General features: G+C 38.9%; 3 protein-coding genes across 3 annotated transcripts in view; all 3 read left to right on the top strand.

The window, feature by feature from the left end:
- The first annotated feature begins 2,515 nt into the window (after positions 1–2,515).
- Positions 2,516–4,854, top strand: LOC122119925 (olfactory receptor 7G2-like). The gene is made up of 2 exons (XM_042693976.1): positions 2,516–3,435; positions 4,821–4,854. The coding sequence occupies exons 1-2, from the start codon at positions 2,516–2,518 to the stop codon at positions 4,852–4,854; spliced, it is 954 nt and encodes a 317-aa protein (XP_042549910.1).
- An 8,873-nt stretch (positions 4,855–13,727) lies between these two features.
- Positions 13,728–42,517, top strand: LOC122119926 (vomeronasal type-2 receptor 116-like). The gene is made up of 6 exons (XM_042693977.1): positions 13,728–14,183; positions 20,816–20,961; positions 28,100–28,388; positions 39,166–39,393; positions 40,319–40,442; positions 41,598–42,517. The coding sequence occupies exons 1-6, from the start codon at positions 13,728–13,730 to the stop codon at positions 42,515–42,517; spliced, it is 2,163 nt and encodes a 720-aa protein (XP_042549911.1).
- A 25,433-nt stretch (positions 42,518–67,950) lies between these two features.
- The window catches only part of LOC122119927 (vomeronasal type-2 receptor 116-like), a 17,391-nt gene continuing 13,252 nt past the window's right edge, over positions 67,951–72,089 (top strand). The window contains exon 1 of the mRNA XM_042693978.1: positions 67,951–68,048. Coding sequence (XP_042549912.1) covers positions 67,951–68,048 — 98 coding nt within the window. The remainder of the gene's footprint in view (positions 68,049–72,089) is intronic.

Consider the following 72,089-nt stretch of genomic DNA (forward strand, 5'->3'; position numbering starts at 1 on the left):
ACAGTGCCACTTCTGGTGGTTAATTGGAGGTAAGTGTCTGAAGGACTTTCTTGCGTGGGCTGGCTTTGAACTGTTATCCTCAGATCTCAGCCTCCTGAGTAGCTAGGATTACAAGCATGAGCCACCATTGCTTGGTGGGCATCTCTTTTAAGAAAGCATGCGTTCTGCCATATATGAAAACTGGTATTTATCTTTGAGATAGAATGCATCCTACCACAAACGTTTATCCTTTGAGATAAGCACTTTGTGCCAGGAGGAGCCATTTTCCCAAGTATTTGCTTCTCCAGGTTACATATCTTTTCCTTCCTCCCTCCCTCCCTCCCTCCATCCCTCCCTCCCTCCCTCTCCCTCTCCCCCCTCTTTCTTTCTTTCTTTCCTTTCTTTCTTTCTTTCTTTCTTTCTTTCTTTCTTTCTTTCTTTCTTTCTTTCTTTCTTTCTTTCTTTCTTTCTTTCTTTCTTTCTTTCTTTCTTTCTTTCTTCCTTTCTTTCTTTCTTTCTCTCTCTCTTTCTTTCTTTCCTTCTTTCTTTCACCAGGTCTGGGGTTTGGACTCAGGGTCTGGGCACTGTCCCTGAGCTCCTTTACTCAAGTCTATCATGCTACCACTTGAGCCACAGAGCCACTTCCAGCATTTTCTGTTTATATGGTACTGAGGAATAGAACCCAGAGCTTCATGCATGCTAGACAAGCACTCTACCACTAAGCCACATTCCCAGCCCCATGTCTTTCTTTTAATAATGTCCTGTCTCAGTTTTTAGAGCACACTAATGGTTTGGGGTTGGCAGGCAAGGTCAAATGGAGAAAGTTGCTCTTACTCTTTTCTTTTACCTTGTGCTAATACTGAGGTTTATAAAGCAGTGCAAGGCCTAAAACAAAGAAGATAGAGCTATGTTTCTAAATTCCTGGCTGCCATTCACCTTATTTTCCCTAGTCTGTCCTGCCTTTCTTTTCTCTAAAACAACTTTGGTCCTTTTAATCTTAATGGAAGTTGATGGGTGAAGATCAGTCTCCTGTATTTTTTTTTCCAGTCTCCTGTATTTAAGCTTTAAGCTGTTTGTTAAATTACTGGCTGCTGTTTACTATGCCTCATTTTCCCTAATATTTGGTCAAAGATAGATTTCTTTTTTTTTTTAAAGAACCACATCTCATCACCACTAAATCCAGAGAGTTCCCAGAATTCTCATTTCTATCAAGTCCCCATAGGATTCAGTTGTTGCACATCCAGAAATCATTCCATTTAATTTAATTTTGTTTTATTTTCACCCATCTTTCTGTCATCATATGCAGGTGAAGGTTTGGGAAATTTCCCCCTAAAAGTAGGGACTCTTCACTTAAGGTCCTTAACTTTGATTGCAGAATAAGAATTTTTGGACAAGTCATGATGGTTATAAAACTTGGAGTTTTATTGAGTAAGTAAGCAAGCAGGCAAACTGACACAAAAACAGACAGAAAAGCAGAAAGGAGAAAGCACATGCTAACAGATTGTAGGTGCTCTCTGGAAGGGAGAGAAAGAGAAAGACACACAGCTCATCCATGATAGGGGTATTTATATGGTAAAAGCAGGGCGTCTGACTTCACAGTTTCACAAAAATAGAGGTTTTACCTTTGCTCTAATCTCTCCTGGTGTTCCTTTATGAGTTCCTGGATGTTTGGGGCACTCTCTCCAGGTAAGAATGTATCCTGTCATAAAATAGATGCTTATCTTTGAGATAAGGAAGGTTGCTTAAGTTTTGGGGGGAACATTTCTCTCAGAAAGGCATACATCCTGCCAAACAAATGTTAATTCTTGGAGGGAGTAATGCATCTCTCAGGAAGGAATGCATCCTGTTGTCTCTCTCAGAGGCAAGGATAGTGCATCTGTGTTTCCAAATACCATGCTTCTGAGTTGCCCATTTCCCTCAATTTATCCTGCCTCATTTTCCCCTAAGACTTTGGTTCCTTAATCTTACAGAAAATAAATGAATGAATAGCTCCGTATTTGCTGTAAGCTTACTGTTGTATGGGAATTCAATCATGAGAAATAGTGTATTTTGAGAGGTTGAATTGGGAGTCTTTATTGGAGAGCTGGTGACTGCAGGTAGACACCAGTCCCAAAGACCTGTAGCCCAGAAAGTAGCTTGGACACAGCTTTTCAAGACAAAAACCACATGGTTGGGGTAGAGATCCAACCCCCCCCCCCCACAAAAGCAGATCACACAGGGGAAAACTCAGGGACAAACAAAGAAAACCATATAGGGAAATAGTGGTGAGCAAAGCAGACCACGTAAGAAATAATCAAGGGTGAGCATTCTATATAACAAAGCTTTTGTGGGCTAAACAACATACCATCTGAAATTCCAAGAATGGCTTACCTCACCTCTAGGCTTTCCCAGAGCTGGATGCAAAGCCCCTACCACCCACTGACATTCCAAGATGGCTGTGAGACTAAGGTAATGTTATGTAGACCCATTTTCCACGGCTTACCTCATTTTACCCTAGTCTATGTTGTTTCGTTTCCAGTTAAGATTGGGCTTCACCATGAAATTCACAAACCAAAGTGTGATGTCAGAATTCCTTCTCCTGGGACTCACTGACGATCCAGAACTCCAGCCTCTCATCTTCAGCCTCTTCCTGTCCATGTACCTGATCACTGTGCTCGGAAATCTGCTCATCATCCTGGCTGTTAGCTCTGACCCCCACCTCCACACCCCCATGTACTTCTTCCTCTCCATCCTCTCCTTTAATGACATCTGTCTGAGTTCAACCACAGCCCCCAAGATGCTGGTGAACATCCACACCCAGGACCAGAGCATCACTTATGCAGGCTGCCTGGCCCAAACCTGCCTCACTTTGACTTTCTGTGGCTTAGAAAATTGTCTCCTTGCCGTGATGGCTTATGACCGCTACGTGGCCATCTGTCACCCTCTGAGGTACTCGGCCATCATGCATCCTGGCCTTTGTGTCCTGCTGGTCCTCTGTTCTCTTCTCACGAGCACAGGGCATGCCCTGCTCCATAGTCTGATGGCGTTGCGTCTGTCCTTCGGTCGGGATGTGGAGATTCCTCACTTCTTCTGTGAGCTCGCTCAGGTCATCAAGCTGGCCTATTCGGACACTCTCATCAATAACCTCCTGGTCTATTTAGTGGGTGTCACATTTTTTGCTGTACCCCTCTCTGGGGTCATTTTCTCTTACATCCAAATTGTGTCCTCTATTTTGAGGATCTCTTCAATGGGAGGCAGGTCTAAAGCTTTCTCCACCTGTGGCTCTCACCTGTCAGTTTTGTCCTTGTTCTACGGGACAGGGTTTGGTGTGTACTTGAGTTCTGCCATTATTGATGCTTCCATCAAGAACGTGGTGCCTTCAGTGCTGTACATGGTGGTCCCTCCAATGATGAACCCCCTTATCTACAGCTTGAGGAATGTGGAGATGAAAGCAGCCCTGAGGACTCTCATTATAGGGCTCCTTTTTCAATGAACGTGCCCTTGGTTCTAGGAACTGGCTTTAACAGAGTTTAAAATGAGAAGAGAATGGTATGTCAAAACCATCACTAAGCTTTTTCTTCCTTCCTTCCTCTCTCCCTCATTCCTACCCTACCTCTCAATCTCTCCTCTCCCTCTATCTTTCTCTCCTTCTTCTTTCTCTCCTTCCTTCCTTTTTTTCTCTCCCTTCCTTCCTTCCTTCCTTTTTTTCTCTCCCTTCCTTCCTTCCTTCCTTCCTTCCTTCCTTCCTTCCTTCCTTCCTTCCTTCCTTCCTTCCTTCCTCCCTCTCTCTCCCTCTCTCTCTCTTCCTCTCTTTCTCTCTTCATCTGTCTGTCTGTCTGTCTGTCTCTCCTTCTGTGCCAGGGCCTGGAGATCTGTCCTTGAGTTATATGTTCATGACTAGCACTGTACTACTTGAATTCCAGCTCCAATTTTGGCTTTCATGTAGTTCAATTGAGATTAAAAGTCTTATGGAGTATCTATCTGGGCTGCCTTTGAGCTGCAATTCTCTGACCCTCAGCTTTCTGAGTAGCTACAATTACTAGGGTGAGTCAATGACACCTGGCCAGAGGATGTAATTTGTTAGAAAAATAGCCAGGTGCTGATGGCTCATGCCTGTAATCCTAGCTACTTGGGAGGCTAAGATCTGAGGATCATGGTTCTGTTTGGGCAGGAAAAGTCCTTGAGACTCTTAACTCCAGTTAACCACCAGAAAAATTGAAAGTGGCACTGTGGCTCAAAGTGGTAGAGCACTAGCCTTGAGTGAAAAAGCTCAGGAACAGCACCCAGCCCTGAGTTCAAGCCCCATGACTGTAAATAAATAGAATAAAGAAAAGAGTTCCATGTAATGTGTTCAAGGTGTAAGAATTAAATATGAGCAAACAAAAAAACCTAGGGAAGAAGAGAATGAGGAACATAACTTCTAGGGTCAGGCAATAAGACATCCTGAATTCTTTTTTCTTTTTTTTGTTTTCTTTTCTTTTTTTTTGCCAGTCCTAGGGCTTGAACTCAGGGCCTGGGCACTGTCCCTGAGCTTCTTTTGCTCATGGCTAGCACTCTACCACTTGAGCCACAGCTCCACTTCTGGCTTTTTTTGTGTATGTGGTACTGAGGAATTGAACCTAGGGCTTCATGTATGCTAGGCAAGCACTCTATCACTAAGCCACATTTTCAGCTCCCTGAATTCTTTTTTGTTTGACTCCTGATCTTTAAGGGTGGGATCCTGTAGGACCAGGAGGAAGACAATTACATTTCTTCTTAGCAAGGAGCTCTGGATATTGAATCCCCAGAGATTGAGGGACTGTAGCAATCAAAGCATGATGATGTCCCTACACATTGCAGTCAGGAAGTCACTCCTTTCAGAGCTGGTCCTCCTTAAAAAGGAGCTCACAGTTTTGACAGTGTGCCTATCATGTTCATCCAGGTAGACACCTCCATTATTCCCAGTGGAGGCGATGGTCAGGTAACTGCAAACTGCTGGAACCTTGTGTGTGTGTGGGAATCACATGGAGGTGCAGAGAGGAAAATGTATGTGTATGAAGCAGATCCTGTGGCAGTCATGTTCTTGCTGGTCCTGGGGCTTGAACTCATGGCCTGGGCACTGCCCCTGAGCTTTTGTGCTCAAAGCTAGTTTACTACCACTTGACCCATAGCTTCATTTTGGCCTTTTGTGGTTCATTGGAGATAAGAGTCTCACAGATTTTCCTACCCAAGCTGAACCATAATCCATGATCCTCAGATCTCAATCTCCTGAGCAGCTAGGATTATAGGTGTAAGTCACCAGTTTCTGGCATTCTGTTTGTTTCATAAATACATCATTGCACAGAACTTTGTATGAGGTAGGTGAGGGTGAAAAGGTGGAGATTCAGAAACACTGCCTTCCATGACTACTTCTTTTGTTCTCAAAGCTTGCCAAATCTTTCATCCAGGACAGCAGAGATAGACTCCCACTGTTGTCACTAGTCCCACTCCTCAGCTCATTTTAAGAACTTCCAAGGAGTAATAATAAAATAATAAGGGCTGGGAATGTGGCTTAGTGGTAGAGTGCTTGCCTAGCAGGCATGAAGCCCTGGGTTCCATTCCTCAATACCACATACACAGAAAAAGCTGGAAATGGCACTGTGGTTCAAGAGGTAGAGTGCTATGCTTGAGCAAAAGTAGCTCAAGGACAACGCCCAGGCCCTGAGTTCAAGTCCCAGGACTGGCACAAAAACAAAATAATAATAATAAAATAATAAGCCTTCACAACACATCGACTTTCTACTGCCCTCTCATTTGTCATGGTACCAGAAGGTACCATGTTTGGAAGCCATAATTCCAGGAGTGATTTTGAATGGTATCTGTACTCATGTGTCTGCAGGTATGTCTGTCTGTCTGTTTGGATGTGGGCATGTGTTGCACCTGTTTTTCCAGAAGAAGCCGTTGAGATTAGAAAGAGGAATTGTGAAACTTTCATGATCATATAGAAACTGTAAATCTCTCATCTTGGGAGATATTAATAAAGCATGGATAAGAGAGTCCATTGAGGAGTCAGACCACAGAACTCTAGGCAGATTGCATGTGGTGGTTTATGCCTATAATCTTGGCTACTCAGGAGGCTGAGACTGAGGATCACGATTCAAAGGCAGCTTTGGCAAGAAAGGCCACGAGAATCTTATCTCCAGTTAACCACCAACAAGCTACCGAGCTGTGGCTGAAGTTGGAGAGAGCCAGTCTTGAGCAGAACAGCTCAGGGAATTTCTTGCTAGGGTTGACTTTGAACTACAATCCCCAGATCTCAGCCACTGAGTTGCTAGAATTACAGATTTGAGTCACTGGTACCTGGTTATATAAATATGTGTGTATATATATATATTTTGGGTCTGGTCGTGGGGCCTGAACTCTGGGCCTGGGTGCTGTCCCTCAGCTCTTCAGCTCAAGGCTAGCGCTCTACCACTTGAGCCATAGCGCCACTTTTGGCTTTTTTTTCTTTTCGCTTATGTGGTGCTGAGGAATCGAACCCAGGGCCTCATGTATGCAAGGCAAGCCCTCTACCACTGAGCCAGCTTCCCAGCCCCCTGGTTATATATTTATTTATAATACTTAATATTTGTATGTATGTTGTCATAATGAAAAAGGTAGTCTTTCTGAGACTGATGACATGTAGTTATTTTTCTGATATTGAATCAGTTTGGTTGGCTATTTTCTACCATGTCTCTTGATGGGGATAAAATATTATTTTATTCTTGGGTTGGAATTACTGTCCTTAGCCTTGAACTAATATCTTTTAAAATGGGTCAAATATCTTGATGTAGACAGACACCAGTGGCTTATGCCTGTAATCCTAGGTACTCAGATGGCTGAGATCTGAAGATCACTGCTCAAAACCAGCCTAGGTAGGAAAGCTTGTGAGATTTTTATCTCCAATGAACTACTAGAAAACCAGAAGTGGTATTGTAGCTCAAAATGGTAGAGTGCTAGCCTTGAGTGAAAAAGTTCAGGAACAGAACCCGGGCCCTGAGTTCAAGCCCCACAATCAACAAAAGAAATAAAAAAGGACCTTGATGTATGCCTTGAGACCTTGACAACAAGAAAGTCTTGAACAAGCCGGGCACTGGTGGCTCACGCCTGTAATCCTAGCTACTCAGGAGGCTGAGATCTGAGGATCGTGGTTCAAAGCCAGCCCGGGCAGGAAAGACCGTGAGACTCCTATCTCCAATAAACCACCAGAAAACCGGAAGTGGTGCTGTAGCTCAAGTGGTAGAGCGCTTGCCTTGAGCTGAAGAGCTAAGGGACAGCGCCCAGGCCCAGAGTTCAAGCCCCACGACCGACCAAAAAAAAAAAAAAAAAAAAGAAAGTCTAGAACAAACATTGAGACATTTAAGCAGAGGCAATAACTTCCTAAACAGGGCTGTAAGAACTCAGAAAATATATAGGGATTTCATAAATGGGATTACATTAAAAATCTTCTGCACAGCTGGGTGCCAATGGTCAAGAGGCTGAGATTTGAGGATTGCAGTTCGAAGCCAGCCTGAGCAGAAAGGTCCCGTGAGACTCTTATCTCCAATAAATTACCTCAGAAAGCTGGTGCTTGCCTCAAGTAATGGAGTGTTAGCCTTGGGCATAAAGAGGCTCAGGGACAGTGCCCAGGCCCTGAGTTCAAGCCCCAAGACTGGCAAAAATATCTTCTGCATGTCAAAGGAAACAATGTACAGACTCAAGAGGCAGCACACAGAATGGGAACAAATCTCTGCAAGCTATTTATTCTAGGATCAATATCCAGAACTCAAAAAATTAAACACTGCAAGAACAAACAATCCAAAGAAGTGGGCAAATTAAATACTTTCTTAAACAAGAAGCTGTATATTTATCTTTGTTGGGATGTCTGTCCTTGTGTGAATGAGTAGAGCACTCAGAATTCAGGTCCTCAAATTATTCTCTCTTTTTTTTGGCCAGTCCTGGAGCTTGAACTCAGGGCATGGGCACTGCCTCTGAGCTTCTTTTGCTCAAGCCCAGCACTCTACCACTTGAGCCACAGCACCACTTCTGGGTTTTTCTGTGTGGTACTGAGAAATCAAACCCAGGGCTTCATGCATGCTAGGCAAGCCCTCTACCACTAAGCCACCTTCCCAACCCCAGATTCCCAAATTCTGAGTGTTCTACTTTGTCATTTACATCCTGAGCTCCAATACACTTGTCAGCTTTCCAAGAAGTCAGGTGGAAAAATCAGATCTGTGTGTGGACAGCCAGAGGGGAGAGGATAGCCCTAGATGCCTTTCCCATGTATTGTCATATTAGACAAAAGCAAGCTCTCTCTGAGTTTTCTAAATGTTCTGAATCTCATAAAAAACTCATAAGAAATTCTCTTTCATGTCTTCATCTAATTCTACATGTATAAGATATTACATTCTCATTCCACCTAATGGAGGTTGTGTTTCAACATAATCCTTTTCCAGAAAAATCAATGCACTCAATTTGAAGGCAACATTTGAATTGTTTCTATGAATATTATACAAGTTTATCTTCAAGATTTAACATCTTGTTCGGGCCCTGGCTTTTGCTGTTAGGGATATTAACAAGAACAAAGATCTTTTATCCAACTTAACTCTGGGATTTGATATTTATAATGTTGATGTCAGTGGTTAGTCAATATTTGAGAATCTCTTCATTTGGCTCTTTGGGCAGTATAAGATTCCTAGCTACACCTATCTGAGAGAAAGGAAGTCTGTAGCAGTACTTACAAGAACATTAGAAAGAATATTTGCCCAGATTGGGACACTACTAGAACTCTAAGGGTTTCTACAGGTGAGGGTAAGAAGGATGTAGGGACTCCCATGGACTCCACTCCCAAGTTACTTGGGCTGATCTGAAACTTTGGCAAAGTAGCAGAGTATAAAATTAACCCTAAAAAATCAATGGCTTTCTGTATGCCAATAATGAGAAGAGCATGGCTGAAATCAGGAACGCAACTTATTTTGTTATAGCCTTCTCCCCCCCACCAAAATAAAATACCTAGGAATTAACTAAAGAAGTGAAGGACCTCCATGATGAAAACTTCAAAAATCTGAAAGAGTAAATTAAAGCAAAACAAAAGAAGTAGAAAAACCTCCCATGCTCCTGGAATGGGAGGATTAACATTGTGAAAATGGCAATACTTCCAAAGGCTATCTACAAATTCAATGCAATACCTATCAATAAACCAACCTCATTCTTCAATGAAATAGAAGAAGCAATCAAAAAATTCATATGGAACAATAAAACACCCCAAATATCAAAAACAATTCTTAGCAGAAAGAACAGTACTGGAGAGTACCAATACCAAACTTTAAACTCTATTACAAAGCCACAGTAATCAAAACAGCTTGGTACTGGCACAACAACAGACCTCAGGACAAATGGAATAGAACTGAAGACCTAGAAACAAACCTGGAGACCTATAGCCACCTAATCTTTGATAAACGAGCAAAAACAAATAGGATAGAAGACAGACAGCCTCTTCAGTAAATGGTGCTGGCAAAATTAATCACCTGTAGAAAACTAAAGCTAGATCCGTATATATCACCCTGTACCAGAATCAACTCCAAGTGGATCAAAGACCTCGAAGTCAAAGCAGACAGCCTGAAAAAATTACAGGAAGGAATAGGAGAAACTCTAGAACTCCTTGGCACAAGCTAAAATTTTCTCTTAATAGAGACCCAGAAACACAACAAATGAAAGGAAGGTTGGACAAATGGGATTGCATGAAATTGCAGAGCTTCTGCATGGCAAAGGACATAGCTAGCAAGATCAATAGAAAGCCCACAGATTGGGAGAAGATCTTCACTAGCCATACAACAGACAAAGGTCTCATATCTAAAATATATTTGGAACTCAAAAAATTAAATCCCTCAACAACAAATCCTCAAAGAAACAACTGCCCAATTGATAAGTAGGCTAAAGACTTAAAGAGAGACTTCTCTGAATAGGAAATAGAATGACCAATAGACACATGAAGAAGAAATGCTCAACTTCTCTAGCCATAAAAGAAATACAAATCAAAAGTATCAGGGTATAAAATTAACCCTCAAAAGTCAATGGCTTTTCTGTATGCCAACAATGAGAAAAGTGTGGCTGAAATTAGGAAAGCAACCCCATTCGTAATGGCCCCACAAAAAATAAAATATCTAGGAATTAACTTAACCAAAGAAGTGAAGAACCTCTATGAAAACTTTAAAAACTTGAGAAAAAAGGAAGTCAAAACAGCACTTAGAAAGTGTCAAAAACTCCCATGCTCCTGGATTGGAAAGATCAACACCACGAAAATGGCAATATTTCCCAAGGCTATCTACAAATTCAATGCGATATCTATCAAAATTCCAACCTTATTCTTCAAAGAAATAGAAGATGCAATCCAAAAATTCATATGGAACACTAAAAGACCCCGAATAGCAAAACCGATCCTCAACAGAAAGAACAGTGATGGAGGAATATCAATACCAAATTTCAAACTCTACTATAAAGCCATAGTAATCAAAACAACTTGGTGCTGGCACAAGAACAGACCTCAGGACCAATGGAATAGAATTGAAAACCCAGAAATGAACCTATAGACCTATAGCCATCTAATCTTTGATAAGGGAGCTAAAAAATAGAATGGAAGAAAGACAGCCTCTTCAGTAAATGGTGCTGGCAAAATTGGTTAACTACTTGTAGAAAACTAAAGCTAGATCCTTATATATCACCCTGCACCAGAATCAACTCCAAATGAATCAAAGACCTGGGAGTCAAAGCAGACACTCTGAAAACATTACAGGATGGAATAGGAGAAACCCTAGGTCTCCTTGGCGCAGGCCAAAATTTTCTTAATAGAGACCCAGAAACACAACAAATCAAAGAAAGGTTGGACAAATGGGATTGCATGAAATTGCAGAGCTTCTGCATGGCAAAGGACATAGCTAGCAAGAACAATAGAAAGCCCACAGAATGGGAGAAGATCTTCACTAGCCATACAACGGACAAGGGTCTCATATCTAAAATATACCTGGAACTCAAAAAATTAAATCCTCCAACAACAAATCTTCAAAGAAACAACTGCCCAATAAACAAGTGGGCTAAAGACTTAAAGAGAAACTGCTCTGAAGAGGAAAGAAGGATAAGCATTGAAATGTTTTTTTTCTTTCATGCAATTGTTTCTAACATATTTATAAGATGATTTCTTTGTTGCTTTGTATTTCCCTCCTCACAGTATAATCCTTGTTTTCACTGTATTTGATGTTGGTATAATTTGTGGAGGGGAAGGGAAAAATACAAATCGTTTAAATAGGGATACTGTTGGATCCATTGTAACAATGACATGTACAAAATGCTATGCTGAAAATGACCTTTACAATTTTGGCAAGGGGGAGGGTGGAAAGGGATGGGGGAATATATTCCTAGAGAAGGGAGGTCATGGATGGTAGGGGAAAAACAAAGGAGAGGCAACAATGCTTCCTAAGAAATGTAATTATTACCTTGCTCATGGAATTGTAACCCTTCTGTACAGTATTTTCACAAGAAAAAAGTTTAAAAAACGGAAACAAAAACAAAAACAAAAAACTAAAGGCCAGTGCCCAGACCTTGAGTTCAAATCCTGCGATCAGTACCAAACCCATTATATATGTTTGTAAATGTTAACTTATAATATTCATAAAATATAACTTATACATTACTTATTGATTCCTAACACTGTGATAGAGTATGTGAAGACTCACTTTATGTGATTGAGAGGTTTCTTTGCTCCTCCTGTGGATGGAGGTTTCATTCAATGGTTAGTTGACCTGCTACTTGGGCATCTTTGGTGAGAGCAATCATTGAATGTGCCTGTGAGAAGATTCTGTCTTCATGGCCACTGGAAATTGAAAAGGAATATAGGATGGTCCTGGGGTTCACATAACCCTCTAAAAGTGATGGCTCCTTCTTGTCTTCCCCATTTCACATATGAGTAGGAGACAACATAAAATGACATGAATTCAGGGAAATCCCAAAAGGCTTTTCACTAGATATTACTTTCTCACCACTACATTCAGCCTTTTGTAGATCCCATACTTTTGAATAATTCAACAGGCTAGAAATCACTGTTGTAGTACATAGCCTTTGGAAACCATGGACTATGGAATCAATAACAGAATTTAATTAATCAACTTCACTTATCTGTATAGAAACATATGCTTAAAAATACAATTCTTTAAAACAATGGGCTTTTTGGAGTGTTAGTTACTGGCACAGACCTGATTTTCCTCAGACTCCTCACTCTGTCTGCAGTGACAGTTGTGGTCCTGGATTCAGGAAATCTCCTCAAGAGGAAAAGGCTGCTTGTTGTTTTGATTGTAATCTTTGCCCAGAGAATGAGATTGCTAATGGAACAGGTAAATCCATGACTTATGAAGAAAATTTTCATCTCTCCTTTATTTTCCTCAGTTCAACCAACACAGTGAAAAAGTTGTCTTAGGACTACTGCGCCTGTTTTACTTCTCTCTGTCAATAATTCAATTATAGTAAGTAGTTAGTTGTATTGCTAGTTGAAATATAGCAGATCAGGGGCTGGGAAGGTGGCTCAATGGTACAACGCTTGCCTTGCATGCATGAGGCCCTGGGTTCGATTCCTCAGCACCACATAAGCAAAAAGAAAAAAAGCCAGAAGTGACGCTGTGGCAAAAAAAAAAAAAGAAATATAGCAGATCAGGGCTTTAAATTACAGCTTTTAGTAATACTCTAACATGACATTAAACACATCTTATTGAGAACAATGATCATCTTGAAAATTACATTTTTTATACACAGAAAACATGGAACTTGCATAGCTTCCTTTCTCTGTACCCAGAACTGCTCATGACATGGAGCAAGAGCTCAGAAAGGGGGATTCTGTTTTAGAAGGGAGTATGACTACAAAGTGTCCAAGAGTGGTTGCTCTGTTTCTACTGCTTCACAGATGAGTTGGAGAGAGCAACATAATGAGATGAATTCAAGGACTATGCCACAGGAACAAAATTAATGTTTTACAGAGATGTGTCGGGAATTGTAAGCTGCATTATTTACAGTTTTCAATAGGACTGCACAAATGTGCACAATTCTGTAAGTAAGTGTGAGCAAAACTGTAGAAAATTGTTACAAAGATATTAGAGTACTCCAAATAGCACCTTGTCAATACTTGTGATAATCCTTGAAGGGAAAAATCAGGAAAAAAAAGCCTGAATAATGAAGTTGGCAGTGGGAAGAAGTTTTGGCTTAGAAAAGAAACAAAAATAACTTGTGACAGTTAATGGTGGCACTATGGTAGATTATCCTAGGAATATATCCAAGTAAACAATTTGTTAAAAACTTTGAATATGGGGCTGGGAAGGTGGCTTAGTGGTAGAGCGCTTGCCTTGCATGCATGAAGTCCTAGGTTCCATTCCTCAGCACCACATAAGCAAAAAGAAAAAAGCTGGAATTGGTGCTGTGGCTCAAGTGGTAGAGTCCTAGCCTTGAGCTGAAGAGCTGAGGGACAGTGCCCAGGCCCAGAGTTCAGGCCCCACAACCAGACCAAAAAAAAAAAAAACAACTTTGAATAAAAGGAAGTTCAAACCAAGAACTAATGGTACTTTACTCAGCTTATCAGATATGGACCAATGTGTGAAGTGTCCAGATCATCAGTATGCTAACACACAGAGAACCCAGAACCCTGAGAGCTGCAAGTTTCCTGGCTTTTGGAGATACCTTGGGCATGGCTCTGGCCTTCATGGCTCTTTGCTTCTCTATGCTCACTGCTGTTGTTCTTGGGATGTTTGTGAAACACCATGACACTGCCATTGTCAAGGCCAATAACAGGACTCTTGGCTACATCCTACTCATCTCCCTCATCTGTTTTCGCTGTTCCTTGCTGTTCCTGGCCAACCCAATACAGTCACCTGCATCCTGCAGCAATTGGAATTGTGTTCACTGTGGCAGTATCCCCAGTGTTGGCCAAAACAGTGACTGTGGTTCTGGCCTTCAAGGCCACTTCCCCAGGGAGAAGGATGAGGTGGCTGCTGGTATCAGGGGCTCCTAACTTCATCATCCACATCTGCACACTAATCCAGGTGACTCTCTGTGGACTCTGGCTGGGAACCTCTCCTCCCTTTGTGGATACAGATGCACACTCTGAACATGGCCACATCATCATCCTGTGCAACAAGGGCCCCCTCACTACTTTCTACTGTGTCCTGGGATACCTGGGTTCCCTGGCCCTGTCCAGTTTCACCATGGCTTTTCTGGCCAGAAACCTGCCTGACACCTTCAATGAAGCCAAGTTCTTAACCTTCAGCATGCTGGTGTTCTACAATGTGTGGCTCACCTTCCTGCCTGTCTACCACAGTGCCAAGGGGAAGGTCATGGTGGCTGTGGAGGTCTTCTCCATCTTGCCCTCTGGGGCAGGGCTCCTAGGCTGTATTTTTGTTCCACAGTGTTACATCTTGTTAATGCCAAATAGAAATTCCCTATATGGCTTTAGGGATAAAAGACATAGAAGAAATAAACCTTTTAAGATTGAACTCATATGTTTGATTAGTATATAGTAGGTTTGATCTAAATCTGTAGGAACTTTCCATTGTTATATTCACTTGTATGATGAAATGTTTCTCTCAGTGAATAAAGGTCAATTGTTTCTTTTTCTAGTAGTGGTAGTTTTAAGCAGTGGTGAACACCAATTAAATGCCAATTTTTTCCATTGATTTTCAGTTCTTCCCATTTAATCTGCACTTAATTCTATCATTCCCGCTTGTTTTCCCTACTGTTTTTCTCAATCATTTTTTCTAAAATTTTAAGTATATTAACTTCCTGTCTGCACACTAGCATGTTGTATAATCCTCTACTGCCTTTCATTAGTTGTTTTCTCTTACAAAGTTTAATATTTTTATATGATCCTTAGAATTGTTTTGTTCAATACTTGAATATTCCTGATTACACTTTTCCTTTTGTAATAATCCAGAATCCCTTTCATAAGATGTTTCTGTCTGTCTCTGTCTCTCTGGCTTTTTGCCACTCTCCTCCCTCCCTTCCTCCTCCTTCCTCTCTCTGTTCTTTCTCCTATGGCTTTTGGAACAGATTACCTAAGATAAAAAATGTAGTTAATTTAAGATTACAATGTGTAAGTTTTCTTTTTACTTTTCTCTTAAGATTAAAGTTTGTAATGCACAGTAATTTGCTTCTCCATGGTTGGAGATACCTTTCAATTTATTGTTGTTGTATCACTATTTATTATCATTATTTCTTGTAGTGTTATCACTTCCTATTAAAATATAAATGTTGAAATATGAACATTTTCATCTGTAGCATTCTAAATCTCTTAATTTGATAGGGGAAGCATTACTTATTTCATCAGCTAGGTTGACTTAGTAGGTTCTATACTATCTTTACATAATCACATATTTAAGACATATGAGCACAATAACATTCATTTCTTATCTCTTCCAGTGTTTATTACATGTTTCTTCTGATATTAATCAAATTTATTTATGCACTATGCTTTTAGACTATTCCTTAGGTTTTTTCACTTAAGGCTGCTTTACCACGAGAACCACAGCTACATTTCTAGCTCTTTGGTCTTTAATTGGAAATAAGAATCTTAGACACTTTCCTGCCCAGGCTGACTTTGAAAAACTTTCCACATTTGCATTTCTAATAGATGACAGCTATGAAACTGACTAGACGTTTCTATTAGTTAAATTTTACTTGAAAATATAAGTGTATTGATAAAAAATTAATGTGTGTATGTTCTTTTGAGGGCATGCTGTCTAACAAATGAAAATGTAATTAGATTTCCAATTTCCTTAGCATGTTAGTAAATATATGATCAAAATGTTCATCAGTTTCTATTGAGTTTTTGTCTATCTCCCTTTTTTATTTTAGGAATTCCATTAATAGGGTTGAGTTTATATTATTGAGTAAAATACTGAATCCTCATTTTGTGTTGTGAAGTTTTTGGGAGAATGTTTGATTTCAGTGCTTTTGTATAGCATTTTGTGTTTTTTGCTAATTTCTTCTTAGTTGAAATTTCATTAAACTTATACAACACTTTTATCTTAAAAGAATTAATGAAGAGAATGCACACATGGATGGCTTGATGTTTTGAAGCAAGAGTGAATGGATGTCAGGCATAGAGAAAGTTAATGGCACATAAAAGAGAAGTTTATGGATAAATAATAGGATAGAGACAGGAAGAAGGGCACAAGGAAAATGTACCCTTATGATTTTTGTACATTTTTTATTGTAAAAATGCTGTACAGAGGGGTTAGAGTTACATGAGCAAGGTAATGAGTACATTTCCTATTGAGCATTGTTGCCTCTTGTTACAATACTACTTTAACCATAAAAAATAGGCTGGATTTAGTCCATGAGTCATGGTTGTCTTGTTTTGTTTTTATTGTGTGTGTGTGTGTGTGTGTGTGTGTGTGTGTGTGTGTGTGTGTGTGTCTGTGTGTAGGGGTGGTAATAAAGTACAAATAACATATGAACAATTGTATCTAACATCATGTTGCTTTAAAAAGTCTTAGGTATATTTTATCAAAACATTAGGATTTTCCTATACATGGAGGCCATTAAGATAGTTTAAATATTTTAGAGGAAATAAGAAGTTTTGGAAAAAATGTGTCTAATGAAAAGACTGTATGTGCCCATTTAAAACTCTCATACAAACCCCCAAAATTTTAAAGTAATACAAAAAATTTAAAAATAAATATGCTTAAAGTTTGAAAAATAACTTCTGCTTGGCCCCAAACTAATTTTTGAATCTAATAAGATAAAGGAAGCTGCCGGGCATGGCTTTCTCAAACCTGTAATCCTAGCTTCTGAGGAGACTGAGATTGGAAGATCAGGAGTAGAAGCCACCTGGGCAGGAAAGTTCGTGAGACAGTTATCTCCAATTAACCTCTAGAAAACTGGAAGTGGTGCTGTGGTTCAAGTGGTAGAGCACCAGCTTTGAGCTGAAGGGCTCAGGAATAGCACCCAGGCCCAGAGTTAAAGCACCACAAAAACCAACACCCTTTTATGATGACAGCTCTGGAAAAATTAGGAATCCATGGAACATTCCTCCCTATAATAAAGACTATATATGACAAATTGACAGTCAGCATTATACTTAATGGTGAAAAGTTAAAGTCATTTCCTCTAAATTCAGGAACGAGACAAGGATGTCCACTCTCTCCACTCCTCTTCAACCAAATACTAGAATGCCGAGCTAGGGCAATAAGACAAGATGTAAATATAAAGGGGATCCACATTGGGATAGATGAAGTAAAACTCTTCCTCTTTGCAGATGACATAATCTTGTATTTAAAGAACCCCATGGACTCCACTCCCAAGTTACTTGAACTGATCAGAAACTTTGGCAAGTAGCAGAGTATAAAATTAACCTCCAAAAATGAATGGCTTTCCTATATGCCAATAAAGAGAAGAGAGAGGTTGAAATTAAAAAGCAACTTCTTTTGTAATAGCCCCACAAAAAATAAAATACTTAGGAGTTAACAAAAGAAGCGAAGGGCCTGTATGATGAAAACTTTAAAAACCTGAAAAAGGAAATTAAAGCAGAACCAAGCAAGTGAAAAAACCTCCTATACTCCTGGATTGGAAGGATCAACATAGAGAAAATGGCAATACTTCCAATCCCAAGGCTATCTACAAATTCAATGGAATACTTATCAATATGCCAACCTCATTCTTCAATGAAATAGAAGAAGCAATCCAAAAGTTCATATGGGACAATAAAAGACCCCAAATAGCAAAAAAATCCTTAGTAGAAAGAACAGTGCTGGAGCAATATCAATACCAAATTTCAAACTCTACTACAAAGCCATAGTAATCAAAACAGCTGGGTACTGGCACAAGAACAGACCTGAGGACCAATGGAATAGGACTGAAGACCCAGAAATGAACCCACAGACCTATAGCCACCTAATCTTTGACAAGGGATCTATAGAAGTAGAATGTAAGAAAGACAGCCTTTTCAGTAAATGGTGCTGTCAAAATGGTTAAACTCCTGTAGAAAACTAAAGCTAGATCCATATACAGCACCCTGCACCAGAATCAACTCCAAGTGGATTAAAGACCTGGAAATAAAAGCAGACATTCTGAAAACATTAAATGAAGGAATAGGAGAAACTCTAGGGCTCCTTGGCACAGGTCAAAATTTTCTTAATAGAGAGCCAGAAACACAACAAATCAAAGAAAGGTTGGACAAATGGGATTGCAAGAAGCTGCAGAGCTTCTGCATGGCAAAGGACATAGCTAGCAAGATCAACAGAAAGCCCATGGATTGGGAAAATATTTTTACTAGCCATACAACAGACAAGGGTCTCATATCTAAAATATACTTAGAACTCAAAAAATTAAGTTCCCCAAGAACAAATCCTCAAATAAACAACAGCCCTATTAATAAGTGGGCTAAAGACTTAAAGAGAGACTTCTCTGAAGAGGACCTAAGAGTGGCCAATAGACCCATGAGGAAATGCTCAAATTCTCTAGCTCTAAAAGAAATGCAAATCATTGAGATTCCACCTTACCCCAGTTCGAATGGCTATAATCAAGACATTTAATAACAACAGATGCTGGAGGGAATGTGGTCAGAAAGGAACCTTACTGCATTGTTTGTCAGAGTGTAAACTTATTTAACCACTTTGGAAAGCAGGATGGAGGTTCCTCAAAAGACTCCACATAGAGCTCGTCTATGACCCAGCTATCCTACTTTTGGCATTTACCCAAAGGATCACAAGCAAGGTCATACCAAAGCTACCAGCACAGCTATGTTGATCCCAGCATTATTTACCATAGGTAAGATGGAACTAACCCAGATGCCCCTCAATAGATGAATGGATCAAGAAAATGTGGTACACATATATATGGAATTCTATGCCTTCATCAGAAATAATGATTTGCCTCATTTGTTAGGAAATGGAAAGACTTGGAAAAAATTATATTAAGTGAAGTAAGCCAGGTCCAAAAAAACATAGGTCCCATGGTTTCCCTTGTTTACAATGACTAGTACATGTCTAGGACAAGAAGAGAAGTTCAAAGGCTATGTACATATGACCATATGACATGATGTTAAGCGAAATGTACCCCAAGACAGGGCCATAAGTGGATTTTTCTTTCTTGCTATTGTTTTTAATGTACTTACAATGCACTATGAGATTCTTTTTTTTCTTTTGTAGGTTCTTCCCCCATGGTAAAACCCCTTTTTTCACTGTATTTGTTTCTGGTGTTCTGCATCTTGTATATACATTTTTGTAATTTGGGAAGGGGAAGGGATAAAGCAGAATGCTTAAATAGGGATGTAGTTTGACCCACTGTGATGATGAGATATATAGGATACCATGTTGAAAATGAAATTTACAATGTTGGGGATGGGGAGAGGGAGGACTTGGGAGGTGGGAGGGAGAGGATGGCAGGGAAAAAGAAAGGAGGCGGTAACACTGCTAGATAAGAAATGTGCACATTACCCTACTCATGTAAATGTAACCCCTCTGTACAGCATTTTTACGATTATATATACACACACACACATATATTAATATAGGGAAAGGAGACACTTAAACAGTATTCATGAGAATGTAATTTGAGGTACCACTAAGGAAATCAGTTTATAGGTTCCCCAAGAAACTATAGCGTTATGATATGGACCAGTGCCACCACCTTTTGAGACTGAGGCCCATTACATGCACAGATATACATAGGTAAATAAATCCTAAGTCCAGCTAATATATGCTGTGAGGAATTTAAACTAATAAGTGATAAATTCATATATAATGTAATGAATATTCAAGTTTAAAAAACCAGTGGCAATGATATGAGTAAGGGTATTTGTTTTCCTCCTGCATTTTTAAAGTACGAATGTGATGCAGATTTTCTGATACCAGTGCATGAATATGGGCAAGTGTACCATAATAAACATGGAACATTGCATCCTTATATAGAGTATGTTCACTGGCCTGAGGTATCTCAGACCAGGACCACTGAAGTCTCTGTATGGGTTTAACATTTGTTGACAAGAAAACATCATACAGTTGGTATTGATATTGATTTTGGTTTGTCATTGAGAAGAATTTCCTCTATTATCATATGTCCTCAGACTTCTGTGTCATGAAAAATATCTAGATTAGCATGTTTAGTAATAATTACCTGTTTGAAAGTGACAGTTCAGAAGGCAAAAGTGGAGCTCAATTTGGGCATTGACCTTGAGTTATTGACATGTAATTGCTGGTTTCAGCAGCATCTTTGCTTCTTCAGGTAGTAGTAAATGGGTGCATTTCTGTAGGGTTCTGCACATGGAATTCCCATTGAAACCTGGCTGGATCAACCACCAATGTTCGGTGGCTCTTGTGACATGGTGTGTGTGAATCAACCCTCTGGGTGTGATGCCCTCATAACTTTGGTTAACATCTCACAGACACAGACTCTTCAGAACATTTCACCATGCACGGGACATGGCATCCTCTGAGACAATCCAGCTATATCATCTCAAATGGCTTTCATGAAAATGGTTTCCTGACACAGAGGTTGGACAAAAAACTATCCAAGAGAACTTCATCTCTGGGGCTTCACTCTCTGTGGTCTTGGATGGAATCATAGCACCTGGGCCAAAGAAGGCAAATCCACAAACATGTTGTCCAACTCATGTTTTTCTCCTGGATGAAGGCCACAGATGTAGTGCCCCAGGCTATGATTTCTGGGGACTCACAAGAGGCTTTGATGGAAGATGAGCTACAGTATAGATCTCTGACAATAAAAGACACATATGTTCACATATGTCTGAATAAAGGTATCAGACACTGTGGGTCTCACTTCCAGCCAGAATTTCTGCTTGGGATAGTCTTCAGGGATGAACCTTATGACTTTCACACTCCTTCTTCTCCAGCTTCCAGTCCTTGTCAGGTCCTTGGCTGGCACTAGCTGCTTTTCGCCAATGAAGCATGGAGCGCACATGGATGGAGATGTGATGATTGCTGGATTTTTCCCTCTCTACACTTTGGGAATTGATCTTAGCAACAGTGAAGCTTCTAGGCAAGAAGAGAACATACCATAAGTAACTCATCATTTTATTTCCATTACTGTTATGTCCTAAGGATGGGCAATGGTTGAGAATATAATCAATGGTCTCTGTCTTTGCTACACTGACCTCCTATCCCTATTGCAGCAGGAACAGCTGTTTCTTTATTTTATCTTGCATCTATTGTTGAGTGTTTTCCTGTCTGCTAGTAAGAAACAGGAGGAGGCAACAATGCTTGATAAGAAATGTACTGATTACCCTGCTCATGTAATTGTAACCCCTCTGTATGGTATTTTCACATTAGAAAAGAAAGGACTCTATTTCCTTCCATATACTTTCTCCTTTCCAGGTTGTTAAATTCTTAACTTTACTGTAGCATCCTTGTATCTCCTCCATGCCAACAATCACTGCAAAAGATGAAATGATGTCCTTACAAACAACCTGAAATACTGCCACCTGTTCTATATTAAAGACTGTAGCCACATTTCCTTGCCCCCTTTTGAGGAAATTGATGAACATTCTTATTGTATCAGGTGGCTCATGCCTGTGATCCTAACTACTCACAGATCTGATATCTGTGGATGGAGGTTTGAAGCCAGCCCAGGCAGGAAACTCTGTGACTTTTATCTCCAATGAGTACATTTGCTATTGAACACTGTGAACTCCTTTGTTTTTCCCCTGCCATCCCTTCCCTCCCCATCTCCCTAATTCCACACCACCTCCTCCCTAGTGAAGTTGTAAAGTTCATTTTCAATATAGTGTTCTGTACATCCCAGTGTTACAATGGGTCAACCTGTATTCCTTTTTTCCTTCTGAGTGCATTATTTACTATTTTTTGACAGTACTTGGGTTTGAACTCAGGGCTTGAACATTGTCCCTTAGCTTTTTCACTCAAAGCTAGCACTCTACTACTTGAGCGAAAACTCTATTTCAAATGTTCTGGTGGTTAATAGGCAAGCAGAATCTCATGGGATTGTCTGTCTAGGCACAGATACAAAGTGAAGTCTGGTCTGGTTTTTGTGGGGGGATTAGTAGAATTTTATGCATGCATCACTGATGAGTGGCTTGCTTTGCACTTTTGATTGGCTTTTTCTGTCAAGGCTGATGCTCTACTATCTCATGGAGGTATGCCTCTACTTCTAACTTTTTGTTGGTTAACTGGAGAGAGAGTATCACGGAGTTTTCTGACTCTGTTGCCTTGACTCAGGATCCTCGGGTGTCAGCCAGCATTCAGCTGGCTGTTCAGCTAGCATTCCAGGTATGAGCCACCAGCACAGGTAGTTTCAATTCCTTGAAGAATCTCTAATCTTCACTTTTTAGTTGCCATAACCAAAACTGCAATTTTAGTGTGGGTTGATGGTTAAATGATGTAGCTGCGATTTGTATTGTCCTCATTACTCAAATATTTGGACATTTTTTCTGTATTGATTTTCCATTTGGACAATTTAATTTTTAAAGTGTCTACTCTTGTGTTTGTTCCTTGATTGGGTTTTTTCTATTCCACTTTTGGACATTTACCCAAATGATCACAAACAAGACTATACTAAAGCTACCAGCACAACTATGTTTATCACAGCATTATTTACTATAGCTAAGATATGGAACCAACCCAGATATCCCCCAGTAGATGAATGGATCAAGGAAATGTGTGTGTGTGTACACACATGCACGCACATACGCGCACACACACACACACACACACACACACACACACACACACACACACACACACACATAATGGAATTCTTTGCCTCTATCACAAAGAATGACATTGCCACATTTGGTAGGAAATGGAAAGACTTGGAAAAATTATATTAAGTGAAGTAAGCCAGGTCCAAAGAAACATAGGTCCCATGGTTTCCCTTATTTGCAATAACTAGTATATGTCTAGGACAAGCAGAAAAGGTCAAAAGCTCTGTACATATGACCAGATAGGTTGATGTTAAGTGAAATGAATGTCAAGATAAGGACACAAGTGGTTTTTTTTCCTTGCTATTGTTTTTAATGTATTTATAATGTGCCATGTGAATTTTTTGTTTCTTTTTATGATCCTTCCCCACACTATAACCCCTGTTTTCACTGTATTTGATTTCAGTGCCCTGCATCATGTATATACACTTCTCTAATTTGGAGAGGGGAAGGGAAAAAACAAAATGCTTAAATAGGGATAAGGTTGACCCATTGTAACAATGAGATGTGCTTGATAAGAAATGTACTCATTATCTTGCCCATGTAATTGTAACCCCTCTGTACAGTATTTTCACAATAAAAAATACATTAAAAAATGCCATGTACAACACACTATCTTGAAAATGAACTTTACAACTTTGGCAGGGTGGGGGTAGTTGTGGAGGTAGGAGTGAAGGGACGGTAGGGGAAAAACAAAGGAGGAGGTAACAATGCTTGATAGGCAATGCATTCATTAGTTCGCTCATGTAACTATAACCTCTCTACACAGTAGTTTTACAATAAAAACATACAAAAAAAGGTAATAAAATAAAGTGATTTAAAACACACAAAAAATGTGGTTAGCTGGATGCCAGTGGCTCACACCTGTAATCCTGGCTACTCGGGAGGCTGAGATCTGAGGATGGTGGTTCAAAGCCAGCATGAGCAGGAAAGTCAATGAGACTCTTTCCTCCAATAAACCACTCAGAAAACTGGAAGTGGGGTTGTGGCTCAAGAGGTAGAGCACTTGCCTTGAGCTGCAGAGCTGAGGCACAGCATCCAGGCCCAGAATTAAAGCCCCATATCCAACCAAAAAAATCTGGCTAGTTTTTGCCTTAGCCTACGATCTCTCCTGGAGAAAACTCAGTATGTTGATGAGAGATGGTTTATTCAGATATTTGTTGAAATGATCTGAGGGATATAACTCAGCTGAGTATATGTGAGACCCTAGGTTCCATCCACAGCACTCCAAAAAACAAAAAACAAAAAGAAATTATAGAAACTCATATATTGTTTTTTAGAATGGGAACTTCTAGGTACAACTATTTAAAGTTAATAAATAAAAACTCCAGTTTCATGCCTATTGTATCACTGGTAAATGTTAAAATTCTAAAATTATAACAAAAATAAATGTCCTTTAATGATCATTGCCCTTTAAAGATTATTATCCTCTCATTTACCATATCTCAGTGTTGCTTTTTTCACCATTTAGTTGATTTACTTGTAGATTTATAGGCACCTTCTAGGTGTTACAATGAGGGAAATCATGGAACCTGTATTTCTCTGGGCCTGGCTCATAGTCTTAAGCCACCCAGGACTATTGATGATGAATTGAGTTTCTTGGAATTAATCTATTGTTTGGCCTTGAGTTTTTATTCATTCAGTCTTTCTAACTCTTATTGGTAGAATTTTCTGCATTTCCATTCCCAGTCATTGTTGACAGATCACTTCTGATTCCTGCCATTATGTAACTTCTTCAGGTTTATTGAAGCTTCTTCCACACTTTCTCTCCTTTATTGAATTCATTGGTAGTGACTTTTGATTCCTGGATTATAAGAATTTATTTGTCTGTTATAGATTTTGTGCTACTTAGGAGCTTAAAGAGGATTACAACTGGATATTTTAGAATGATGACAACTATCCCAGCTGATGAGGATGAAAGAAAAAGAGAAAATTCACAAGAAGTAGAGGGAGATGATCAAATCCATAAGTGTATATTAAGTAATGTTTTAATGAAATCTTTCATTTAAGTTTTAATAAAACTTCATTTAATACTTTAAGGTAAAATATTGGAGATATACAAATGAAAATTGCAACTGCATTGTAGTTTTCCCATCATTTATAAGAATGGATATTCACTTTTACATTGTTCTATAGTAAATACTAGATACACCAATAAATTTTCCTACTTCAGAAGAATTATATGTATAATTTGTCTAGCACACTTACAATGTTAGAACATTTTCAGCTCACTTGTGTACTCACTTTTACCAGTAATTTTGATACAATTTTTAAATTTTATTTTATTTAGTTTGCTGTAGCACCATTTGTTGAAGAGACTATTTTTCTTTCAATCTTTATTTTAGCTCTTTTATCAAAAATGGTTTTTTTTGGGTCCGGTCATGGGCCTGAACTCTGGGCCTGGGCGCTGTCTGTCAGCTCTTCAGCTCAAGGCTAGCGCTCTATCACTTGAGCCACAGCACCACTTCTGACATTTTTCTTTTTGCTTATGTGGTGCTGAGGAATCGAACCCATGCATGCAAGGCAAGTGCTCTACCACTGAGCAACCTTCCCAGCCCATCCTTTATCAAATATTAAGTGGCTATAGATCTATGTGTTCAATTCTGAGTCTTCTAGTCTGTTCCTTTTGTCGTCCTGCTTATTTTGTGCTGCTGCTAATTTGTTTTCATTACCATAGTTCTGTAATTGAGTTTGAAGTTTGGTATTGTTATTCCTCCAAAAATGCTCCACTTTCTAAGACTTGCCTTGCTATTCAGGGTCTTATTTATTTATTGTGAAAATACCGTACAGAGGGGTTACAATTACAATGGCGAGGTAATGAGTACATTTCTTATCAAGCATTGTTGCCTCTTCCTTTGTTTCTCCTTCCCATCTCCTCCTCCCCCCATTCTTCCCCATATACCTCCCCCCATCCACTCTGGCCTCCCCCCAAGGCCAAAGTTCTAAAGTTCGTTTTCCTTTTTTTTTTGTTCATTTTTGGGACTTGAAGTCTGGGCTTGGGCACTGTCCCTGTGCTCTTCAGCTCAAGGCTAGCGCTCTACTGCTTGAACTACAGTGCCACTTCCGGTTTTCTAGTGGTTTATTGGAGATAGGAGTTTCACAGACTTTCCTTCTGGGGCTGGCTTTGAACCATGATCCTCAGATCTCAGCCTCCTGAATAGCTAGGATTACAGGCGTGAGCCACCGGTGCCCAGCAAAAGTTCGTTTTTCGACATAACATCTTGTACATCTCATTGTTCCAATGGTTACACTTGTATCCCTATTTAAACAATTTGTGTTTTCTCTTCCCCTCCACAAATTTTACTAACATCAAATACAGTGAAAACAGGGGTTATACCGTGTGGGAGGGACATACAAAACAACAAAGAAATATCTTATATATATATATATATATGTTAGAAACAATAGCAAGAAATAAAAAACATTTGAGTCCTTATCTTGGGCTTCATTTCACCTAAGATCAACTTATCTGACTGATTCTGCTTGTCTCAGACATATACTAGGTCTCTCAAATAAGGAAAACCAAGGGCCTGGCTTATTTCACTTAATATAATTTTTTCAGGGTCTTTTGTTATATGAATGTTTTTGCCTGTGCTTTCCATATCTTTAAACAAATTTGTTGGGATTTTAATGGATATTGTATTGAATTTGTAATTTGCTTTGGGCAGTATTATCATTTTCACAATGTTAAATCTTCCAATCCAGGAGCTCAGATTATCTTTCCATCCTCAAGACTTTTTCAATTTTGTTTTTGAAAATTTTAAACTTTTCACTATGGAGGTCCTTCACCTCTTTGGTTAACTAGTGAGTATTTTATATTTTTTTAATTCTATTTCTAATGGAGTTGCTGTTCTGATTTCAGCCTTGATCTTCTTGATAATGGCATAAAATTGTATTGATTTTTGTGGGTTGATTTATACCTGGCTATTTTGAAAAAGTTTTGGATCAACTCCATAGGCTGTGGAAGGAGATTTTGGGGTCCCTCAACTACAGGATCATGCCATCATTAAAAAGGGATAGTTTTACTTCTTTCTTCCATATTTGGATTCCCTGCATGGTTTTCTCTTGCCTATTTGGCTTGCTAGGAATTCCAGTACTATCTTGAAAGGAAAAGAGACAGTATAACCTCTTATTTCTGATATTAGGAGAAATGCCTTTAGTTTTTCACATTAAGCATAACACTGACTGTAGATTTCTCATACACACCCTTTCTTATACTGAGGAATGGTCCACAGATCCTAGCTTCTCCAGAGCTTTTCTCATAATGAGGTGTTGGATCTTGTCAAAGGCTTTTTCTGCATCTAACGAGATGATCATGTGGCTTTTGTCTTTCCTTGCTTCTGTTGATCTGTTGCAATATGTTAATTAACTTATTTCTGTTAATATGGCTTTGCATCCTTGAGATAAATCATCATGTGTGATCTTCTCGGTCATTTTCTAAATTTTGTGGAAGAGTTTTACAACAGTGTGCATCAAGGAGATAGGTCTAAAGTTCTCTTTCCTTGATGTGTCCTTAGAATGAGTTTGGCAGTGTTCCTGTGCTATTTCATTGAAGAGTTTGAGGAGTATTGGTGATAATTTTCCTTCAAAAGTCTTACAGAATTTGGTTCTGAAGCCATCAGGTCTTGGATTTTTCATGAAAGGTCAGTTCTTGCCAATTCGAGCTCATTGCTTTTGCTAGGTCTGTTTATTCAGTTCATGTCTTCCTGATTCAGTTTGGGTATATAGGAATTTATCCATTTCTGCCCGATTATCATATTTGTTGCCAAAGAGGCTTATAAAGTATTCCCTTAGAATATTCTGAATTTTGTTGGATCTGTGGTGATTTCCCCTGTAATCTCTAATTATTATTTATTTGTGTGGCTTCTCTTTTTTATTTAATTAATTTAGATAGGGTCTTGTCAATGTTGTTAATTTTTTCAAATAATTATCTTTTGTTTTTGCAGATTCTATGCATTTTTAAGTCTCTGATTCATTTAATACTGCTCTAATTATTTTCTTCTGTTTACTGGTTTTGGGTTTGACTTGCTCTGGTTTTTCTAGAGGCTTGAGTTGAATCATTAGGGTATTGATTTGAGATTTTTCTAATTTGTTGTGGCAAGCATGTATAGATATAAATTTTTCTCTGAGTACTGTCTTGCTGTTTCCGAAAGGATTTGGTATTTTGTGTCTTCATTTACTTTGAATCCTGACAATGATTAAATTTCACCTCTTATCTCTTTGATGACCTACTGGTTCTCAGCAATAAATTACTCTGTTTCCATGAGTTTGAGTATTTTCTGTGATGGTTTCTGCTGTTGAGGTCTACTTTTATAATGTTATGATCTGCCAAGTACAGAGTCTGCATTTTTGTACATATATAAATAAATATGTATATATGTATATATGTTTTGGTCTGTGGTGGGGTCATCAAAGTCATAACTTTTGAAATATTCCTTCTAAATTTCTATGTTCATTATGCAGGCTTATCTTCAAGACCTATCAACTTGTGATGGCCTTGTCTTTTGCTATTGAGGAGATCAACAAAAACTCTGAACTTTTACATAACTTGACTCTTGGATTTGATATCTATGATATTTACTTCGAAGGTTGGGCAGTACTTAAGAATCCCTTCATTTGGCTCTTTGGGAAATACAAGATTCCAAACTACTCCTGTAGAAGAGACAGCAAGTCTATAGCAGCACTAACAGGACCATTAGGAATAACATCTGTCTGCATTGGGACATTGCTGGAACTCTACAGATTTCCACAGGTGAAGGTTGACATGGTGGGGGAATATAAAAATGTTTCATTAGGTGGTATTCCAGGTGTTGGGAGAGAATGATAAGAGCCTGGATTTATGAACCTATCAAATTTTGTGGTATTGAAGAGCAAGTACTCAAAGATAGGAGGATACGTATATTCCCACTGTTTGGAAAATGAGATGGAAGAATCACAGAAACAAATGGATTATTTATTGTTTCAAGTGTAATCAATAATTTAAAAAGTCAGAAAGTGCAAAATTACTTTGAAGTGTGCAGATATGCTGAGCAGGGTACTGGTGACTCACACTTCTAATCCCAGGTATTCTAGAATCTTTTATGTCCAATTAACCAGCAAAACCAGTAAATGAATGTGTGGCTCAAGTGGTAGAACACCAACATTGAAGGCAAAAGCCAAGGAAGTGCATGAGGCCTGAGTTCATGACCTTGTCCTGGCATGCATGTGTGTGTGTTCACACACACACACACACACACACACACGCACACACACACGCGCACACACACACACACACACACACACACATGTGCACCTGGATAAGATATTATATTGAATGTCATGTCAAGCTCAGAATGATAAACAGGAGATGTGTTCTCTCATATGCGAAAGCTAGAACTAAAATATTAACATGTCATATCAAATAAATATGGAACACATATGTAGTTATTTATATATATATATATATATATATATATATATATGATTAATTGGACTAAAGTATGGCATATATGGGGGTAGAATTCCATGGAGTAACCTTTTCTGATCTACTGAATATAAAAATATGAACAGTAGAAAACTGACGCTTATCTTCTATGAGCAGATTACTTGTTACGGGATAAGGTCAGAACAATAGGGAATGGATGAGTGAAGAAAAACATTATATTAAATGTACATATGTGAAAATAGAATTAGGAAAATCAGGGAATTGGTTGGGCTGATAGACATGAGAGTAGTTAATAGAAATGGTGACAAAGAACAAGAAACAGACAAACAAATATTTTCTACAAATACTGATTTTTTTCCTCAAAAACTAAAACAAATATGTACCTTTCACCTACTTCAACTGGTTCTTAACATACTTGAAGATTAAGGTTGTGATGGATGGCAATCTTCTCATTCATGAAGCATCCAATTTTCTTTGCATTTAGTTTACCTTTGGGCCTTTTGTTCATGCTCTGAGTGACCATAAGAAGTTTCCTACTCTGGGGGAGTTCCGGGAAGATGGCGGAGGAGAAGCTGGAATCTGAACAAGCTCTTGCATAGAAAACAGTTTCAGAGTTCCAGTGAACAGTCCCAAGCCAGAGAATCACACCAAGTGTGCCATCACAGGACAGAGAGTTAGTCAAGAGAGGGGAAGCCAAGCAGACACATCTGAGCGCCTGCCAGCAGCTGCTGCTGCGGCGGCAGGGTCGCGGCAGCGACCACCGCAGCCGCGGGGGCGTACCTGAGACACAGTCCGGGACGAAGGAGCCAGACGCAGCGGATGAGCGGATTCTACTCAACACCAGCAAGAACCGACAAGGAGCGGACAACTTCATCCTGCACTTTGCAGACCAGAGATGACCCGGATCCAAGACTCGGCGTGAGTAGAACCCCGACTTCCTCACTCCTTCTCAGGGAGCAGAGGAGGGAAGGCCACCCCTCCCCCCCCAGCGCCGGTGATCTCCATCTTGGATACCGACAAAGCTCGGAGGAGCGGCTAGCTCCAGCTCAGGCCTTGGAATAAAACTAGTCATTTAGCAGGTCACAAGAACTTAACGGCAAAGTGACCTCACAGACTCAGTTCCATCCAGGGAAAAGTCACCCAGCTCAGGCGCCAGCCATTGGAGTGGCTCTCCTCACCGGGTAACCAGAGCCAGAGGCTGCTCCTCCCTCTAGCAGCCACCACAATCAATTGAAAAACAGAAACCCTGAGAATGGCTCCAGGCTGGGTGCTGTGAGTTTTTTTTCACAAAATAGCTCCAGGGAAAAGCTACTGTTTGTTGAAAGGCCTCAACTCTACCCAGAACCTAGCCTCATCACTGCATCCCCCTCTTGTGTGATTCTCAAAGCAGACCACCCTCCCAGTAAACTAACCTGGGAGGGGGATCTCAAAATCTTGGGTAAAGCAGAGCATTTTTCTGCCTGTTCCAACAAACTGACTTAAGAAACCAATCAAGCCACAGGACCTCAAGCTGACCAGAGACTCCAACCAGACTCTGGTTACAGACAAAAGGGAGATACAGGACTCTTTCCACGCCTCCCCCCCCCCCCCCCCAAAAAAAAATCAAAGAACTTTTTTTTTTCTTCTTCTTCTTTTCTTTTCTTTTTTTTTTCGTTTTTTTGTTACCTTATATATATAAAATTTTTTTTTTGCTTTTCTAAAACTTTTATTAATCTTTAATTTTTGCCTCTTCTGAAAAAATAATTGTTTTCCATTAACTTTTTTTTTTTTCTCCTCTTATAATTTTTATTTTAGGAATACGTGAATGTGTGTTTTCCTTTCTTTTCTTGTCTTCTTTCTCTTTTTCTTTCATTCTTAATTATCTTTTTGTTTTTTGTCTAGCTCTACTGAACTTCTGATCTTTTCTTCTCACTTTCCTATCCTTTCCATCTTTTCCTCTTTGTTCTTCTTTATGTGACTTAACTCTTGTCCTGCACATCCTCAGATAAACCCGTAGTTAACCAGTAGACCCTATCCCCCATTGTGTACACACTTAATCCACAAACTTATTACTCAATTCAAAACCTCTGAGACTTAAATTCATTAATAGCAGTACTACCTTTTTATACCTATATAATATTTTAAGCATTTTTTTTAAAGTTTTTCACATCTCCTCTATGTCCCTCCCTTTCTCTCAACATATTCATATTCCTCTATAAATAGATGGTCTTTTAATCTCTAAAATAACATTAATTTTTACGTTTCTATTTTTTTTTCTGGTCTCTTTTCATTCCCCTTTTCCTTTCTTCTTTTTCTCTCTCTCTCTACTTGCATCCTACCCAACCTATTTCCTGCATTGTGATTAGGACATAGTTAACTCTCCCTGTGCCTCCCCACACCAATCTATTCCTATTTTTTACCCACATCTCTCCTTAACCCTAAAAATTTCTGGTTTTCCAAATTCTTCTCTGCGGTTCGAAGCCCTTTAACATATAGTTGTTTGATGTCGAATAGATGTATCTGTTGAACTAGATTGTATCTGTAGACTATTGACTGTACAAATGCAAACTTTGGTTGATGGTTGCCTTAAGATAGTGTTCTAGCACAAAACTGGTGCTATCTTCATCTCAAATGGGCAGAGTAAGCCGGAAAAACACAAGAAAAATGGCAAATTCGGGTATCTCAATTCCCAATCCTGATAATCAGGGGTTAGAACAGAAAATGAATAATCCAGAGGAGAGTTCCCAAATAGCTCTACAAACACTGGTGGCAAACATGATAAATGAAAAGTTTGACAACGTACAAAGGACTCTGTATGAGCGTGATAGGGAGAGAGAGGAGGCATCCCAGAAGTTTATACAGGAATATCATAAGCGTGAGGAAGCTACTCAAAAACTGATACAGGATTTGCGTGAACAACTTGAGAATACTCAAAGAGAAAGGGAGGAATGGCGTGAGCAGGCTGAGAACACTCAAAGAGATCTGCAGGAATCCCACGAACGGGAGGAAGCTAATCAAAGAGTAATACAGGAATTGAGAGACCAGGTAGAGAACACACAAAGATCACTAAAGGCATTCATGGAATCCATTAACAAAGAGCTGAAGGAAGTCAGGGAGACCACAAAGGGAATGCTGAATGGAACCCAACAGAAGGAATGGGAGCCTAAAGAAACCATAACCAATCAACTAAGTGATTTGAGGACAAACACTGAACACCAAATTAAGGAAGTAAAGAAATTCATACAAGACCTAAAACAGAGCTTCAACAAAGAACTTGCAGCCATCAAAGCTGACCAACTAGAAGGAAAAGAGATAAAAAACAAAGTAGAGAGTCTTGACAGCAGGTTAGACCATGCAGAAGATCGAATCTCAGGAATTGAAGACAGCCTAGATATTATAGAGAAAGAACATACAACCATCCAAGACAAATCCAAGAAATATGATAGGTCTATCCAACACCTGGAAGACACCATCAGAAGGCCTAATCTGAGGATAATGGGTGTAGAGGAGCACCTAGAAACAGAAGTTAATGGTCTAGGAAATTTGTTTAACAGGATCCTAGCAGAGAACTTCCCAAACATGCAAAAAGATAGGCCTGTCCAGATACAAGAAGCCTTTAAAACCCCAAATAGACCAGACCAGAATAGGACATCCCACCGCCACATTATAATCCACACAGGATCAACTCAGAACAAGGAAAAGATCCTTAAAGCTGTCAGAGAGAAAAGGGTAATCACTTATAAAGGGAAACCAATTAGAATCACCTCAGATTTCTCAGCAGAGACAATCAAAGCAAGAAGAGCCTGGAATGATGTATGCCATGCCCTAAAAACAAACAACTATCAACCAAGAATACTGTACCCAGCTAAACTCTCCTTCATAACTGAAGGCCAAATAAAAACCTTCCATAACAAAGAAAAATTGAAACAATACATCTCCACCAAACCAGCCCTACAAAAGATTCTTAAAGATGTCCTACACATAGAAAACCAACAAGACTGCAATAAAGGCCAAGAAACTGCACCCAAACTGAGAATCCAAGAACCATAGGAAGAACCCAGTTTTCCCAGCCCCCAAGAAGGTAGATAACATGGCAGGAACTCCCAAATACCTCTCAGTCCTATCTCTTAATGTTAACGGACTGAACTCTCCAATTAAGCGACATAGACTGTCTAGTTGGATTAAAAAACAAGACCCTTCTATCTGCTGCCTGCAGGAGTCACATCTTGCCTGTAAAAACAAACACATTTTCAATGTTAAAGGCTGGAACAAAATCTACCAAGCAAACGGACCGCATAAACAGGCGGGAGTTGCAATCCTAATATCAGATAAAATAGAATTCAAATTAAAATTCGTGAAAAGAGATAAAGAAGGTCGCTACATACTAATTAAAGGATCTCTCCTTCAGGAGGATATTACAATTCTAAATATCTATTCGCCAAACAATGGAGCACCCAAATTTATCAAAGAAACACTACTTTCCCTCAAATCCCATATAGATCCAAAGACATTAATTGTTGGGGATTTTAACACACCACTCTCCCCACTAGATAGATCAACTCGGCAAAAACTCAACAGAGAAACCACAGATCTAAACAGCTGCATAGATCAACTAGACTTAACAGACATTTACCGAACATTTCAATAAGCAGCATCGGAATACACGTTTTTCTCAGCAGCACATGGAATGTTTTCTAAAATAGACCACATTTTAGGCCACAAAGCAAACTTGTCTAAATTCAGAAACATTGAAGTTATACCTTGCATTCTCTCTGACCACAAGGGAATAAAATTAGAACTCAACACCAAAAGCCACCAAAGAAAGTCCGGTATCACATGGAGGCTGAACAACACACCGCTGAATCATGAGTGGGTCATGGAAGAGATTAGAAAGGAAATTCAAATGTTCATGCTATTCAACAAAAATGAACACACAAAATACCAGCTCCTCTGGGACACAGCAAAGGCAGTACTCAGAGGCAAGTTTATAGCTCTGAGGTCCTACATCAACAAATTGGAGAGATCTGAAACTAACAATTTAATGACACACCTCCTTGAAAAAGAGCAGCAAGATAAACCCCAATCCAGTAGACGGAAAGAAATAATCAAAATTAAATCAGAATTAAATGAATTAGAATCCAAAAAAACTATAGAGAGAATCAACAAAACAAAGAGTTGGTTCTTCGAAAAACTTAACAAAATTGACAGACCCTTAGCAAATCTTATCAGAAAAAGAAGAGAACACACCCAAATTAATAAACTCAGAGATGAGAATGGAAACATCACCACGGAAACAAGCAAGATTCAGAACATTATAAGGGAATACTTCTCAAAACTTTATGCTAATAAGTTTGAGAACTTGACAGAAATGGACCTCTTCCTAGCAAATATTGACATGCCAAAACTAAACCAAGATGAGTTAAACTATCTTAACAGGCCCATATCAAGCATTGAAATAGAAACAGCAATAAGAGACCTCCCAGCTAAGAAAAGTCCAGGACCAGATGGTTTTACAGCGGAATTTTACAAGGCCTTCAAAGCAGAGCTCACACCAATTCTCCTCCAACTCTTCAATGAAATTGAAAGAGAAAGTTCAATACCGAACACATTCTATGAAGCCATCATAACCCTCATCCCAAAACCAGGCAGGGACTCATCAAAGAAAGAGAACTATAGACCCATTTCTTTGATGAACATTGATGCAAAACTTCTCAACAAAATTTTGGCCAACCGACTTCAACAATTCATCCAAAAAATCATACACCACGATCAAACAGGATTCATTTCAGGGATGCAAAGCTGGTTCAATATACACAAATCAATTAATATTATTCATCACATCAACAGGAGCAAGAATAAGAACCACATGGTTATCTCAATAGACGCAGAAAAAGCATTCGACAAGATCCAACACCCCTTCCTGATGAAGGTTTTGGAAAAATTAGGAATCCGTGGAACATTCCTCAATACAATAAAGGCTGTATATGACAAACCTACAGCCAGCATTATACTCAATGGTGAAAAACTAAAGCCATTTCCTCTTAACTCAGGAACAAGACAAGGATGCCCACTCTCTCCCCTTCTCTTCAATCTAGTATTAGAATGCCTAGCTACAGCAATAAGACAAGATGCAGACATAAAGGGGATCCAAATAGGGAAAGAAGAAATAAAACTCTCCCTCTTTGCAGATGACATGATCTTGTATTTAAAGAATCCCATAGACTCCACTCCCAAATTACTCAAGCTGATTCAAAACTTTGGCAAAGTAGCAGGTTATAAAATTAACCCCCAAAAATCAATGGCTTTTCTGTATGCCAACAATGAGAAAAGTGTGGCTGAAATTAGGAAAGCAACTCCATTTGTAATAGCCCCACAAAAAATAAAATACCTCGGAATTAACTTAACTAAAGAAGTGAAGGACCTCTATGATGAAAACTTTAAAATCTTGAAAAAGGAAATCAACACAGAACTTAAAAAATGGCAAAACCTCCCATGCTCCTAGATTGGAAAGATTAACATCGTGAAAATGGCAATACTTCCCAAGGCTATCTACAAATTCAACGCAATACCTATCAAAATTCCACCCTCATTCTTCAAGGAAATAGAAGAGGCAATCCAAAAATTCATATGGAACAATAAAAGACCCCGAATAGCAAAAACGCTCCTCAACGGAAAGAACACTGCTGGAGGAATATCAATACCAAATTTCAAACTCTACTATAAAGCCATAGTAATCAAAACAGCTTGGTATTGGCATAAGAACAGACCTCAGGACCAATGGAATAGAATTGAAAACCCAGAAATGAACCTACAGACCTATAGCCATCTAATCTTCGATAAGGGAGCTAAAACAATAGAGTGGAAGACAGACAGCCTCTTCAGTAAATGGTGGTGGCAAAACTGGTTAACTACATGTAGAAAACTTAAGCTAGATCCTTATATACCACCCTGCACCAGAATCAACTCTAAATGGATCAAAGACCTTGAACTCAAAGCAGACACTCTGAAAACATTACAGGATGGAATAGGAGAAACCCTGGGTCTCCTTGGCTCAGGCCGAAATTTTCTGAATAGAGACCCGGAAACACAACAAATCAAAGAAAGTTTGGACAAATGGGATTGTATAAGGTTGCAGAGCTTCTGCAGGGCAAATGACATAGCTAGCAAGATCAATAGAAAGCCCATGGACTGGGAGAAGATCTTTACTAGCCATACAACGGACAAGGGTCTCATATCTAAAATATACTTGGAACTCAAAAAATTAAACCACCCAACAACAAATCCTCAAAGAAACAACTGCCCAATAAGTAAGTGGGCAAAAGACTTAAAGAGAAGCTTCTCTGAAGAAGAAAGAAGGATGGCCAATAGACACATGAAGAAATGTTCAACATCCCTAGCCATAAAAGAAATGCAAATCAAAACAACATTGAGATATCACCTCACTCCAGTTAGAACAGCAAAAATCAAGAACTCTAACAACAACAGATGCTGGAGGGGATGGGGACAGAAAGGAACCTTACTTCATTGTTGGTGGGAAGGTAAACTTGTTCAACCACTTTGGAAAGCAGTATGGAGGTTCCTCAAAAGACTCCACATAGAGCTCCCCAATGACCCAGCAATCCCACTTTTGGGCATTTACCCAAATGATCACAAACAAGGCCACACTAAAGCTACCAGCACAACTATGTTTATTGCAGCATTATTTACCATAGCTAAGATATGGAACCAACCCAGATGCCCCTCAGTAGATGAATGGATCAAGAAGATGTGGTATATATACACAATGGAATTCTATGCCTCCATCAGAAAGAATGACATTGCCCCATTTGTTAGGAAATGGAAAGGCTTGGAAAAAATTATATTAAGTGAAGTAAGCCAGGCCCAAAGAAACATAGGTCCCATGGTTTCCCTTATTTGCAATATCTAGTATAGGTATGAGTCAAGCGGAAAAAGTCGGAGAATGTGATGTTAGGAACCCTCAAATATGTATTTTAATGTTTTTTTTTCTTTCATGCATGTGTTTCTAACGCATTTATAAGATTATTTCTTTGTTGCTTTGTATGTCCCTCCCCCACAGTGTAACCCCCGCTTTCACTATATTTGATGTCAGTATAACATGTGGAGGAGATGGGGACAAACAAGTCGTTTAAGGATTCAGGTGGACCTGTTGCAACAATGAGAAGTACAAAATGTCATGTCAAAACCAGCTTTACAATGTCGGTGGGGGGGGGAGGGGGGGTATGATTGGGTGGGGGGGGAGGGGGGAGGCTGGGAAGGGAGGTGAAGGGTAAACAAAGGAGGAGGCTGCAATGCTTGGTAAGAAATGTATGCATTATCCTGCCCATGTAATTGTAACCCCTCTGTACAGTATGTTCTCAAATAAAATAAAATAAAATTAAAAAAAAAATAAAAAATAAAACAAACAAAAAAAAAAAAAAAAAAAGAAGTTTCCTACTCTGTATCAGATGGCCCCAAAGGACACATCAATAGCCACTGCCATGGTCTCCTTACTGCTTCACTTCAACTGGAATTGGGTGGGACTGTTGACCTCAGAGGATGAGAATGGTTTGTTGGTTCTTGTTAAATTGAAAGAAGAAATGGCCAAGAACAGAGTTTGCATAGCCTATGAGCTAGTGATCTCAAGCAAAACTCTTTCACAAATGTTCAAATTCATGACAATTTATAGTGAGATAAATAAATTTTCAGCAAATGTCCTCATGATATATGGTGATAATGAGTCCCTACTAGATTTAATGGTTTGTTTTGAGCAACTTTTAATAAAAGGAAAAGTTTGCCACATGAATTCACAGTGGGATTTAACCACAAAAAAGAACTATTTCATGCTAGGCTCATTCCATGTACCTCTCATTTTTTCACACCATCATGCAGATGTTTCTGGATACACAGATTTTATCAAGGCAGTTAATCCTTCCAAATACCCAGAAGACTTTGTTCTTGCTAGGCTGTGGTTTGTGTCTTTTAATTGTTCAAATTCTGAGTCTGACTGTGTAACATGGGACAATTGTCTTCATGATGCCTCTTTGGATTGGTTGCCTGGGCATATTTTTGACAGGACTCTGTCTGGAGACAGTTACCATATATACAATGCTGTGTATACTGTGGCCCAGGCTCTCCATGAGATGCTTCTTCATCAAACAGAAGTTCAAACAATGGGAAGTAGTAAAGAAACAGTGCCTTCCCCTGCACAGGTAATTTCTTCTATATTTCAGTGCACAGACCATGAGCAAAGACACTTCTTAGAGGGTCTCTTACTGTATAAAATTAAATATTTCAGGTGTTTTTCAAAACCCAGCAAATAATGGGTGAAATTTTTGTGAGGAACTCTATACATGTGTTCATTGCTCTTAAGAAATATGTATGCATGTATGTATGTATGTATGTATGTGTGTATGTATGTATGTATACAATATACATATACCTACATACGTATATTTCTTGTTTAGTGTTAGAAACCAGTAAGATATATTTTTGCTTGTCTTGGAGCTTGAGGTTAGGGTCTGGATGCTGTCTCTGTGTCTTTTTGTGTTCAAGGATAGTGCTCTACCACTTGAGCCACAGCTGTACTTCTGTCATTTTCTGAGTGGTTTATTGAAGATAAGTGTCTCATGGACTTTTTTCTCTGGCATGGCTTCAAATCATGATCCTTAGATCTTAGCTTCCACGTGGCTTATTAATTCATCTAGTTACAAATATCCTTAACATGCTCAAAGCTACTGTTTTCAAAAGTGTAAATTCAGCTTTTCCCTGAATTACTTCAGTACTTGTAAAGGATGACCTACAAATAGCATTTTTAATCCATATTTTCATAAGTCATCTAGTTTCATTTAATTTTGGATTTTGGCATAAAAAGTTTAGCAAGCTCAATAATTCATAAAAACAATGAAGGTCGGTAACTGAAAAATTGTCTTATTCATGGCTATTTACCTGGTATTGATTTCTCTAGAAAAAGGCCGTCTATTCTTTTTCTGAGTGACAGGGATTCAGGGATTCCTCCATAGATTTTCTTTTGGAATACTTCATTGCTGTTTGTGCTATTCTAGAATTCAGAATTGGATAAAGGCAACCAGGAGCTTTTCTTCACCATATAATGATGCATCTCTTTTAGTTGCACCTTTTTATAAAGAACATCCAATTTTACAATCCTGCTGGAGAAGAAATGATTTTGGATGAGAAAAGAAAATTAGAGTCAGAGTATGACATTCTGAACATTTGGAATTTTCCAGAAGGTCTTCAACTTACAGTGAAAGTAGGAAAGTTTTCTCCATATGCTCTGCATGGTAATCAACTCTCTTTATCTGAAGATATGGTAGAGTGGGCCATACGTACTACGGAGGTGAGTTGGATCTAATAATAATGACTTTAAGGACATACATATAAGCAAAATTTACCCTTGAAATTTATACCTGGTTGAGTGCTAGCTTTCTCCCATAATGCTAGCAACTGAGATATCTGAGATGTGAATATCACGGTTTAAAGTCAGTCCAAACAGGAAAGTTTGGACTTATCTCCAATTAACCACAAAAATCTGGAAGTGGAGCTATAACTCAAGTGGTTGAGTGCTGATAACCTTGAGCAAAAAACTGAAGGCCAGTGCCCAAAACTTGAGTTTAAACCCTGCAATCAGCACTAAACACATTACATGTGTTTCTAAATGTTAACTTATCTTATTACCATAAAACATAAACTGTACCTTTCTTCCTAACACTGTGATAGAGTTCATGAAGAATCACTTTATGCGGTTAAGATGTTTCTTTGATCCCTTGTATGGATGGAGTTTTCATTCAATTGTTAGTTGACCTGCTAATTGGGCATCTTTGGTGAGATAATCATTGAATATGACTGGAGAAGATTCTCTCTTCGTGGCCACTGGAAAATGGAGAGGAAGATAGGATGGCCCTGGGGTTCACACAACCCTCTAAAAGGGATGTCTCCTCCTTTTTTTCCCCCATGTCACAGATGAGTAGGAGACAACATATGATGACATGAATTCAAGGAAATTCTACAGGGATCTACATTGGGTCTTACTTTCTCACCATTAGTTTCTACCTTTTAAAGATCCCATATTTTTCAATAGTTCAACAGGTTAGAAATAAAAGTTGTAGCACAAAAGCCTTTTGGAATCATGATATATGGTTTTGATAACAGAATTTAATTAATCAACTTCACTTACCTGCATAGAAACATTATGCTTATTAATACCATTCTTTAAAACAATGGACTTTTTGGAGTGTTACTGACACAGACCTGATTTTCCTCAGACTCCTCACTCTGCCTGCAGTGAGAGTTGTGGTCCTGGATTCAGGAAATCTCCTCAAGAGGAAAAGGCTACTTGTTGTTTTGATTGTAATCTTTGCCCAGAGAATGAGATTGCTAATGGAACAGGTAAATCCATGACTTATGAAGAAATTGTTCATCTCTCCTTTGTGTGCATCAATCCAACCAAGTCAGTGCAAAGTTGTATCTCAGGACAATCGAGCCTGTTTTTCTTCTCTGTGTTAAGAATTAAAATTTAGGAAGTAGTTAGTTGCATTTCTAGTTGAAGTATGGCAGATCAGGGCTTTGAATTACATCTATAGTAATACTTTCTAGTCTAGTGCAGGCAAAGTTGTCGCCAGGAATTCCTCTTATCTCTAATAATTAAGACAGGTGTAAACTCTAGCATGACATTAAACACAAGTCTTACTAAGAAGAGTGATCATCTTGAAAATTACAATTTGTTCACACAGAAAACATGGATCAGTCATAGATTCATTTCTCTATACCTAGAATTGCTCATGACATGTAGCAAGAGCTCAGAAAGGGGGATTCCATTTAAGAAGGGAACATGGATATAGATTGTCCAAGAGTGGTTTCTCTGTACCTACAGATTCACAGATGATTTGGATAAAGCAATATAATGAAAAGAATTCAAGGACTGTGCCACAGGAACTAAATTAATCTTTTACAGAGATGTGTAAGGAATTGAAAGCTGCATTATTTACAATTTTCAATAGGAGGGCTGGGAACGTGGCTCAGTGGTAGAGTGCTTGCCTTGCATGCGTGAGGCCCTGGGTTTGATTCTCTGCATCACATAAGCAAAAGAAAAAAGCCAGAAGTGGCGCTGTGTCTCAAGTGGTAGAGCGCTAGCCTTGAGCTGAAGAGCTGAGGGACAGTGCCCAGGTCCAGAGTTCAGGCCCGCGACTGGACCCCCCCAAAAAATTTCAATAGGATTGCAGAAATCTGCACAATTCTTTTAGTGTGAGCAGAAGTGTAGAAAATTGTTATAAGGATATTTGGATACTCCAAATAGCATCTTATCAATACTTGTGATAATACTTGAAGGAAAAAAAAGCTGAACAAAAAAAATCTGAATACTGAAGAGGTTGGAAGGGGGAGGAAGTTAGTGTTTAGCAAAGAAACAAAACTGAGTTTTTGACAGTCAGTGCTGGCACTATGGTAGATTATGTTGGGATTACACCTAAGTAAACAATTTGCTAATAGTTTTGAAGAAAAGGAAGTTCAAACCAAGAAGTAATGGGACTTTACACTTCTTATCAGATATGGACCAGTGTGTGAAGTGCCCAGATCATCAGTATGCTAACACACAGAGAACACAGTGCCTCCTGAGAGCTGCAAGTTTCCTGGCTTTTGGAGATCCCTTGGGCATGGCTCTGGCCTGCATGGCTCTTTGCTTCTCTATGCTCACTGCTGTTGTTCTTGGGATGTTTGTGAAACACCATGACACTGCCATTGTCAAGGCCAATAACAGGACTCTCAGCTACATCCTACTCATCTCCCTCATCTTCTGTTTCTTCTGTTCCTTGCTGTTTCTTGGCCGACCCAACACAGTCACATGCATCCTGCAGCAAATTGCCTTTGGAATTGTGTTTACTATGGCTATTTCCACAGTGTTGGCCAAAACAGTGACTGTGGTTCTGGCCTTCAAGGCCACTTCCCCAGGGAGATGGATGAGGTGGCTGCTGGTATCAGGGGCTCCTAACTTCATCATCCCCATCTGCACCCTCATCCAGGTGACCCTGTGTGGACTCTGGCTGGGAATCTCTCCTCCATTTGTGGATACAGATGCACACTCTGAACATGGCCATGTCATCATCCTGTGCAACAAGGGCTCCCTCACTGCCTTCTACTGTGTCCTAGGATACCTTGGCTTTCTGGCCCTGTCCAGCTTCACCATGGCTTTTCTGGCCAGGAACCTGCCTGACACCTTCAATGAGGCCAAGTTCCTGACTTTCAGCATGCTGGTGTTCCGTAGTGCATGGGTCACCTTCCTACCTGTCTACCACAGTGCCAAGGGGAAGGTCATGGTGGTTGTGGAGGTCTCCATCTTGGCCTCTGGTGCAGGGCTACTAGGCTGCATTTTTGCCCCAAAGTGTTATAACATCTTGTTTATGCCAAATAGAAGTTCTCTGCATGGCTTTAGGGATAAAAGACATAGTAGAAGAAATAAGCCTTCTTAAGATTGAACGCATATGTTTGATTGCTATATAGAGGGTTTGATCTAAATCTCCAGGAAATTTTCATTGTTATATTAATTTGTTTTTTCTTTTATTAATACTGTACGGAGGGGTTACAATTACCTGAGCAAGATAATGAGTACATTTCTTATCAAGTATTGTAGCCTCCTTCTTTCTTTCCCCTTCTCATCCTCCCTCCCAACCCCCATCCAATCCTCCTCCCACCTACCCCACCCCCACACCAAAGTTGTAAAGTTCTTTTTCAATATAACCACTTGTACCTCTCATTGTTGCAATGGGTCCACCTGTATCCCTATTTAAACGATTTGTTTTTTACCTTCCAGTCCACAAATTATATTGAAATCAAATACAGTGAAAGCAGGTGTTATACCATGGTGGAGGGACATGCAAGGCAACAGAGAAATAATCTTAAAAATGTGTTAGAAACAGTTGCATGAAAGAGAAAAAAACTTTTGAATACATAATTAGGGTTCATTTCCCTAACATCACCTTATCTGACCTTTTCTGCTTTACTCAGACATATTCTAGATATTGCAAATAAGGGAAACCATGGGACCTATGTTTCTTTGGGTCTGGCTTACTTCACTTAATATAATTTTTTCCAAGCCTTTCCATTTCCTAACAAATGTGGCAATGTCATTCTTTCTGATGGAGGCATACAATTCCATTGTGTGTGTGTGTGTGTGTGTGTGTGTGTGTGTGTGTGTGTGTGTGTATATATATATATATATATATATACATTTTCTTGATCTATTCACCTCTGAGGGGCATTTGGGTGGGTTCCATATCTTAGCTATAGTAAATAATGCTGCAATAAACATAGTCGTGCTGGTAGCTTTAGTGTGGTCTTGTTTGTAAACAGTTGGGTAAATGTCCAAAAGTGGGATTGCTGGGACATAGGGGAGCTCTATGTGGAGTCCTTTTTTTAAAAATTTATTTTTTTTTGTCTTTTTTTTTTATATTTTATTTTATTTTATTTGAGAACATACTGTACAGAGGGGTTACAATTACATGGGCAGGATAATGCATACATTTCTTATCAAGCATTGCAGCCACCTCCTTTGTTTACCCTTCACCTCCCTTCCCAGCCTCCCCCCCTCCCCCCCCCCACCCAATCATACCCCCTCTCCCCCCCTTCCACCAACATTGTAAAGCTGGTTTTGACATGACATTTTGTACTTCTCATTGTTGCAACAGGTCCACCTGAATCCTTAAACGACTTGTTTGTCCCCGTCTCCTCCCCATGTTATACTGACATCAAATATAGTGAAAGCGGGGGTTACACTGTGGGGGAGGGACATACAAAGCAACAAAGAAATAATCTTATAAATGCGTTAGAAACACATGCATGAAAGAAACAAAAATATTAAAATACATATTTATTTGCAATATCTAGTATAGGTATGAGTCAAGCGGAAAAAGTCAGAGAATGTGATGTTAGGAAAACGAACCCTCAAATATGTATTTTAATGTTTTTGTTTCTTTCATGCAAGTATATTTTAGATATGAGACCCTTGTCCGTTGAATGGCTAGTGAAGATCTTCTCCCAATCCGTAGGCTTTCTATTGATCTTGCTAGCTATGTCCTTTGCCATGCAGAAGCTCTGCAACGTCATGCAATCTCATTTGTCCAACAGTTCTTTGATTTGTTGTGTTTCCGGGTCTCTATTAAGAAAATTTCGGCCTGAGCCAAGGGGACCTAGGGTTTCTCCTATTCCATCCTGTAATGTTTTCAGAGTGTCTGCTTTGACTTCGAGGTCTTTGATCCATTTGGAGTTGATTCTGGTGCAGGGTGATATATAAGGATCTAGCTTTAGTTTTCTACAAGTAGTTAACCAATTTTTCCAGCACCATTTACTGAAGAGGCTGTCTTTCTTCCATTGTATTGTTTTAGCTCCCTTATCGAAGATTACATGGCTATAGGTCTGTAGGTTCATTTCTGGGTTTTCAATTTTATTCAATTGGTCCTGAGGTTTGCTCTTGTGCCAGTATCAAGCTGTTTTGATTACTATGGCTTTATAGTAGAGTTTGAAATTTGGTATTGATATTCCTCCAGCAGTGTTCTTTCTGTTGAGGAACGTTTTTTGCTATTCAAGGTCTTTAATTGTTCCATCTGATTTTTTGGCTTGACTCTTCTATTTTCTTGAAAAATGAAGTTTGAATATTGATAGGTATCATATTGAATTTGTAATAGCCTTGGAAGTATTGCCATTTTCGCGACGTTGATCTTTCTAATCCAGGAGCATTGGAGTTTTTACCACTGTCTAAGTTCTGGTTTGATTTCCTTTTACAAGTTTTTAAAGTTTTCATCAGAGAAGTCCTTCAATTCTTTTGTTAAGTTAATTCATAGGTATTTTATTTTTTGTGTGGCTATTTCTAATGGAGTTGCTTTCCTAATTTCAGCCAAGCGTTTCTCATTGTTGGCATACAGAAAAGCCAGTGACTTTTGAGAGTTAATTTTATACCCTGCTTCTTTGCCTAAGTTTTGAATCAGCTTGAGTAATTTGGGAGTGGAGTCCATGGGATTCTTTAAATACAAGATCATGTCATCTGCAAAGAGGGAGAGTTTTACTTCATCTTTTCCTATGTGGATCCCTTTTATGTTTGCATCTTGTCTCATTGCTGTAGCTAGGCATTCTTATATTGGACTGAAGAGAAGTGGATAGAGTGGACATCCTTGTCTTGTTCCTGAGTTAAGAGGAAATGGCTTTAGTTTTTCACCATTAAGTATAATGCTGGCTGTAGGTTTGTCATATACGGCCTTTATTGTATTGAGGAATATTCCATGGATTCCTAATTTTTCCAGAAACTTCATCATAAAGGGGTGTTGGATCTTGTCAAATTCTTTTCCTGCATCTATTGAGATAACCATGTGGTTCTTATCCTTGCTCCTGTTGATGTGATGGATTATATTATTTGATTTGAGTTTATTGAACCAGCTTTGCATCTCTGAAATGAATCCTGTTTGATTGTGGTGTATGATTTTTTGGATGAATTGTTGAAGTCGATTGGCCAAAATTTTGTTGAGAAGTTTTGCATCAATGTTCATCAAAGAAATGGGTCTATAGTTCTATTTCTTTGATGAGTCCCTGCCTGGTTTTGGGATGAGGGTTATGATGGGTTCATATAATGTGTTCGGTAGTGAACTTTCTCCTTTAATTTCATTGAAGAGTTGTGGGAGTATTTGTGTGAGTATTTGTAGGAGTATTGTGCTTTGAATGCCTTGTAGAATTCTGCTGTAAAGCCATCTGATCCTGGGCTTTTCTTATATGGGAAACCTCTTATTGCTGTTTCTATTTCAATGCTTGATATGGGCCTGTTAAGATGGTTTAATTCATTTTGTTTTAGTTTTGGCATGTCAATATTTGCTAGGAAAAGGTCCATTTCTTCCAAGATTTCAAACCTATTAGCATAAAGGTTTGAGAAGCACTCCCTTATAATGTTCTGAATCTTGGTTGTTTCTGTGGTGATATTTCCATTCTCATCTCTGAGTTTATTTATTGTTCTGTACTTTTTCTAATAAGATTTGTTAAGGGTCTGTCAATTTTGTTAATTGTTTTGAAGAATGAACTCTTTGTTTTTTTATTCTTTGTATATTTTTTTTGGATTCTAATTCATTTAATTCTGCTTTAATTTTAATTATTTCTTTCTGTCTACTGGATTGAGGTTCATCTTGCTGCTCTTTTGCAAGGAGGTTCAGATGTCTCATTAAATTGTTGGTTTCAGATCTCTCCAATTTGTTGATGTAGAAACTCAGAGCTATAAACTTGCCTCTGAGTACTGCCTTTGCTGTGTCCCAGAGGAGCTGGTAATTTGTGTGTTCATTTTTGTTGAATATCTTGAACAGTTGAATATCCTTTCTAATCTCTTCCATGACTACTCGTGATTCAGCAGTGTGTTGTTCAGTCTCCATGTGTTACAGGACTTTCTTTGGTGGCTTTTGGTGTTGATTTCTAATTTTATTCCCTTGTGGTCTGAGAGAATGCAAGGTATAAATTCAATGTTTCTGAATTTAGACAAGTTTGCTTTGTGGCCTAAAATGTGGTCTATTTTGGAAAATGTTCCATGCGCTGCTGAGAAAAACGTGTATTCTGATGCTGCTGGGTGAAATATTCAGTAGATGTCTGTTAAATCTAGTTGATCTATGCCTTTTTTAGATGTGGGTTTTCTCTGTTGAGTTTTTGCCAAGTTGATCTATCTACTGGGGAAAGTGGTGTGTTATAGTCCCCAACAATTAATGTCTTTGGATCTATGTGGGATTCGAGGGAAAGTCTTGTTTCTTAGATAAATTTGGGTACTCCATTGTTTGGTGAATAGATATTTAGAATTGTAATATCCTCCAGAAGGAGAGATCCCTTAATTAGTATGTAGCAACCTTCTTTATCTCTTCTCACAAATTTTAATTTGAAGTCTATTTTATCTGATATTAGGATTGCAACTCCCGCCTGTTTATGGGGGCCATTTGCTTGGTAGATTTTGTTCCAGCCTTTCACATTCAAAATGTGTTTGTTTTTATGGGCAAGATGTGACTCCTGAAGGCAGCAGATAGAAAGATCTTGCTTTTTAATCCAACTAGACAGTCTATTTCATTTAATTGGAGAGTTAAGTCTGTTAATAGGATAGGACTGAGATAGGACTGAGAGTTATTTGGGAGTTCCTGCCATGTGATCCACCTTCTTGGGGGCTGCGGCAACTGGGTTCTTCCTATGGTTCTTGGATTCTCAGTTTGGGTGTGGTTTCTTGGTCTTTATTGTGGTCTTGTTGGTTTTCTATGTGTAGGACATCTTTAAGTATCTTTTGTAGGGCTGGTTTGGTGGAGATATATTGTTTCAATTTTTCTTTGCTATGGAAGGGTTTTTTTTTGACCTTTGGTTATGAAGGAGAGTTTAGCTGGGTACAGTGTTCTTGGTTGGTAGCTGTTTGTCTTTAGGACATGGCATACATCATTCCAGGCTCTTCTTGGTTTGATTGTCTCTGCTGAGAAATATGAAGTGATTCTAATTGTTTTCCCTTTATAGGTGATTGATCTTTTCTCCTTGACAGCTTTAAGGATCTTTTCCTTGGTTTAAATTGGTCCTGTGTGGATTATAATGTGATGGTGGGAATGTCTTATTCTTGTCTGTTCTATTTGGATTTCTAAAAGCTTCTTGTATCTGAATAGGCCTGTATTTTTGCATATTTGGTAAGTTCTCTGTTAGGATCCTGTTAAACATATTTCCTAGACCATTAACTTCTGTCTCTAGGTGCTCCTCTACACCCATTATCCTCAGATTAGGCCTGTTGATGGTGTCTTCCAAGTGCTGAGTAGATCTATCATTTTTCTTGGACTTGTCTTGGATGGTTGTGTATTCTTTCTCTATAACATCTAGGCTGTCTTCAATCCCAGAGATTCAGTCTTCTGCATGGTCTATCCTACTATCAAGACTTTCTACTTTGTTTTTTATTTCTTTTCCTTCTAGTTGGTTAGCTTTGATGGCTTCATATTCTTTGTTGGAGCTTTGTTTTAGATCTTGTTTGAAGTTCTTTACTTCCTTAATTTGGTGTTCAGTGTTTATTCTCAAATCACTGAGTTGATTGGTTGTGGTTTCCTTGGACTACCATTCCTTCTGGTGGGTTCCATTCAGCATTCCCTTTGTGGCCTCCCTGACTTTTTTCACCAATCTGTTTATGGATTCCATGAATCCTTTAGTGATCTTTGTGTATTCTCATCCTGCTTTCTCAATTCCTGTATTACTCTTTGATTAGCTTCCTCACATTTATGCAATTCCTGTACTTCTCTTTGAGTGTTCTCAGCTTGGTCACGCTATTCCTGACTTTCTCTTTGACTGATCTCAGCCTGTTCATGCAATTCCTTTATTTCTCTTTGAGTTTTTTCCAATCTGCTGACGCAGTTCCTGTATCAATTTTTTAATAGCTTCCTCACGCTCATGATATTCCTGTATTGTCCTTTGGTTTGTCTCCTCTCTCTCCCTATCACACGCATACAGAGTCCTTTGCAAGTTTTCAATGTTTTCATTTACCATGTTTACCAGTAGTGCTTGTAGAGCTTCTTGGGAACTCTCCTCTGGATTATTCATTATCTGTTCTGTCCCCTGATTATCATGAGTGGGAGCTGAGGTGCCTGGACTTGCCATTTTTCTTGTGTTTTTCTGGCTTGTTCTGCCCATTTGGGATGAAAGTAACACCAGTTCTGTGCAAGAACACTATCTTAAGGCAAGCATCAACCAAATCTTTAGTTGCAAGTAGTCAAAAGTCTGCAGATACAATCTAGTTCAACAGATATATCTATTCAACATCAAACAACTATGTATTAATGGGCTATGAACCACAAAGAAGAATTTGGCAAACAGAAATTGTTAGGTTTAGGGAGAGATGTGGGTAAAAATAGGAATAGAGGGATGTGGAAAGGCAGAGGGAGAGTTAACTAAGTCCTAATCTCAAAGTGGGAAATAGGGTGTGTAGAATGATAGTAGAGAGAAAGAATAGAGAGAGAAAAAAACGAAGAAAGTTAAAACTTAAAACTGAAAAATTTAAAACTTAAAAATTTTGCAAATTTCACAAGGAAATATTCAGAGAAGAATGTGGATAGAATGAGAGTAGGGGAGGGATATAAAGGAGACATGAAAAACTTAAAAATAAAAATGCTTAGATTATTATATAGGTATAAAGAGGTAGTACTGCTATTAAGGAATTTTAGTCTAAGAGGTTTTGAATTGAGTAATGAATTTCTGGATTAAGTGAGTACAAAATGGGGGATAAGGTCTAAAAATCGAGTACGGGTATTTCTGAGGATGAGCAGAACAGCAATTAAGTCATGCAAAGAAGATTGCAAGAGAAGAAAAGGTGAAAAGAATGAGAAAGAAAGAAAAAAAGGATCAAAGGTCAGTAGAGCTAAACAAAATAATTTTTAAAAAATGGGAAAAAAGAAAAGAAAACACACTCACATATACCCCTAAAATAAAAATTATAAAAGTAAGGAAAAAAAGAAGTTAATAGAAAATAATCTTTTTAAAAAAGTTAAAAATTAAAAATTAAAAAAAGTTTAAAAAAAAGAATTTTTAAATAAAAGTTACAAAAACAGAGTTCTTTGATATTTTTTTGGGGGGGGTATGAGAAGTTCCTGTATCTCCCTAGTGTCCATAACCAGTCTCTTGTTGGAGTCTCTGGTCTGCTTGTGGTGTTTGATTTTCCTGTGCATTGGCTGGTTTCTTAAGTCAGTTTGTTTGAGCAGGCAGAAAAATGCTATGCTTTACCCAGGATTTTGTGATCCTCCTCCCAGGCTAGTTCAGTGGGAGGGAGATCTGCTTTGAGTATCACAAAAGAGGGAGATAGCTGTTTGCTCTAGTCTGGAGATGCTGTGATGAGTAGAGTTGAGGCCTTTCAGTAAACAGTAGCTTTTCCCTGAGGGGCTAGCTTCTGAAACACTCACAGAGTCCAGCCTGCAGCCATTCTCAGGGTTTATGTTTACTGAATTTCAATTGATTGTCTAGGCTGCTGTAGGGAGGGGAAGCCTCTGGCTCTGTTTACCCAGTGAAGCAAGACACTCCTTCATGTGTGGCGCCTTCTCTGCCTGGACTGGGTGATGTGGAGCTGAGCCTGGCAGGTCAGGTTAGGTTCCTGTGACCTGCTAAATGACTCTTTTGTTCTCTTCCAAGGTCTGAGTTGGAGCTAGCTGCTTAGCCAGGCCTTTGTCAGTATAAAAGATGGAGATCTTCCATAGTGGGGGCGGAGAGAGGGGTGGCCTTCCTTCCTCTGCTCCCTGAGAAGGAGTGAGGATGTCAGGGTTCTACTCATGCCAGAGTCTTGGTTCCTGAGTCATCTCTGGTCTGCGAACTGCAGGATGAAGATATCTGTTCCTTGTCAGTTCTTGCTGGTGTTGAGTTGAATCCGCTCATCCACCCTGTCTGGCGCCTTTGTCCCGAACTTTCTGTGTTGCAGGTATGGTGGCTACGGCTGCCGCTTGCACCACTGCCACCGCTGCTGCAGCCTCAGCGATGGCTGCTGGCAAGTGCTCAGATCTGTCTCCTTGCCTGGATTTTCCCTCTCTGGCCTAACTCTCTGTACTGTGATGGCACACTTGGTGTGATTCTCTGGCTTAGGACTGTTGACTGGAACACTAAAACTGCTTTCTATGTGAGAGCTTGTTTTGCCTCCAGCGTCTCCTCTGCCATCTTCAGAGATTCTATATCCTGTTATATTAATTGTATGATGAGATTTTTACCTCATTGAATAAAGGTCATTTGTTTCTTTTTCTAGTAGTGTTAATCTCAGCAGTGCTGATTTCCATTTAAAAGTGATTTTTTTCTCATATACTTTTGGTTCTTCCTATTTTTTCTGCACTCATTCCTATTATCCACTCTTGTTAGTGTCTTTTCACTATTGTCTTTCTCACTCACTTTTCTAGATTTTTAGGTATACTAAATTCCTGTCTGCATACTACCATGTTTCGAAATCCTCTAATTTATTTCCTTACATTGTTCTCTTTACAAAGTTTCATCTTTTTATATTATCCTTAGAGATTGTTTTGTTGAATATTACTCCTAATACAATTCCTAATCACATATTTTCCTTTTGCAATAATCCCATAATCTCCTTCATAGGAAGTTTCTTTTTGTCTCTGTCTCGGTCTGGCCTTTGGCCATTTTCCTCCTTCCCTCTCCTCCTCCTTCCTCTCTCTGTTCTTTACTCCTATGACTTTTTGAACAGATTACATAAGATAAAAAGGCACCTAATTTAACATTATAATGTGTAAGTTTTGATTTTACTTTTTTCTTAAGATTAAGGTTTGTAATGCATAGTAATTTGCTCCTCCTTCGCTGGAGATGCCATTCAATTTATTGTTGTTAATCAGTCTTTTTTATTAACATTATTTCTTGTAATGTTATCATTTCCTATTAAAATATAAATGATAAAACATGAACATCTTTATCTGTCACATTTCAAATCTCTTAATTTGACATGGAAAGCATTACTTACTGTTTCAACTAGGTTAGCTTGGTTCTATACTGTCTTTACATAATCATATATTTAAGACATATAAACACAATAACATCCATATCTTATCTCTTCCAGTGTTTATTACATGTTTCTTCTGATATTAATGAAATTCATTTATGCATGCTTAAACTCTCGTTATACTGTCCCTTAGCTTTTACACTTAAGACTGCTTTACCACTAGAGCCACAATTACATTTCAAGCTCTTTGGTCTTTAAATGGAAATAAGAGTGTCTCAGGCACTTTCCTGCCCAGGCTGACTTTTTAACATTTCTCGCATTTGCATTTCTAATAGATAACGACTGACAAGAGGTTTCTATTAGTTAATGTTTTTGAAAATGCAACAGTATATTGGTAAAAAAATTGTGTATGTGTTCTTTTGAGGTCATGCTGCCTAACAAGTGAAAATGAAATTAGATTTCCAACTTCCTTAGCATGTTAATAAATAAATGATCAAAATATGCACGAGTTTTTATTGTGTTTTTGTCTATCTCCTTTATTTATTTTAGGAATTCCATTAATAGGGTTGAGTTTATATCATTGAGTAAATTACTGAATCCTCTTTTTTAATGTGAAGTTTTTGGGAGAATATTTGATGTTAGTGCCTTTGCATAGTATTTTGTGTTCCTTGCTAATTTCTTCTTAGTTGAAGTTTCATTAATGTTACACAACACTTTTTATCTTAAACGAATTAATGAAGAGAATGTACACATGGATGGCTTGATGTTTTAAAGCAAGAGTGGATGGATGTCAGGCATGGAGAAAGTTAATGGCACATAAAAGAGAAGTTCATGGATAAATACAAGGACAGAGACAGGAAGAAAGGACCAAGAAAAATGCACCCTTATGTTTTTTTTCTTACAATAATACTTTAACCATAAAAACTAGGCTGTATTTAGGCCATGAATCATGGTTGTTCCATTTTGTGTGTGTGTATGTGTGTGTGTGTGTGTAGGTGTGGTTATAGGGGACAAATGACATATGAAAAATTTTATCTAACTTTATGTTGCTTGCCAAAGGTTTAGGTATATTTTATCAAAACTCTGGGGATTTCATATGCCTGGAGGCCATTAAGATAGTTTAAATATTTTAGAGGAAATAAAAAGTTTTGGATAAAGATGTATCTGATCAAAAGACTTTATGTGCCCCTATAAAACTCTCATACTAAAACCCAATTTAACCACATACACTAGTAAAAATTTAAAGTAATAGAAAAAATTTAAAAATCAATATACTTAGAGTTTGAAAAATAACTTCTGCTTGGCCCCAAACTAATCCACTAAGATAAAGTAAACTGCCGTGCACTGTTTGTCTCATGCCTGTATTGGTAGCTACTGAGGAGACTAAGATCTGAAGGTTCTAATTTCCATTTCTTTCCTCTGTTAACTATGGTTTCCATTATGCTTTGCATGGAGGAAATTGGCTTGTGTGTTGGTCCTTAGAGTATTAATCTCAACTCTTAGCAAGGTGTGTACTGCATCTATTTTTGCTTGCATGCCCTATTTGAAATCCTCTATCTCTCTCTCTCTTTTTTGGGTCCAGTTGTAGAGCCTGAACTCTGGGCCTGGGCACTGTCCCTCAGCTCTTCAGCTCAAGGCTAGTGCTCTACCACTTGAGCCACAGCGCCACTTCTGGGTTTTTTCTTTTTGCTTATGTTGATGCTGAGGAATCAAACCCAGGGCCTCATGCATGCAAGGCAAGTGCTCTACCACTAAGCCACCTTCTAAGCCCCCCCTCTTTTGATATTTCATTTCTGTGTTCTTTAAATTTCTGATCTATTTCTCACTTTAAGTTTTGAGTCATTGCCTCCAGCATCTCTTAGATGTAGCATTTGTCTTCCTTTCCTGCTTTGCTTCTACTGGGGCTCTCCCCTGTGTAGCTGCTGGCTTTTGGGGGGAGCTTGTTATCCTGGGCATTGATAAATCCTGTAATTTTTCTCTGAGATTTTCACATGGGGATTCAGGAATTCTTGGGGACTAATCTGAAACTCTGACTGTTTAGGTCAATAGGTGGCTGTCTTTGCTTGGTTCTGGGTTGGTCCTGGATCAATTGATGAAGCTTGCTCTTGGCCCTGGATTGACTGAGAGAATCTGTACCTTGTCTCTGTTCTGTTGAGGGAGAGGCTGACCTGCAGCTGCTAGTCTGATCCACATAGGTCTCTCAGCTGTCTGCTGGAGATCACAGGCAGTTCCTGCCTTTAGCCACGGACTGAGCAGCCTAGACTGCTCATGCTTTCTCCTATGGGTGCTCTTGGTGAGACTGGGTATTCTGGATGTACCCTTGCATTTGCTGGTGTCTGCTATGAGTTCCTGACTATAATCCGGTGCTGGCAGCCTGAGCTGTCCAATCCCCGGGTTGGGATATACAGGTCAGGCTCTGGTGGGATTTGGGCTTCTGGTTCTCCTGCCCTGGACAAATAGGTCTTTTGCCGATACAGGTCCAATTCCCAGGGGATGCAGTTCCCTGCTATCCTCCCTCTGCAGAGGCATGTTCTTAGCTTCTGACTTCAATCAGGATGGGTGTGTTGTGCAGCTCAGGCACTGAATCCCCAGACTGGGCCCTGGCCCCTGGTCCCATGCCTAGGGCATACCAGTTGGACCTATGCTGCTGGGTATCCCCCCTGGGGTACATAGCCTTGGATATCCAGTTTGGATTTCTCCCCCTGCTTGCTGCTGTGACCTGTGGGTGCTCTTCCTGGTTTGGCCATTTAAGCTCCCTCCCAGGACCATCTTGATGAAGCCTGGAAGACTGGATGTGCTCCATGGGCTGGTGGGGCACTTTAACAGTTCTCAGTTTTAGTGGGACCTGTAGTCCAGGTAGTGGCTGAGGCTCCGAGTCAAGCTTTGGAGGTTACTGCCAGCACTGGTTTCCCTTGGTGGGGGGCATGCTGTCCCATGTGGAGTACTCACCCTGAAGCTAGTTGGGAACATTCCAGTGGTGCTGTGGCAGATAGCTGTTTCTGTGTGATGTAGGTGCTGGTTGCCACTGTGCTCTTTGTTTGGTTGAGATGCTTGTGGGCTGGGTCAGTTGGTGGCCACTCTGGGTCTGTGCTTCTGGGTCTCTGCCTCTGTTGGTGTTTTCCATGTCAGCCCCGTGGGTGTTTTTGAGCTGGCAGCTTGCTGAGGGAAGGAGGAGGGGGCTTCATGCAGGTTCTGAGCTCTGAAGTTTCTGTCTGTGTTTGCACCAGTACCTTGGGAGTCTTCTGCACTGGTGTTCTGTGGAGACCCCTACAGTTCTGATGTTTTGCCATCAGCTGTGAGGCCAAGTGGTTTTGGCAAGATGGGTTAGCACCGCTTGAGCAAAAGATGGGGGAAGGGTCTTTGTGCAGGTTCCAAGCTCTGAGATTTTCTGTTTACAATCAGTGGGTTCAGGAAGGCACCTTGGGGGTCTTTTGCACTGGCGATCTGCAGATGAACCCCTGTGGCTTTGGAGACTCTGGTAGCCCTCGCTGTGCTGTGCTGGCCCTGGTTTGGTCCATTGCTGTACAGTCAGCAGGGGTTGGTGGAAGAGTCTTTGTGCTTTTCCATCCTGAAATTCTTTCCTTCATTACTTCTTTCCTTTGTTCTTTCGTTCCTTCCTTCCTCTCTTTCTTTCCTTCTTTCCTTCCTCCTGTTTTTTTCTGGGTGTTCGTCTTTTTGCTGTTTGGGGGAATTATGCATTGGAATTCGAAATCTCTGGTTGGAGAGATCTGTTGTGTTTCCCTAGTGTCCTGTCGCCATCTTGGCTCCCCTCCGAAAGGGTTAACCCTTCTAAATACTCAGAAGTCTTTTACCTTGCTATGTTGTGATTTCTCTCTTTTAATTGACCAGTTTCTGAGTCTGACTGTGTAGCAAGGGAGAATTGTCCACACAATGTCATCTTGGGATAGTTGCCAGAACACACTTTTGACATAATTATGTTTAAAGAGAGTTACAATATATTCAGTGTTATGTATGCTGTTTCCCAGACCCCCAATGAGATGCTTTTTCACCAAACAAAAGTGTCACCATCGGACAATAAGAGAGGAATGGTACCTTCCCCTACACAGGTAATGCTTTGGTTGGATGGCATATATCACAAACAAAATGTATTTTTAAAAAATTCTTTTTACTGAACAGAAGTCATATATAGAACCTTGTTTTGAGAAACATAAGCCATTCTGAGTATTTTCTGAAGTCATACTATCTCTGCCTTTATGAGTTCTTGTTACTCTTACTTCATACGCAGTAATTTTTTCTTTCTAACTCATTAGAAGTTTGTAGGTTTAAACACTTCTTCATCCTTTGCATATTCATTACCCTGTGAGCAAAATGGCCTTAGGAATTATGGTTCCTTTGGACAGGATTCACATATCGGTTCCTCAGTTCTGACCAAGAAACTACCACTTCCTATGCTTTTTATATGGAGTGTCCCTACCTGAATTCTGTGGAATATGTTTTTGTATTGGGTTGAACATTTTGAAGAATTCAGCAACTCCAACAAGTGAGATCGAGCTCTAGAAAAACTTATTGTACCCAGCTCACAATGTCAATGTTTTGCTCTGTGACACTCGAGTGGTATCAGGGATGTCAAACTCTACATACAGTGATTCGATGGAAATAGAGATACTGCATCTGTTTTTCAGGTAGCAAGTTAAATCTTTCCTCCATTCATTTTATGCAGAAATGCACAAGGTTTCCTATTAATGCATGTGGACAGTTTGTAAACTATAGTTATGCTCAATATACTGTTAATTCTTAAAAACACCAAATGGATAAATGCTTCCTTTCTCAGAATCCCAGAAACAACTGCTGGTGGCAGGGAGACTTCTAGTCTATGAGCCAGGCAGAATGCAAAGGCTGCATGCTTGTACACATAAGGGCACTACATGTACTGATTAAATGCTTACATTCACAGAGCTACCCCCTCTATGACTAAACTTACACATATCTTCTCTTGGACACTGTGGCTAGCCAGATACCCCGGGGTGCTCTAAGTTGTGAATGATCCTTGTTTATCTAGCCTCCAGAAAATTGAGAGCTAAAACTGAAGATAAAATAATACAGTGCAAATAGGAAAAACAGCAGAACATCCTGTATACCCAGTAACATCCGGATACAAATTTTAAATCGTTCAGTACATAAGAGCAAGAATCATGAAATGGGATTATATCAAACTAAAAGCGTTTGGCACAACAAACTAAACAGTCAGTAGATTGAATAAGTGGCTTATATAATTTTCCACCTAAACATCTGGCAAGTGATAAATATCCAGAATATACAGGAAGCTCAAAACACTACACTCCTAAAGAATGCACAAAACAATCAACAATCTGCTATTAAACTAAAAGAAACTTCTCAAAACCAGAAGTATAAATGGCTAATAAAAATTCAGAGAAGATGGCAGAGGAGAAGCTGGAGGCTAAACAAGCTCTCACATAGTTTCAGTGTTCCAGTGAACAATCCTAGGCTAGAGAATCACATCAAGTGTGCCATCACAGTACAGAGAGTTTGGCCAGAGAGGGATAATCCAGGCAAGGAGACAGATCTGAGTACTTGCTGGTAGCAGTGGCAGCATTGTAGCCACCATACCAACAGAGAGAATCCGGGAGAAAGGCTCCAGATGTGGCACGCAAGCAAATTCTACTCAATACCAGCAAGAACTGACAAGGAACAGATACATTCATCCTGCAGATTGCGGATTAGAGACGGCCCAGGAACCAAGACTGCTATGAGTAGAACCCTGACATCCTCACTCCTTCTCAGGGAGCAGAAGAGGGAAGGCTGCCCCTCTCCCACCACCAGAGATCTCCAGCTTTGAGCTGCCCAGCTGAGCAGCTAGCTCCAACATAGGCCTTGGAAGAAAACAAAAGAATCATTTAGCAGGTCACAGGAACCTGACCTGACCTGCCAGGCTCAGCTCCAATCAAGGGAAAGTCACCTGCCCAGACAGAGAAAACTCCGCCCCCAGAAGAGTGACTTTCTTCACTGGGTAAACAGAGCCAAAGGCTGCTCCTCCCTACAGCACCTATACAAAATTGAAATTCAGTAAACATAAACCTTGAAAATGGCTCCAGGCTGGGCTCTGTGAGTATCTCAGGAGCTAGCCCCTCAGGGAAAACCTACTGTTTGCTGAAATGCTTCAACTCTACCCAGAACCTAGCCTCATCACAGCATCTCCCAACTAGAGGAAATAGTCATCTCCCTCTTTTGTGATACTCAAAGCAGATCTCTCTCCCACTGAACTAGCTTGAGAAGAGAATCACAAAATCCTGGGTAATGCAAAGCATTTTTCTGCCTGCCCAAACAAACTGACTTAAGAAACCAATCAAGCCACAGGAAAACCAAGCACCACAAGCAGACCAGAGACTCCACTGAGACTGGTTACAGACACAGGGGAGATACAGGATCTTCCCATTTCCCTTCCCCCCCCAAAAAATCAAAGAACTCTTTTTTGTACATTTTTAAATTTTTTATTTATTAAAAAATTGTTTTCTACTAATGGTTTTTTCTCTTACAATTTTTATTTTAGGTGTGTGTGTGTGTGTGTGTGTGTGTGTGTGTGTGTGCTTTTTTAAAAAATCTCTTTTGACCCTTTGGTTCTTTTTTACTACTCTTTTCATTTTTTTCTCTCTTTCTTTCCTTTTTGCATGGCTTACTTGCTGTTCTGGTCATCCCTAGATATATACCTATTGTCTATTATTACACCTTATCCCCCAGTGTGTACATACTTAATCCAGAAATTTATTACTCAATGTACAACCTCTTAGGCTTAACTTCTTTAATAGCACTATTATCTCTTTATACCTATATAATTTTCAAGTAACTAATTTTAAGAATTTCATTTTATATTTTTCATGTCTCCTTTCTATCCCTCCACTTCTCTCATCCTACCTTTGTCTTCTCTCAATATCATTTCGTCATTCTTACATAATTTTTAAGTGATTCACTTTTTAAATTTAAAGTTTTGTTTTTTTAGTTTTCTTTTTTTTTTAAATCTCTCTGCTATCATTCTGTCCAATCTGTTTCCCTCTCTTGAGATTAGGACATGGTTAAATTCACTCTCCTTTTACCTCTCCACATAACTCTAATCCTATTTTCCCCCACATTTCTTCCTAAAACTTATAATTTCTGGTTTGCCAAATTCTTCTTTACTGTTTTTAGCCCATTAATCCATAGTTGTTTGATGTGGAATAGATTGTATCTGTTGAACTAGCGTGTATCTGCAGACATTTTGACTGTGAAACTACAAGACTCTGGTTGCTGCTTGCCTTAAAATAGTGTCTAGCACAAAATTGGTGTTACTTTCATACCAAATGGGAAGAACAAGCTGGAGAAGCACAAGAAAAATGACAAGTCTGGGTATCACAACCCCTACTCATGAAAATCAGGTGACAGAACAGTTAATAAATAATCCAGATGAGAGTTCCCAGAAAGGTCTACAAGCACTACTGGTAAACATGGTGAATGAAAAGATTGAAAACCTGTAAAGGACTCAGTGTGAGTGTGATAGGGAGTGAGAGGAGACCAACCAAAGATTAATACAGGAATCTCGTCAGCACGAGGAAGAGATTGCAAGATTAATATAGGAAATGTATGAGCAAGTTGAGAAGAGCCAAAGAGAAAAACAGGAGTTGCATGTGCATGCTGAGAACAAAGAGATAGACAGGAATTGCCTGAGCCAGCTGAGAATAGTCAAAGAGAAAGACAGGAATTGCATAAGCATGCTGAGAATAGTGAAAGAGAATTACAGGAATTGTGGGTATATGAGGAAGCTAATGAAAGATTAATACAGAAATTGCGTGAGTGGGATGAGAATAGACAAAAATCAGTAGAGGTATTCATGGAAACCATAAACAGACAGCTGAAAGAATTCAGGTAGACCACAAAGGGAATGCTGAATGAAGCCCAATGGAAGGAAAGGGTGTCCAAGGAAACACTAATCAACTAAGTGATTTGAGAATAAACACTGAACACCAAATTAAGGAAGTAAAGAAGTTCATACAAGATCTAAAACAAAGCTCCAACAAAGAATTTGAAGCCATCGAAGCCAACTAATTAGAAGAAAAAAATATTAGAAATAGAAAAACATAGTAGAAGGTGTTGAGAGTAGGTTAAACCATGCAGAAGATCAAATCTTGGGGATTGAAGACAGCCTAGATATTATAGAAAAAGAACATGCAACCATCCAAGAAAAATCCAAGAAATATGATAGATCTATTCAATATTTGGAAGACACCATCAGAAGGCCTAATCTGAGGATAATTGGTGTAGAGGAACACCTAGAGACAGAAGTTAATGCTCTAGGAAATTTATTTGACAGGATCCAAGCATGCAAAAAGATCGGCCTAATCTGATACAAGAAGCTTTGAGAACCCCAAATATACCAGACAAGAACGGGACATCCTACCATCACATTGTAATCCACACAGGATCAATTCAGACCAAGCTGTCAAGGAGAAAAGATCAATCACCTATGAAGGGAAACCAATTAGAATCACCTCAGATTTCTCAGTAGAGACACTTAAAACAAGAAGAGCCTGGAATGATGTATGCCATGCCCTAAAGACAAACAACTATCAACCAAGAACACTGTACCCAGCGAAACTCTGCTTCACAATGGAAAGTCAAATAAAAACCTTCCATAGCAAAGAAAAACTGAAGCAATGTATCTTCACCAAACCAGCCCTACAAAAGATTCTTAAAGATGTCCTACACATAGAAAACCAACAAGCCCACAATAAAGGCCAAGAATCCACACCCAAACTGAGAATCCAAGAACCAAAAGAAGAACCCAGTTGCCACAGCCCCCAAGAAGGTGGATAACATGGTAGGAACTACCAAACACCTCTCAGTCCTAACTCTCAACATTAATGGACTTAATTCTCCAATTAAACGAAATAGACTGTCTAGCTGGATTAAAAATCAAGATCCTTCTATCTGCTGCCTTCAGGAGTCACATCTTACCCATAAAAACAAACACATTTTGAAAGTGAAAGGCTGGAATAAAATCTACCAAGCAAAAGGCCCTCATAAACAGGCAGGAGTTACAAATCCAAATATCAGATAAAGTAGACTTCAAATTACACTTAGTGAGAAGAGATAAAGAAGGTCCATATTCTACTTAAGGGATCCATGCTTCAGGGGGATATTTCAATACTAAATATCTACTCGCCAAACAACGGAGCACCCAAATTTATCCAAGAAACACCACGTTCCCTTAAATCTCACATAGATCCAAAAACATTAATTGTTGGGGACTTTAAGACACCGCCATCCCCACTAGATAGATCAACTCAGCAAAAACTCAACAGAGAAATTCCACATCTAAGAAACTGCATAGATCAACTAGATTTAACAGACATATACTGAATATTCCACCCAGTATGTTCTTCTCAGCAGCACATGAAACATTTTCCAAAATAGACCACATTTTGTGTCACAAAGCAAACTTGTCCAAATTCAGAAACATTAAGGTTATGCCCTGCATTCTCTCAGATCACAAGGGAATAAAATTAGAACTCAACACCAAAAGCCACCAAAGAACGTCCTATAACACACAGAGGTTGAACAACACACTGGTGAATCACTAGTGGGTCATGGAAGAGATTAGAAAGGAAATTCAAATATTAATGGTATTCAACAAAAATGAGCACACATATTACCAGCTCCTCTGGGACACAGCAAAGGCTCTACTTTAAGGCAAGTTTATAGCTCTGAGTTTCTACATCAACAAATTGGAGAGATCTGAAACAAACAATTTAATGAGACTTCTGAACCTCCTTGAAGAAGAGCAGCAAGCTAAACCCTAATCTGACAGATGGAAAGAAACAATTAAAATTAAACCAGGTTAAACTAATTAGAACCCAAAAAAACAAAAAAAACCATCAACAAACTAAGAGTTGGTTCCTCGAAAAAATTAATATTGACAGACCCTTAGCAAGAGAATACAACCAAATAAACAAACTCAGAGATGAGAATGGAAACATCAGCACAGAAACAACTGAGATACAGAACAGTATAAGGGAATACTTCTCAAACCTTTATGCTAATAAGTTAGAAAACTTGGAAGTAATGGAACTTTTCCTTGCAAAATCTACATGCTGAAACCAAGATGAGTTAAACCATCTTAACAGGCCCATATCAAGCACTAAAATAGAAACAGCAATAAGAAACCTCCCATCTAAGAAAGTACAGGAACACATAGATTTACAGCTGAATTCTACAAAGCCTTCAAAGCAGAGATCACACCAACACTCCTCCAACTTTTCAAAGAAATTGAGAGAAAGTTCACTAGCGACCCCATTCTATGAAGCCATCATAACCCTCATCCCAAAACCAGGCAGGTACTCATCAAAGAAAGAGAACTATAGACCCATTTGTTTGATGAACACTGATGCAAAATTTCTCAACAAATTTTGGCCAATTGACTTCAACAATTAAACCAAAAATCATATACCACGATCAAATAGGAGTTATTTCAGGGATGCAAAGCTGGTTCAATATACTCAAATCAATTCATATAATTAATCACATCAACAGGAGCAAGGATAAGAACCACATGGTTATCTGCAACCACATGGTTGCAGAAAAACATTTGACAAAATCCAACATCCCTTTATGATGAAGGCTCTGGAAAAACTAGGAATCCATGGAACATTCCTCAATTTAATAAAGGCTGTACATGACAAATCTACAGCCAGCATTATACTTAATGGTGAAAAACTAAAGCCATTTCCTCTTAACTCATGATCAAGACAAGGATGTCCACTCTCTCCACTTCTCCTCAATTTAGTATTAGAATGCCTAGCCACAGCAATAAGATGCAAACATAAAGGGGATCCAAATAGGGAAAGATGAAGTAAAACTCTCCCTCTTTGCAGATGACATGATATTGTATTTAAAAATCCCTTGAACTCCAGTCCCAAATTACTAGGGCTGTTATAAGGATATTAGAATACTCCAAATAGCACATGATCAATACTTGTGATAGTCCTTGAAGAGAAAAAAGCTGAATAAAAAAGTCTGAATAATGAGGAAGTTGACAGTGGGAGGAAGTTATGATTTAGAAAAGAAACAAAAATCACTGTGAAAATTAATGCTGGCACTATGGTAGATTATGCTAGGAATACATCCAAGTAAACAATTTGCTAATAGCTTTGAAGAAAAGGAAGTTCAGTCCAAAAACTAACGGTACTTTACTCATCTTATCAGTATGGAACAGTGTGGCCTCTGGTGCAGGGCTTCTAGGATGTGTTTTTGTTCCAATGTATTACATCTTTTTAATGCCAAATAGAAATTTTCTCCGTGGCTTTAGGGATAAAAGACATAGAAGAAATAAGCCTTCTTAAGATTGAACTCAGAAGTTTCATTAGTACATAGAAGGTCTGATCTATCAATTTTCCACTGTTATATTCACTTGTATGATGAAATTTTTCTCTCAGTGAATAAAGGTCGATTGTTTCTTTTTCTAATAGTGGTAGTCTCAAGTAGTGGTGAACACCAATTAAATGCGAATTTTTCTCATTGATTTTCAGTTCTTCCCATTTAATCTGTACTTAATCCTATTATCCCCTCTTGTTAGTGTCTTTTCCCTATTGTCTTTCTCAATCACTTTTCTAAAATTTTAAGTATATTAACTTCCTGTCTGCACACTAGCATTTTGTATAATCCTCTACTGCATTTAGTTAGTTTTTTTCTCTTACAAAGTTTAGTATTTTTATATGATCCTTAGGATTGTTGTGTTCAATGCTTGAATATTCCTGATCTCATATTTTCCTTTTGCAATAATACTGAATCTCTGTCATAGGATGTTTCTGTCTGTCTCTGTCTCTCTGGCTTTTTGCCACTCTCCTCCTTCCCTTTCTTCCTCCCTCCTCTCTCTGTTCTTTCTCCTATGGCTTTTGCAGATTACCTAAGATAAAAAATGCACTTAATTTAAGATTACAATGTGTAAGTTTTCTTTTTGCTTTTTTCTTAACATCAAAGTTTGTAATGCATAGTAACTTGCTCGTCCATGGCTGGAGATATCTTTCAATTTATTGTTGTTGTATCACTATTTATTATCATTAGTTTTGTAACGTTATATCACTTCCTATTAAAATATAAATGTTGAAATATGAACATTTTCATCTGTAGCATTCTAAATCTCTTAATTTGATAGGGAAAGCATTACTTATTGCATCAACTAGCTTGACTTAGTAGGTTCTATACTATCTTTACATAATCACATATTTATGAACACAATAACATTCATTTCTTATCTCTTCTAGTGTTTGCTACATGTTTCTTCTGATATTAATTAAATTTATTTATTCATGCTTGAACTCTGGGTTTAGACTGTTCCTTAGCTTTTGCACTTAGTGGCTGCTTTACCATTAGAGCCACAGGTACATTTCTCTTTGGTCTTTAATTGGAAATATGAGTCTCAGGGGCACTTTCTTGCCCAGACTGACTTTGAAACACTTCTCACATTCGCCTTTTAATAGATAATGACTGACAAGAGGTTTCTATTAGTTAAACTTTTCTTGGAAATGTAACAGTGTAGTGGTAAAATATCAATGTGTGTATGTTCTTTTGAGGGCATGCTGTCTAACAACTGAAAATATAATTAGATTTCTAATTTCCTTAGCATGTTAATAAATATATGATCAAAATATTCATCAGTTTCTATTGAGGTTTTGTCTATCTCCTTTATTTTTAGGAATTCCATTAATAGGGTTGAGTTTATATTATTGAGTAAAATAATGAATTCTCATTTTGTGATGTGAAGTTTTTGGGAGAATGTTTGATTTTAGTGCTTTTGCATAGTATTTTGTGTTCCTTGCTAATTTCTTCTTAGTTGAAGTTTCATTAATGTTACACAACACTTTTTATCTTAAATGAAGTAATGAAGAGAATCTACACATGGATGGTTTGATGTTTTGAAGCAAGAGTGGATGGATGTCAGGCATGCAGAAAGTTAGTGGCACATAAAAGAGAAGTTTATGGGTAAATAACAGGATAGAGACAGGAAGAAGGGCACAAAGGAAAATGTACCCTTATGATTTTTTGTATGATTTTTATTGTAAAATGCTGTACAGAGGGGTTACAGTTACATGAGCAATGTAATAAGTACATTTCCTAATGAGTATTGTTGCCTCCTGTTACAATACAACTTTAACCATAAAAAATAGGCTGGATTTAGTCCATGAGTCATGGTTGTCCTGTTTTGTTTTTATTGTGTGTGTGTGTGTGTGTGTGCGTGTGTGTGCGTGTGTGTGTGTGTGTGTGTTGGTTATAGAGGACAAATAACATATGAACAATTGTATCTAACATTATGTTGCTTTCAAAAGTTTTAGGTATATTTTATCAAAAGATTAAGGATTTCCTATGCATGGAGGCCATTAAGATAGTTCAAATATTTTAGAGGAAATAAGAAGTTTTGGATAAACGTGTCTAATGAAAAGACTTTATGTGCCCATGTGAAACTCTCATACAAAAACCCAAATTTTTAAACTAATACAAAAAAATTTAACAATCAATATACTTTAAGTATGAAAAATAACTTCTGCTTGGCTCCAAACTGATTTTTATTCCAATAAGATAAAGGAAACTGTTGGGCACGGGTTTCTCATACCAGTAATCCTAGCTTCTGAGGAGACTGAGATCTGAAGATCAGGAGCAGAAGCCAGCTGGGCAGGAAAGTTCGTGAGACACTTATCTCCAATTCATCTCTAGAAAACTGGAAGTGGTGCTGTGGTTCAAGTGGTAGAGCACCAGCCTTGAGCTTAAGAGCTCAGGGGCAGCACCAAGGCCCAGAGTTCAAGCACCACAATAAATATAAAAATAAATAAAGGAAACTAAAAATGAACCTACAGTTGATTTCATGTATACCCTCAAATGTTGGCTTTACAGAAAATATGCCTAGGATTCAAAACCTAAAAGTTTATGATGAAAAGTTTATCTTTGAAATAAGATATTGGATAAGAACCAAAAAATGAAAGACTTCCTGCATTCACAGACTGGCAGAAGTAAAGTGGCTATATTCACCAAAGTACACTATATATTCAATGCTATACCCCTGAAAATTCCACTGCATTCTTTGCAGGAAAAGAAAAATTAATCCTGAACCAAAAATGAACAAGTCTGATAAGAAATGTACTTATTACCTTACTTACGTAACTTTAACCCCTCTGTACATCACCTTGAGTATAAAAAATATCACCATTGGTAAACATCTATAATCTTAGTTGAGAATATGAAGATTCTTGTCTGAATTCAGGCTGGGCCAAAATGTTTATGGGATGTCTTACCTCGATGAGGTGGCAAATATGTATCATGCCAGCTCTAAAAGAGGTAGAGATTGAGGATATCAGTGTTTCAGTTCAGTCCTGTACAGCTGTTAGTCTCAACAAGGATGCATGCTTGTAAACAAAGCTATGATGGGAATGGAAAAAAAATATTGAAGTCCATTTGGTTGCCCAATTAGGAAATGAAAACTTATCACAAAAAAAACATAGAGTATGAGCTGGGTGTTGGAGGCTCATGCCTGTAATTCTAGCTACACAGGAAGCTGAGATCTGAGGATTGGTGTACAATGCCAGCCCAGACAGGAAAGTCTATGAGACTCTTATCTCCAGTGAACTACCAAAAAGCTGAAAAAAGTGTGATGATTCAAAGTTATAGATCACTATCCTTGAGCACAAAAGCTCAGGAGCAGTGCTCAGGTTCTTAGTTCAAGCCCCAGGAACATCACACACACACACACAAATCCAAAAATGTGTTTCTAACATATTTATAAGATTGTCTCTTTGTTGCTTTGTATGTCCCTCCCCCACAGTATAACCCCTGCTTTCCCTGTATGTGATGTTGGTATAATTTGTGGAGGGGAAGAGAAAAAACAAATTGTTTAAATATTGATACAGGTGGACCCATTTCAACAATGAGGTGTGCAAGTTGTTATGTTGAAAAATGAACCTTACAACTTTGGTGGGGGGGGGGGGACGATCGCGTAGGTGGGTCCTGGGGTGGGGGAGAGTAGGGGAAGGGATAGGAAGGGTAAACAAAGGAGGCGGCAACAATGCTTGATAAGAAATGTACTTGTTATCTCGCCCATGTAATTGTAACCCTTCTGTGCAGTATTTTCACAATTAAAAAGAAAAAGAAACTATAATTTTATGATATGGACCAGTGCCACCACCTTTTGAGACTGAGGCCCCTTACATGCATAGATATACATAGGTACATAAATCCTAAGTCCAGCTAATATATGCTGTGAGGAATTTAAAGAAATAAGTGATAAAATCGTTTATAGTGTAATGAATATTCAAGTTTAAAAACCAGTGGCAATGAGATGAGTAAGGATATTTGTTTTCCTCCTGCATTTTAAAAGTACAAATGTGATGCAAATTTTCTGATACCCAGTGCATGAACATGGGAAAGTGTACCATAATAAACATCCAGCATTACATCCTTTTATAGAGTATGTTGTCTGGCTTGAGGTATCTCAGACCAGGACCACTGAAGTCTCTGTATGGGTTTAACATTTGTTGACAAGAAAACATCATACAGTTGGTATTGATATTGATTTTGGTTTGTCATTGAGAAGAATTTCCTCTATTATCATATGTCCTCAGCCTGCTGTGTCATGAAAATATCTAGGTTAGCATGTTTAGTAATAATGACCTGTTTGAGAGCAACAGTTCAGAAGGCAAAGCTGGAACTCAATTTGGGCATTGACTTTGAGTTATTGACATGTAATTGCTGGTTTCAGCAGAGTCTTTGCTTCCTCAGGCAGTAGTAAATGGGTGCATTTCTATAAGGTTCTGCACATGGAATTTCCATGGATGAACCACTAATGTTTGGTGGCTCTTATGGATACAATGTCTGTGTGTGTGAATGAACCCTCTGGGTGTGATGGTCTCATAACTTTGGCTAACATCTCACAGACATAGTCTCTTCAGGACATTTCCCTATGCACAGCACATAGTATCCTTTGAGGCAATCCAGCTGCATCATCCCAAATGGCTTACATGAAAATGGTTTCCTGACACAGATGTTGGACAAAAAACTATCCAAGATAGCTCCATCTCTAGGGCCTCACTCTCTGTGGTCTTGGGTGAAATCATAGCACCTGGGCCAAAGATGACAAATCCACAAACATGTTTTCCAACTCATGTTTTTCTCCTGGATGAAGGCCACAGATGTAGAGCCCCAGGATATGATTTCTGGGGACCCACAAGAGGCTTTGGTGAAAGATGAGTTACAGTATAGATCTCTGGCAATAAAAAGACACATATGTCCACATATGTGTGCATAAAGGTATCTGACTCTCTGGGTCTCACTTCCAGCCAGAATTTCTTCTTGGCAGAGGCTTCCAGGATGTCCCTTATGGCTTTCACACTCCTTCTCCTCCAGCTTCCCTTCATTGTCAGATCCTTGGCTGGCACTACCTGCTTTTCTGCAATGAAACATGGAGTGCACATGGATGGAGATGTGATGATCGCTGGGTTTTTCCCTCTCTACACTTTGGGAATTGATCTTAGCAACAATGAAGCTTCTAGGCAAGAAGAGAACATACCGTAAGTAACTCATCATTTTATTTCCATTTATTGTTATGTTCTGAGGATGGGCAATGGTTGAGGATATAATCAATGGTCTCTGTCTTCGCTACACTGACCTTCCTATTGTATCAGGAACAGCTGTTTCTTTATTTCTCTTGCTTCTATTGTTGAGCGTTTTTCTGCCTCCTAGTAAGAAACAAATGAGGAGGCAACATTGCTTGATAAGAAATGTACTCATTACTCTGCTAATGTAATTGTAATCCCTCTGCACGGTATTTTCACAATAAAAAAAGAAAGGACTCTTTTTCCTTTCATGTACTTTCTCCTTTCCTGGTTGTTAAATTCTTAACTTTACTGTAGCATCCTTGTATCTCCTCCATGCCAATGGTCACTGCAGAAGATGAACTGATGTCCTTACAAACAATCTGAAATACTGCCACGTGCTGTATAAAAGGCTACAGCCACATTTCCTTGCCCCATTTTGAGGACATTGATGAAATTCCTATTGTAGCTGGTGGCTCATGCCTGTGATCCTACCTACCCACAGATCTGATAGCTGAGGATGGATGTTTGAAGCCAGCCCAGGCTGGAAAATCTGCAAAACTTTGATCTCCAATGAGACATTTCCTATTGAGCATTGTTACCTCCTCCTTTGTTTTTCCCCTGCCATCCCTTCCCTCCCCACCTCCCTAACTCCATACCACCTGCTCCCTGGTGAAGTTGTAAAATTCAATTTCAGTATAGTGCCCTGTATATCCCAGTGTTACAATGGGTCAACCTGTATTCTATTTTTCCCCTCTGAGCGCATTTATTTACTATTTTTGCCAGTACTTCGGTTTGAACTCAGGGCTCGAACGTTGTCCCTTAGCTTTTTCACCCAAAGCTAGAACTCTACTACTTGAGCCACAACTCTATTTCCAAAGTTCTGGTGGTTAATAGGTGACAGGGTCTCATGGGTTTGTCTGTCTAGGCACAGATACAAAGTGAAGTCTGATCTGAGTAGTAAATTTTTTTTGTGGGGTGGGTTAGTAAAATATTATGCTTGAGCCACTGGTGATTGGCTTGCTTTGTACTTTTTTTTTTTGTGAACATACTGTACAGAAGGGTTACAATTACATGGGCAAGATAATGAGTACATTTCTTATTAAGCATTGCAGTCTCCTCCTTTGTTTACCCTTCACATCCCTTCCCAGCCTCCCCCCCCCACACCCCCCACATATCCTACTCCCCCAACCAAAGTTGTAAAGTTCGTTTTCAACATGACAACTTGTACTTCTCATTGTTGCAACGGGTCCTCCAGTATCCTTAAATGATTTGTTTTTCCCCTTCTCCTCCACAAATTATACCGACAGCAAATACAGTGAAAGCAGGGGTTATACTGTGGGGGAGGGACATACAAAGCAACAAAGAGATAATCTTATAAATGCGTTAGAAACAAATGCATGAAAGAAAAAAAACATTTAAATACATATCTAAGGGTTCATTTTCCTAACATCACATTATCTGACCTTTTCTGCTTGACTCAGACATATACTAGATATTGCAAATAAGGGAAACCATGGGACTTATGTTTATTTGGGCCTGGCTTACTTCACTTAATATAATTTTTTCCCCAAGCCTTTCCACTTCCTAACAAATGGGGCAATGTCATTCTTTCTGATAGAAGCATAGAATTCCATTGTTTATATATACCACATTTTCTTGATCCATTCATCTACTGAGGGGCACCTGAGTTGGTTCCATATCTTCGCTATTGTAAATAATGCTTCAATAAACGTAGTTGTGCTGGTAGCTTTAGTGTGGTCTTGTTTGTAAACATTTGGGTAAATGCCCAACAGTGGGATTGCTGGGTCTTAGGGGAACTCTATGTGGAGTCTTTTGAGGAACCTCCATACTGCTTTCCAAAGTGGTTGAACAAGTTTACACTCCATCCAACAATGCAGTAAAGTTCCCTTCTGTCCACATGCACTCCAGCATCTGTTGTTAGAGTTCTTGATTATAGCCATTCTAACTGGGGTGAGGTGGTATCTCAATGTTGCTTTGATTTGCATTTCTTTTATGGCTAGGGAGGTTGAGTATTTCTTCATGTGTCTACTGGCCATAGTTCTTTCCTCTTCAGAGAAGTTTCTCTTTAAGTCTTTAGCCTACATATTTATTGGGCAGTTGTTTCTTTAAGGATTTGTTGTTGGGGGATTTAATTTTTTGAGTGCCAGGTATATTTTAGATATGAGACCCTTGTCCGTTGTATGGCTAGTGAAGGTCTTCTGCTAATCCATGGCCTTTCTATTGATCATCTTCTTCTAATCTGTGGCCTTTCTATTGATCTTGCTAGCTATGACCTTTGCCAAGCAGAAGCTCTGCAATTTCATGCAATCCCATTTGTCCAAACTTTCTTTGATTTGGTGTGTTTCCGAGTCTCTATTAAGAAAATTTCAATCTGTGTCCAGGAGACCTAGGGTTTCTCCTATTCCATCCTGTAATGTTTTCAGAGTATCTCATTTAACTCCTAGGTCTTTGATCAATTTGCAGTTGATTCTGGTGCCCAGTGATATATGAGTATCTAGCTTTAGTTTTCTGCAAGTGATTAGTCAATTTTGTGACCACCATTTACTGTAGAGGCTGTTTTTCTTCCATTCTATTTTTTTATCTCCCTTATCGAAGATTAGGTGGCTATAGGTCTTTAGGTTCATTTCTGGGTTTTCAATTCTATTCCATTGGTCCTGAGGTCTGTTCTTGTGCCAGTACCAAGCTGTTTTGATTACTATGGCTTTGTAGTAAAGTTTAAAATTTGGTATTGATATTCTTCCAGCACTGTTCTTTTTGTTGAGGATCGTTTTTGCTATTCGGGTCTTTTATTGTTCCATATGAATTTTTGGATTGCCTCTTGTATTTCCTTGAAGAATGTGGTTGGAATTTTGATAGGTATCGCATTGAATTTGTAGATAGCCTTGGGAAGTATTGCCATTTTTAAGATGTCATTCCTTCCAATCCAGGAGTATGGGAGGTTTTGCCACTTTCTAAGTTCTGTTTTGATTTCCTTTTTTAGGTTTTTGAAGTTTTTATCATAGAGGTTCTTTACTTCTTTGGTTAAGTTAATTCCTAGGTATTTTATTTTTTGTGGGGATATTACAAATGGAGTTGTTTTTCTAATTTCATCCATGCTTTTCTCATTGTTGGCATACAAAAAAGACATTGATTTTTGAGGTTTAATTTTATACCCTGCTACTTTGCCAAAGTTTTGAATCAGCTTCAGTAATTTGGGAGTGGAGTCCGTGGGATTCTTTAAATACAAGATCATGTCATCTGCAAAGAGGGAGAATTTTACTTAATCTTTCCCTATTTGGAGCCCCTTTATGTTTGCATCTTGTCTTTTTGCTGTAGACTGAAGAGACTGAAGAGACCTAAAGAGAGAGGACATCCTTGTCTTGTTCCTGCGTTAAGAGTAAATGGTTTTAGGTTTTCCCCATTAAGTATAATGCTGGCTGTAGGTTTGTCATATACAGCCTTTATTGTATTGAGGAATGTTCCATGGATTCCTAATTTTTCCACAACCTTCATCATAAAGGGATGTTGGATCTTGTCAAATGATTTTTCTGCATATATTGAGATAACCGTGTGGTTATTATCCTTGCTCTTGTTGATGTAGTGAATTATATTAATTGATTTGCGTATATTGAAACAGCTTTGCATCTCTGAAATGAATCCTGTTTAATCATGGTGTATGATTTTTTTGGATAAATTGTTGACGTTGATTGGCCAAAATTTTGTTGGAAGTTTTGCATCAATGTTCATCAAAGAAATGGGTCTGTAGTTCTCTTTCTTTGATGAGTTCTTGCCTGGTTTTGGGATTTGGGTTATGATGACTCATAGAAAGAGTTCGGTAGTGAACTTTCTCTTTCAATTTCTTTGAAGAGTTGGAGGAATGTTGGTGTGAGCTCCGCTTTGAAGTCCTTGTAGAATTCCGCTGTAAATCCATCCAGTCCTGGTCTCTTAGATGGGAGATCTCTTATTGCTCTTTCTATTTCAATGCTTGATATGGGCCTGTTAAGATGGTTTAAC

Source organism: Dipodomys spectabilis, unplaced genomic scaffold (genome assembly GCF_019054845.1).
Source record: "Dipodomys spectabilis isolate Male_0828 unplaced genomic scaffold, ASM1905484v1 ptg000173l, whole genome shotgun sequence".
In the NCBI taxonomy this organism is placed as follows: domain Eukaryota; kingdom Metazoa; phylum Chordata; class Mammalia; order Rodentia; family Heteromyidae; genus Dipodomys; species Dipodomys spectabilis.

Excerpts from the sequence above, each read along its gene's own strand:
- LOC122119925 (XM_042693976.1), top strand. The coding sequence starts at position 2,516 with ATGAAATTCACAAACCAAAGTGTGATGTCAGAATTCCTTCTCCTGGGA. Across the intron at positions 3,436-4,820 it reads CTGAGGACTCTCATTATAGG|CTGGTCCTCCTTAAAAAGGA; the intron begins GCTCCTTTTTCA and ends CTCCTTTCAGAG.
- LOC122119926 (XM_042693977.1), top strand. The coding sequence starts at position 13,728 with ATGACACTGCCATTGTCAAGGCCAATAACAGGACTCTTGGCTACATCC. Across the intron at positions 28,389-39,165 it reads AACTCTACAGATTTCCACAG|TTGCACCTTTTTATAAAGAA; the intron begins GTGAAGGTTGAC and ends CATCTCTTTTAG. Across the intron at positions 39,394-40,318 it reads GGGCCATACGTACTACGGAG|ACTCCTCACTCTGCCTGCAG; the intron begins GTGAGTTGGATC and ends GATTTTCCTCAG.